At 37.8% G+C, this 56,444-nt stretch overlaps 2 protein-coding genes across 3 annotated transcripts; one reads left to right on the top strand and one right to left on the bottom strand.

Annotated features, from left to right (window-relative positions):
- Nucleotides 1-1,218: 1,218 nt before the first annotated feature.
- LOC140231870 (transmembrane protein 11-B, mitochondrial-like) lies at nt 1,219-5,118 on the top strand. Its single transcript, XM_072312021.1, has 2 exons — nt 1,219-1,382; nt 3,879-5,118. Exons 1-2 carry the CDS (start codon nt 1,366-1,368, stop codon nt 4,390-4,392), a joined length of 531 nt encoding a protein of 176 aa, XP_072168122.1. The 5' UTR covers nt 1,219-1,365; the 3' UTR covers nt 4,393-5,118.
- A 14,287-nt stretch (nt 5,119-19,405) lies between these two features.
- On the bottom strand, nt 19,406-38,355 carry LOC140231600 (dehydrogenase/reductase SDR family protein 7-like). Of its 2 annotated transcripts, none has more exons than XM_072311749.1 (7): nt 37,989-38,355; nt 34,998-35,214; nt 32,833-32,936; nt 26,145-26,370; nt 25,479-25,571; nt 22,211-22,363; nt 19,406-21,231 (listed from the first exon to the last, which is right to left on the bottom strand). In XM_072311749.1, exons 2-7 carry the CDS (start codon nt 35,146-35,148, stop codon nt 21,029-21,031), a joined length of 930 nt encoding a protein of 309 aa, XP_072167850.1. In that variant the 5' UTR covers nt 35,149-35,214; nt 37,989-38,355; the 3' UTR covers nt 19,406-21,028. The 2 variants fall into 2 exon arrangements, with proteins under 2 accessions (XP_072167850.1, XP_072167849.1); XM_072311748.1 differs by lacking the exon at nt 37,989-38,355 and adding an exon at nt 35,497-35,579.
- Nucleotides 38,356-56,444: the final 18,089 nt, after the last annotated feature.

Below are 56,444 nucleotides of genomic sequence, written 5' to 3'. Positions count from 1 at the left end.
ACGCCAAAACTGGCCAGGGGTTTGGGAGCTAGAAGTGGCTGGGGAGGGATCTTAACGATGTTCTATAGGAGTTGTGACTCTTTGCTATTCCTAGAATCGGTTGATTATACCCCTGAAGATCATGCACACCCATGACTTTTTGAACTTGGCAAGAATGCAGGCTTACAAGAGAAAGAAAAGAACGAAGGACCATCATGCCCAACTTACACTCTAAACCCGACGAGTGAATTCAGCATTATTAGTAGACGTCTATAGAACACGTACTTTCAGTGCAAGTTTGAGAGAAACCGTTCGAAAGTTATCATGAACTTTTATAACTTTTTTGGTGCCGCCAAGAGAAGACTACAGTTTGTGACGTCACGTAGCATGACTATGAAGAAAGTTATAAACACATTTTTGCATTTATTATTCAAAACAAAACATTTCTTCGTTACTTGTTATTGGTCAAGTGCTCTTACATTATGCTAGAAAGGTGAGAATAGTTGAAAATGGATTGAAACCCGTTTAAGAAGAGACATTGTATTGAATTGTCAAATGTTTTTACATACCGGTAATTAATTTATTATGCATGCACATCAATGTTTAGTTAATGATGGGCTTAATTCATGCAGTTATTTGGTTAAACAAACCCCATAACCACGGCAAGATATTATATATATATATATATATATATATATATATATATATATATATATATATATATATATATATATATATATATATATATATATATATATATATATTTATTTATTTATTTATTTATTTATTTATTTAGATCTAAGAGAGCTTTTACAGTAACAAAAATTTAATACTTGAATGTATAAATGCAATGTTGGTGTGAATGCGCACAACTTAGTTCAACATTCATGATTAATCACGCACACTAACTTTATCCTACATGGAAGATTATGACTGCAGAGTTCATTGCCAGTACAAAGTAGTGACTACAATACTAGAGGACCTGTCTTTGGTGGAAACAGAGATGTAAGAGCCACTGTAATCTCTCCCAGAGATAGGCAGAGATGGGAGCGCACTTCCATCTGTCGATTAATGCCGTTTTGTAGCAATGATGGCGCTGTTGCAGAGGATGTGATGCTGCTGTTCAGCTAGCTAGCTGCATGCAGCGCAGCTAACAGTCGTACGATCGTCGGCATCGATGCATAGCTGCACGCACACTCTACGAAACGTACTCTAACCGCTACCACTCGATCCGTAGTCAAATGGTAGTCGTCGTCGGGACAAGTTGATCGCTGGATGGATCCCATCGGCCCTGACATTGAATAAGATTTGTCGTGCGTGGTAGGGCCGCCTATACACCGTGTATTATAGTACTAGTGTGTGATCATCTAGGATCAACTCACAACCATGGCGGAGACCGAGAGGTAATAAACAGTGCCCATCAAAGATTAACATTTCGTTGCTGAAATCGTAATTTTTGTTCGACAGAAACTCGAGCAGTAGGGAGGTTGGTTATCTGTACGTTGGACACGAGTACTACATTGTACGTGTCGCTAGCAATGCAATGTCCTTTATTAATTCAGCACCGTTCAAGTGAGTTTGCATTCCGCTGGTAAGCAGTTGATACGTCGACTCTAACTCACTGTAAAACGTTGTGTCTTGTTCTAAGGAATGTCATGAAAGGAAAAGGCCGTGTGTACTCGTACCTTACAACATTTTAGGCGCCAATTACATTCAATAAAGAAAAAGTGTTACCGGTAATAAAGAGCTCCCATATAGTTAACTGCGACCAGCAGCCCCAACGTACCCCTCCGGGGCTACCATATAGTAAGCCCATGCCTTAACCTGGGGCTATGTCATTGACATATCTTATTATGTCAGTCCTGGAAACCTGCTCATGAGCCTGAGGGGTGCTCGAACTCCCGCGCGCTGGGATGCTCATGAGGCCCCCTGTTCACTTCTCGTCCATCTCACATCTGACATGAATAAATTGCGCAACTTTGCATGGTGATTTCTTGTTACACACACACATCATCATGATCATCCTTGTCAACTCTCCATGATGAAAGGAATAAACAATTCTGTCAGCCCTTTTTGACATAATTTGAGTTTTAATCAACCGATATCGGCGATATGCAGCGACCCACCGAAACACGGGTGCCAGCATGGCAGCAAGTTCGCTCAATACAGGGCTGCAGCTCTATCATCAGCCTGATCCAACTCGAAATTTTCAGTGCTTTTTTTCGATGGCTCTCACCTCTCCATGCACGAATCAGCCCCATGGTATATGAGAGTGAAGTCTTATTTTACAAATATTCGTAAAGAGAAAAATAAAATCAGCCTCTACGGGTACTAGGCCTACTACTAAATTCTAACCTGAATTAGGCCTACTGTTCATTCTTAATCTTATATAGTCTAGACTCTAGAGCCGAGATCTAGATATTATGGTATATAGAAATCACTAAATATTTCTTACAAAATTACTATTTCTAGAGTATATGAGTAGGTGGGTACTCAAATTTGTCAGCAAACTAATCACTTTGTACGTATTACAACAGGTTCACTTTCTTCATGAATTCCGCTGTCCAGCCTTTGGGCACCTTTTTGTGCAGGCATCCTGTGGCATCCAATGCAGCCATGCAAAATATTCATGCTATACAGAAACCTCCACCCATGTGTGTGCAAGCTCGCTCTGAAAATAAATCCCACAGCTTGCATGGCTTGCCAGCATGCTGTCTGCGCTGGATGCAGCAGGATGCTGCAGGATGCTTGCACAAAAGGTGCCCAAAGACTGGTGGACGGTGGAATTCGTGAAGTGCAGACAGAATTTTTTTCTTCTTTTCATCATGGAGAGTGGACATGTGTGAAACAAAAATAAATCGCCCTGCGAAGTTTCGACAATTTATAAGTCAGATGTGAGATGGATGAGAAGTGAACAGGGGGTCTCATGAGCGACTCATCCTGGGGCTTCATGAGCATCCCGGCCATGCTCATGAGGCGGAGGGAGCCTTACGAGCTGGAGCACCCCTCATGAGCTGGTTTCCCAGACTGATGTGGTTGGTTGCACAGTCAGTCAGGAGGGGAAATTGTATTTTGCAGACCCCATGTGCCCTCACCTGGCCCTATAAGTTAGTTGGAATCAGAGTTTCTTCTTCTTCTTCTTCTTCTTCTTCTTCTTCTTCTTCTTCTTCTTCTTCTTTTTTCTTCTTCTTCTTCCATTACTGTTCAGTCCTCTTTGCAGAGTATTGTACATTGGTGATGTCGCAACCCCAAGAACGCATGACATTGACATTATTGGGCTGGGTGCAATATTGAAAGTTTTGTGCATTTCGTGCAGCCAGAAACTAGCGTGAAAATAGAAGTGCTGCACAAATATCTTTGCTTGCCACATATTCCAGTGGTTTAAGTCTCGATTCCGTGGAATTGAAAATGCGCGAAACTCTTCTTACCCGGCTGAGTGTGAAAAATAGTCATGCGAAAATATCCACTTTCAATTTCACAGTATTACATCTTCTGTGGACTGGTAATGCATACACAGTAGTGCAATGCTGCTGTTTGCATACATGTGGTATTGAGCTTACTGATGTACAGTGTGTGAAGAGTGCTGACATTTTCCTGCAAGTTTCATTGAAATCCATTTTCAACTTTTTGAGTTATTTTGCTAACAGATAAACTAGCGCCAATGATCACACTCCTTGGCAGAGGTAAAAATTAACAAAATAGCAGATTTCTGTTTTGGTACCCAAGGGTAACAAAAACTGTCATATTGGAGGAGAATTTGTTTGTGTGTGAAAGGCTAGCCTGCAACAAGTGTATAGGTCTGTGTGTTGATTTTTAAAGACCTGGCAGTAAGTGATTCATCAATATGGCATTCTTTACTGTACATTCATATTTTTGTTTGTGCTGATCTTGTCTTGCAGGGACTTGCAGCCAGTTGACTGCGCCATCATCCATGAGATATACGACAATGGGAGTGCCCAGGAACGCTTTGAATATGAGCTTGACCAGGCCTTAGAGGCCAAGCGGAGCATCATCATCATTGAGCCCTCGCGACTTGGGGACGAGACGGCGCGCTGGATCATGGTGGGCAACTGCCTGCACAAGACGTCCGTCCTGTCCGGCATGGCATGCCTGGTGGCGCCCGCCATGCTGCCCAGCTCCACAGTGAACTTTGTCATGGTGCCCACGGGGGCTGTCAGCTTGGTGTGTGCCCTCCTATATGGTGTGTCGTGGCAGTTTGATCCCTGCTGTAAGTACCAGGTGGAGTACGACACGAGGAACCTGTCGCGCCTCCCGCTCCACTCTCTGACCACAGCCACTCCAGTAGTGCTAGTGCGCAAGGACGATAAGTATAGGAAAGCACTCCACAACCTGGTTGCAGGTCTCGCAGCCGCCCTACTGGTCTACAAAGTGTACCATTGGAGCACATGTTAGTAAAAGTCCTGTGCGAAAATGTTGCTGACTTCACCGATGAACATGCATTTTCAGGGTTTTTATTCCCCTCTGCCTTCGAGAGGAAGATTAGTAGCAGACGGCACATCTTAAGATGGTGGATGGTGCCCTCTGAGTGCCAAAATTAAAGAAAAAATTTGAAACAATCCTGCCATCAGCTGCTATTCGAAGACCAACTTGCCACATTGATATCAATTTGTGAAAGAAGGTGGAGAATCCATTCTTTCTGTGGAGAAGCTGACTGAAAAAAGGTTCTTGATAAAAAGTTCTCATGAAGTGCATTTTGTACCATCATACCCATGTACTAGTTAACATAAGTGACACAATCAGTTGGAACCAGATCACTACTATATAGTTTGATAATGGCATGTGATACACTGTAATATTTGCATTGTTACATCAATCATGCAAAGGGGCAGAACTCAGTATTTGGCTCCAACATGCTTTCTCAGAGTGACCTGAACATACAATTGTGTACACACTTTGCCAAATGAAACAGTTTATCTATCTGCCTGGCATGTGCATGTGATAAGTAATACCAAGTGCACTGAAACAGTTGGTCAGAGTTTGTCAGAGTTAAAAAGGTGTAGGAATTGATGAAAATTGTCTGTAGACTTTCAGATGTTCCCTGAATAATTCATGAATGTATTGCCTACTACAAAAGTAAAGAAATTATCTCTTGAAAGCAAAGATGCACAGCCATACCAATAGAGTTTACCCAAGACTGAGTCATCACTATCGATCAATCCATACATTGCACTGTGTGAACAAGTGCTACTTGTGTTCGTGGTTGCATAGCCAAGAGATCAACTGATCGTCACTTTTGATTTTTTTTTTTGGTTTCCTTTCTCCTACCTTCCCCTCCCCACCCCACCCCCCAAAAAAAGAAGAAAAGAAAAAGAGAGAGTAGTTATTACCAGACCACATTTACTGTTGCAGCTTTGAATAAATGTGTATGGTTAATCATATGACCACTCAGCATGACAGCTTTGTGTGTGAATATTTTGAACTTTATTTATGTGGGAGCCAAATTAAGTGTACTGTGTATCAATGAACATTTACCTTAAATGATAGATGAAAATGAGTGTTCAAACACAGATTAGATCCAAAAGGGTTTAGCACAGTCGCAGTAGATCCATCACTAAAGTGAAGAAAGGCTTCAATTACTGTATATGAATTTGTTTGAAAAGTTTCTGGTTAGAATGCAGTACACCTTGGGGCAGTTTGATTCTATAGGCAGAGTGTGCAGGATTTAAAACCTTTGTGGCTTACTGATTTTGAGAGTACTTGACTTTGCTGTCTTTTAAAAGTAAAGATTGGGTTGTGCAGAGTAATATTTTCGTGGTTAATCACTTCAGGTGTAGCTCGAGTGAAAACAGACAATTAACCTGTGTTCTGTACGTGGAGCTTGAGTGTGAATCAGTGTGAACACTGTGCATGCACAAACAGACAGTGTACGAATCTACATGGTGACACAAACAATACAGTGTTGGCATCCAGAAACCTCTATCTACCATTGCATTCTTTTATGTAATTTGTCAACATTTCTTGTGTCCATCAGGAGTGTCAAAGTCAACTGACATTTCAAAGACGAAAGTCAGTCATGGAAGGAAAGTAGATAATTTTGTCTCAGAAATACACCGATCGTGGGTTTGCTCGATACTCCATCAGCTGCTAAATACCCGGATATCCAGCCATGAAAATTGTGATAAGATGGTACACTCACATCAATTTGAATCTTGCAACCATGTCGCCCAAAAGAGGGTTGATCTTATTGGGCGCGTTGCATGCTAAATGTGTGTGCCATAGAGTTGTGAGTCTTGATCTGTTCATTGATTCAGAAGGTCCCATGCATTTTCAGTATGCTATGATATGTGCTACATGTATGAATAGCTAATCTGTGATTGGGCATGGTGTTTTGCTTTCAAATTGTGCATCATTAACCAACCTTAAGAGTAGCTCCTTGATACAAGAAATGGTGCTTAGAGCCAAATGATAAAATGATATTACAGGGACCTGCAATGTAATTCAACACCTGGATGTATTCTTTTAAAAGGAAAACACAACAGTGAACATAAGATGGTACATTTCATTTGCATTCACCATTTTGCAGCACATATTACCGGTATACAGAGACACTTGCAGGAGTCTTTTAGTCTTTATAGACTTCCCAATCACTCTTTTTCCGCAGTTTATTTATTTATTTTTATTTTTTTGTATCTATTATGTCATGTTTGTCTTCCATAAATCTCCCCTCATGACAGAATTGCCAAAGTTGTGTAAGACAGGCAATCGTAAGTCTCAATCGTGTGTACTTTCTCAGGGCTAGTATCTGTGTAGCTATGCGTCGTACATCATTTTCAGTACATGCAGTACAGTTGTAATTATGTTGCCAGTGCTGTGAATAACGTTATGCCTCTTAGCGCCTGACAAAGCAGTATGTAACATATATTTACATGTATACATGTAGGTGTTTCAATCACAGTGCTGTAGTTTATACTTCAAGAAAAAAAAAGACATCATTTGTTTGAGCCTTGAGTAGGCTAGATGTGTAAGAAATAAGGCAGAATTTTAATAACCGTACTGAATGATTCTGTGTCATTTTTTTTAATGATCTTTATTTTGACTAAAACTGGGAGACAAAAACTACTCTGTGTGTGCACTGCCTAGAAAGTTTGTGGTGCAATCTGCATTCAGTGCCATGCTTCATGCTTGACGTAGTTCGCATCATGTGAATTTAAACCACAATCAGCTGTGTTGCATGCTTGTTCAGCAGTAGGGAGGTTTTCCAGCTCGTGGCATGCACAAGCATGTACATGTAACAGTGTACCAGTGTCATTAATATTGTAGACTACAATTTGTAGGTTTGCAAATGTTGTCCAACTTATCTAACAACTTGGTCATGATTGGATTTTGTGCCAGTGAGTGACATTTGTGACACAGACTTTCATGATGGATTTTGTGTTAGTCTGCACTTCAAGAGTTCAGTTTGGTAGACCCATGGTGGGAAGAACTTTTATCCTGTCTGAAGTGATATTGTGTCCTAGTAAAGTAGTCCTGTATTACAAGCTCTCTCAGCCTAGAAACATTGTAGACATTTTGTGGAAATATTTCTGATTTTTTTTTTTTTTTTTTCAAGAGCTCTCCTTGTTAAGAAATATGAAATCAAAATGAGAATGTGTCTAAAATTAAATTTTTATTTCTTTTAACAATACCTTTCAGCTCAAAAGTTGAACAGGGCAGGTTGAAAAGATATTATTTTGTTGTTGTTTTCATTCAACATGATATTTACTACCTTGGATAGTGTTTAGTATCTCATTTTATTTTTGAATTGAAACTACTCTTCAGTTCTTTCTCCCTGCCGTGTAATGTACGTACATTTGTATGTACATATGTACAATTTGTATGTCAAAAGAATTTCACATACATTGTACTGCCTGTAGATCATAGTCAGGAGCAAGCCATGACATTGTCCTGTCATTGACACTATGTTGAGGACGGCTACCAGTAGAAGTGACATGGCTTACAGTAACCCTTCCTACCTGCAAGGCAGACAGTTCTGTATTCCACTCATTGAGAAACTGTGAGAGCAGCAATGACTTCTGCCGTGAATTTCCAGCTTTTTCTTTTTCTTTTTATTGTGGATAACATTTGTGATGAGAACAATATTTCTTTCCCAAGTTTTCAAGATTATTGATTCACGGTTTGAGTAGGATCTGCAAGTCCTGCTGTCGTGTTTTGTATCTGTTTGTGTGTGATTTGTGGTACAGTGTAGTCTTCACTATATGGCCACAAACTGCTACTTGCAAGCACTGTATAAAGTGCAGGAGATGAATAATAAGTTCACTAGTATGGTAGAAAATAGACATTGGGGGGTGTTGTACATCTGAGCAGCATTGTACATGTACATGTACGCACACTTTTAAATTTTGTGAAATCTGTCTCCTCTGTGTGGACTTGAGTAACTTATGTGATATGGTTATCAAATGAAAATTGATGATCCTTGGCTTTGGAGCATTATGCAATGAAGGCTGATCAGTGAAAGTTGTTGTATGCCTTGCCATCTGTAATGGTACTGCCGTATAGTGCAGTAAGGCATGTGGTGTTCAACGAGGAAAGAGTAAATTATGAATCATCATATATAAAAGCAAAACAGTAACAGTTAGGGTTTTATATGATCTCTTGACTTCTGGAGAGGCAACAGTTTCTCCTGTTGTCTTTTGCTTTTTTTAGTGAATCTACTGCACACAAGAGCCAATGACCTGTGAAAGTATGACAAAGGCTTTGCTTAGTCCCGTGGTGTGTGCAACGAGTTGGATGGTGAGTACAGATTGTAATGCTGTTATTCGTGCAGAGCCATTCACATGTTGCACCACAAGAAGTTGATATAGAGAAATAAATGGCTGATCCACAGTGCAGAGAGAATTGATAATATCTTGCCACCAGCAACCATGGCTTATAAATATCTGTAAATTCACAAGTGTCAAGTTCTTCCAAAAAGAAGTTGTCACCCCCCCCCCCCCCCCCATTAGAAACAAAAACAAAAAGCACACACACAAGATTTAAAATGGAACAAAACCAAAAGAAAAAGAAGGAATCAAAGAGTTTACAAAACCTAGAACCTTATTATGGTATGCAAGTTGAGAAAAGCTTGTCTTTCACTGCATACACTGGGGAGAGCTGTGAGATGGGTGATGAATAATACACGAATGTAACACATGATGAGTCAGATAAACTATGCCCTTCTCCATCCAACCCCCCCCCCCCCCCCAATCCTGAAGGGGAGGGGCAAAGTCAAACTACTGGTATGTGTCTGACCCCTTGATGCACTCTGTCTAATCATATGTCATCGTGAAAGTGACATGCACGGTTCATAGATACACTAGTAAATTGTAACACCACCCAACCAGTATTAATGTGTGCACAGTTTTCTAGTGTATGCACGCTACCTTTGATGAAGTACAATGTATCTGTGGACACTATTGTGTGTACTGGGTGATCTATATGTGTACATTACATAATGCATGTATACTTACACAGAATATTAAACATGAAAAACGTCACCTCATTCAAAATAAAGAAAAAAATCTTGCAGTATTTATGTACCCTGCAGTCATTTCCTGTGAAATTTAATGAATTTCCTTGCTTGACTGTTTTATCATTATACAATGTACTTCATGTGTGTGCCTTTGCAGATATTTTTTATTTCTTAATTTTGTTTTCAATATTTTTGTTTTCACCACACCTCCAATAACCTGTAAAAAAAAAAAAAAAAAAATGGCCTTTATTATGGTGTGACATGTAAAGACCAACAACATTGTGTGTGCATTTTTTTTTCTTGTTGTTTCCCCTTGTTAGCAGCTACTGTTGAGATTCTGTTAAAGCTATGTCTGCATACCAGGTGCTTTGTGTGAAAGAATGTAAGATAAACCCATTGAAGAATGATTCCCCCCCCCCCCCTCTTATCAGACCAGCTGCTGAATGCTGTCAAAAGTCCTGCTTAATTTCTCATTGCCAGAAATTGATTTTACCAGACAGTGAGTGAAAGGTGAAGTAAATGTTTGAATAATGATTCATTTGGCATTTTTTCCTCTTTTTTTAAGGGAAAATCATAGCTACTGTCACCTCTTTTCTTGCATGTGACAGAAAAGAAATTTATCATGTGATTTGTGACTGTTGCCTTCAGAAAAATATGCTTGAGTGATAGTGTCAACAAAAAGATGCATTCATTCTTTTAAAGATTAGAAAACAAGCAAGTATAGTGATACAATGTGACTGCAGCATTCAATTCCGATTGAGGCCACAACTTGCACAGAAGTGTGTACTACCAAACTTTAATCGGAACATACAAGGTGTATGCATACGTTTAGGATGTATTACTGTTTGTCATTTACAGTATAGATCAACACACACACAAAGAAGGCAAATCAGTTATTATTTTACTCTTGTTTTGTGTAACCTGACTTGTCAAAAACAAAACAAAACAAAACATTTTTACACCCAAAAACCCTAGACCATACACAAAATACACGCCACTTATGGCAATCATAGGCACCAATGAATTGCTATAGTGAAGTGATGCAATCTAAACAGCCAGATTATTACTCACACATATCAGTATTTTTTTAAAAAGTCATTCTGATGTTGCATGCAACAGCCATTATTTATGTTGATTAAATGGCAGGCGTACATTTAATTATTTTTGTTTGTTTCTTGTTTTTGTTTGTCTTTGTTAGTTCACGGACATACAGAGATCATTAATGTGGGGCTATGATATAACGTTCAAGATACAGAGGAAGCAGTAGAGAGAGCAAACATGTACCTTCCACCAAAGTGCAATATTCGGCCTACTTCTGCCAGACATAGATATCCTCTGCTCCTAATGTTTGTTAAGGTAACAGAGATGTAGAAAAATTAGGAGCTGGCTGGTCCCCCTTGTTTTTGCAGCTACAATAAAATGCTGAAGTATGATACCACAGTCAAACAAATTTAATCCATATTTGTTTTATTTTGTTTTTGTTTCTGCTTTCAATAATCTGATAGTTGATGATGAGGGATGAATCACTGATGCATTGCTAGTCCACTTGATAATTTATGCAGTGTAAAGGGCTTAAATACAAATGACTTTGTTTTTGTGAAAATGGGGGTATAAAAGCAAAAAAAAAAAGAAAAACACCAACAGAATTTCAACAAATCCATCTGCTGCTGTAAAAGTGGATATTTTCGTGCGACTAATTTTTCGCGATTGGCCGGGTAAGAAGAGTTTCGCGTGTTTTTAATTCTGCGGAATCAAGATATCTCGCACAGGAACATATGGCTAGCAAAATATTCGCGTGCTTTTATTTTCACGGTAGTTTCTGGTTAGGCGAAATGCGCGAAAATTTCAACACTGCGAAAATTTCCACTTTTACAGTATTTGAAGTACCGGTAATCTGCTGTAAGCAACAGAGAAAGTCGGGCATGCACCAGCACACAGTGTGTGAAGGATTTATTCTCTCCCCTGGCTCTTCTGTAGCTTTATGAAAAAAACAACAACAATAAAACACCCATATACTTAACAGCATCTCCTGGTGATGTGTCATATTGATGACACATACGTGTTGTTGCGCTCACTAGAAGAGTCATTTTTCGACCACAATGAGCCCAAGCCGTTACTGTCTCTTGTGTATGCCAGTCCTGCTTTCCCTTGATTCATTGTATTAGAGCAAGAAAAAGTAGGGCCTACTGGGTATCCTGTGCTACATGTAGGTTGACCCCTCAGCAGCCTGTTTGATGTTCAATGCCCATTTTACATTGCAAATACTGTAGTTCTATGAGGGCAAAATTCATGAGATTTGAGGGTTTAGCTCGCATGATTCAGTTTCGGTGTTGAGTCACGCCATTGTCATGGATATGTGTACAAGTATTGAACTTACGTTGTGGGGCTGTGACTCCATTAATACAGAAGTATCGTACAGCCAGGGAATCCATTTGGGGATTAAATGCTCAGTGGCGGTGCTGGGGGATAACTGATCTTATCTGTAATTTATCCCTTCATTACTTGCACTCTACATGTACTAAATTGAAATATGAAGCTATATACTCGGCGTATTGGAACACATTGATGATTGGAGTATAAGGCTGTGATTTTCTGATATCGTTTGAAGTATTTGTTTTCTTTTTTCCTTTTTCTTTCCTTTTTTATATCAAAAATATTCATACTGAATACGGTATATGTAAGAATTTTTGGACATAGACATTACCTTCTCACGTGGTAATGCCTTCTTGATTTGAGTGCACTGAATTTGTGGGACAAATAAATTATTCAGGAATGTAGGGTTAGTGTGTCATAACTGAATTGTACTATCTTGCATGTAATTTGTTGATGCACAAGTTACTAAATTACAATGTGATGAATAGTGAAAAGCTATCAAACAATTGATTATCTTGTATCCGTCCCCCAAAAAACAATGATGCATGGTGCTGAAATTTCTGGCACCATTCTCTGATCTATTTGTTGTTGTTGTGGAATTCTTTATACCAATATGGTGTTTGTATAAACTACACGTAGCAGGAAAGAAAAAAGACTGTAGTACAACTATGCTGGAAATGCATATAGCAACAAACTTGTGGCTGAGCATGGATTTGACCTGTCTGGACAGTTGTGCAGAGAGTTTTTAGGAAGGAGGGAAAATACAAGGTATTGTCATGAGTAATGAGATTTATTTCATGTGTGTGGAAAGAAACATTTGAAAATTCAAATTTGTATTGAAATAGTGAAATATTGAAATAGTGAAATGATACAACTACAGTCAACCTTAATTCAACCTCTCATAGGTCGAATAATGGCCTAAGTCAAAGGTCTTTTCAAGTCCTCTTCTCTTTATATTGTAATGATTTTAATCCCTCGTAAGTCCAATTTTCTCTAAGTTGAAGCTATTTCTTCAGTCCAAATAGATTTGACTTAGGCAGGGTTGACTGTAGTTTTAAAAAAAATTATGCAAATAATATGTAAATAGCTGTGATGTTGGTTAATAATTGTGTGAGGAATATCAGACATGCACTAGAGCTGAATTGGGGTCTGGTCAGAGTTGATGTTAATACAGTCAACAGAACCTGGTGTATGTCGACATGGCCTCACTACAGTAATGGTCAAACTGACCGGAATGTGATGAGGCAGAACCCAGTTTCACAAAATATTTCAAATCTCTGACTATTCTCCATAAAATGCAGGGTACAAGATATATACCAGTGAATCTTACAGACACAAAGTGATACACATGTTGGTAAAGGTTGCAGAGAAGCAGGGCTGCCAACTCTCACTCATTGAGAGTGAGACTCACTCATTTTGGTCCTTTCTCACTCTAAAACTTTATTTCATTTGCATGCATTTCTATTCATCTCACTCATTTTGACTCCGAAATTATAGCATTGGCCTATGGGAGTCTCACTCTCAAGTAGTTTCCAATGTTGTAAAGTTTCCAATGTGTAAAGGGAGTAGTGTCAAAACTTGTCGGAAGCCTGCTTGGACAAACCTGTAATATTGATGTCGGAGTTCTCATGTGACCTCTGTGTAGTGGAAGTATGCGTATGTTAAATTGTCATTTCTGACATGTTGTGTTAAAAAGCAATCTCTTTGTTGATTGTGCTGCTACTTATGCTATCAAGGGAAGTAAAGTATGATCTGTATATGGATGACAATTTTCCCCCATTGCTTTACACCAATGTTAAACCTGCCTAGAAACCCTTTGGTTGTGGACCTGCCATTACTAAGTCAAAACTTGCCTACTTCTTTCCATCATACTTAAGTGAAGAACAACTTATGCAACCCATAAACTCCATTACTGGGTAGGGTCTTGTTGCATGAGAGTCATACTGTAATGATGACCTACACTAATAGTAATACTGTGGCAGCAAGCGAAACTTCTTTTGAGCTTCTTTCCTGTTCCTCAGGGTAGGTTACATGGTTAGGTAAGTTACTATTATTGTAAATCTTCCTTGCAAAAACACTCCGTACATATAGGCTGGAGGCATGCAGTCATGGAGATGTCTGGTAAGGGGGGTCATGGTCATTGTATGTACACATGAGGCTGTGTATCATGTGATAAGTATGTGTTTTTGTGTGTGACTCAAGGGTTTAAAATACACAATTAACCAAACAAGCTGATAACCCAGAGCAGTTTGGCAATCAAAATTTGCAAGATGGTTTCTGTTACAGGAACTCTGTGATGTAATACATTGTACTTGGATATTTGTGTTACAGGAGCATTAAGGCAGCATAAATAAAACACTCCTGTCATCTTCCAGATGCAATTGAATTGGTGGCAGTTTCTGATCACTTTTTTTTTTTTTATATATTTTTCAGTCATGGTGCCAAATTTATGCTCCAAAGTAAGACAGATATGGAAAGAAATTGGCATTTTGTACCTGTTGCAGTGACTACAATCTTGTGCTGATCATTTTGTTAGTCACGCAGCACATCTTTCACTTATCTGGGTTATTGATAAGGGTTCTTTCCAACTTTCGAAGTCCTGTCAAAATCCAGATTTTGTCTTTTTACATATTTCTGCCATTTTTTTTTTTTGCTTCTTTTGTCCAACATAAATGCACTCTTACTTCTAGATTACGATCTTGATATCAGACACTCATTCAATAATCTGTTCAGTTTAGGCTTGCATTATTTCATTTCTGAAATGCCCCTATTCCATCATTAAATCCTCATAAATTACCCACAAGTGACTGTGGTTTAGAAAAGGGTATACGATAAGATGTAACATGGTGTGTCCTTGATGTGCCAACTTCTGTTTGATTACCTTCACACTTCTCTACAGTGCATAATTAATCAAGTTTAACCGGGACAGTTTTACATATCACTGAATACTAGTATGACAAAACACTAGTTATCAAAACCAAAGTGGTATGTATGCTGAGCAAGTGATCAATGGAGGGGGCAACTTTTGTCGTTCCAAGTAGAGTCAAAATTGTGAAATGTATTGGTCGGGAAAGGTCTGCTTAAGTGTGATAAACCATAAATCCTGCATCAGTCTTTTTATCACTGCTTCCCAACATCAGGGACAAGCAATTGCTATGTCTTGGCCATACAGTATTTCACCATCAGGCCAGATATGATTGTAACAAGAAATGTTAAATAGAACGTGTCCCACATGTTGAGGAGTGAGCATTGTACTATTCTTGCTTATTTTTAAGGATTCGCCGAAAATTTTCAGGAGTGAATCCTGTTATGATTACATTTTTTTCTCTGCACAGTAAGTTGCATATTGTAAGATGATGCTCATACGTACATCATTAGTGGAGGTTGGTGCGTGAAAGGTATTAAACTGTAGGTTTAATCAACTGGTACAATATCATTGTAAAACCTAATTCAGCAGTACTGGGATGTTGACAGTGCTTGTAGGGATTCAAGTACTTTCAAGTTTTACAATGGCAGAAAAGTAAAATTTTGGGCCAACTTAAAATGACTCTAATGAATACAGCAGAAAGAGAAAACATACCCCCTCAAAAAAAAAAAGGAAAAAACAAAACAAAACAAAACCCAGTGATGTAAAATGTTCCTTTAAACAATTTGACCAGGAGTGGGAAGGTTCTGGAATTTTACAATTTCATGTGATATCCCAAGCAATGATGTTTGTCACAACCACATAATTATGCAAATTAAATGGAGATAATGTTAACGCCTCCCTCGAGTTCCACATTCACCTGCTCACATACTTGTATTTGCCAAAATTTCTCCCTTTTTATGAAAAGCAATACATTACACCCTTTGTGTCAAACTGTTTTAAACTATTTCTAGGGAGAGGGATGTTTAGCTGCCAAATTGTTGAGTAAAATGTGTAGCTTATTTTTTTACACCTATCGACAAAGACATGATCACTTCATTTAATTTGCATAAACTAGTATGCATGTGTGACAACTGGTATTGCTTTAAGGAAAATCTAAACTACATATATTACACTTCTATGACTTTCTGATTATTTTGTTTGCTGTTGATGAAAATGAATAGTTTTCAGTCTGTTGCACTTGAGTCTTTGTCAATGTGGCCAATGAACATGAAACCGCTTTTTACTCTGAAGAAAACTTCATCAATCTCGCTTCAGTGATCTTGTATCATAAAATTTGAATGAGCTCAGTGATGTAAGGTGCTGTGATATTCTCAAGGGGCTTGATGAGGATTGTAAGCAAAAAAAAGAAAAAAAAATAGAGGAAGAAACTTCTGAGAGTTGCCCTCTGACTGATAACCATAAGTACAGTGTAACATGTAATTACATGTATTCTTTAATATTGACATATACTATACATTGTTGGATTTGCTGAATGAACTTGAACACAATTATCTTTTCTTGTAAAGCAGAGATACAAAATTTATCTGTCACTTTGTACAGAGAGGAGGCAATTGAGACTTTGAAACAAGATTAAAATGGAAACATTTGAAAACAATTATTCACAATGACTTATTTTTGTTCTTATTGTGTCTCATGTACAGAATTTCAAGTGAATTCAGTAGCAGTGGGCAATTGGCTAGGTAAAATAAATTCTGATATTACAGTGCACTCCTGTTATAACAAACACAGTTACAACGAAAATCCGGTTAATCAGCTGAAACATTATCCTCTTTATGTATTTCTATCATTCATGTGTTCGGTTATAACGAAATTTCAATTTAACGAAAGAAAACTTTTGGTCCTGAGGACTTCGTTATAACGTACTGTTATCATAACCCAAAGTAATTTTTTCATTGTATTTTTATCAAACCCTAATGAAATTAAATTTCAGAGTAACAGAGTGTTTTATCATCGTGAGGAGTTTACAATAGCCTGGGTCCACTGTATACTGTTCATGTAGTGATATGTATGTATGTATATATGTATCCATGTGTGTATGTATCCATGTGTGTGTGTATAATAATATATATCAGCGGAATGTTCGATATCAGTTGCGTAATTTAAGTTTCATAAGGAAATATTTGTCTAAATCTGCAGCTGAGATACTTATTCATGCTTTGATTTCTTCTCGGTTGGATTTTTCGAATTCATTGTTGTGTAATCTTTCAAAAAAAGATGTCACAAAACTTCAACGGTTGCAAAATTCTGCTGCCCGATTGTTAACTTTTACTAATAAGTTTGATTCCATGTCACCAGTTCTCCGTTCCTTACATTGGTTACCTGTAGAAAAAAGGATTATTTTCAAGATTCTGTTATTAGTACATCATTCAGTTCATTCTTTTTCCCCAATATACATAAGTAATTCTGTTCAAAAATACAATCCGACACGAAGGCTACGTTCATCATCAGATGCATTCTTACTCCAAACACCCAGAGTAAAACATGGGTATGGTGATCGTGCTTTTTCCGTTATGGGACCAAAATTGTGGAATCAGTTACCTCTTCAGTTAAGGGAACTGTCATCTACAGAGTCATTCAAATCCAAACTTAAAACTTATCTGTTCCTTTCATACTGAGGACTGTTATTGCTGTATGTCATTGATATTGGATTAATATTGTATTTTTAATTGATATATGTTGTATTCTTTATTTGGTATATATTTGCTTTTGTTTACCATTTTTTTCTTTGTTGAAATGTTTGAATATGTATATGCATGTAAATGTATGATATTTTTTCATTTTTGAAGCGCCATGAGCACTGAAAAGTGGACCTGTGCGCTATACAAGTAGCCACTATTATTATTATTATTATATATATATATATATATATATATATATATATGTGTGTGTGTGTGTGTGTGTGTGTGTGTGTGTACATGTATATATTAAGCTTTTGGGCAAATTGCCCTTCTTCATAATCTATAATGACAATAACAACATATAAGCAAAATCAACCTTGGTGTAAAATCATACTACTTAAACTAAACTTCAATATTATACATTCAAAATTTGGTAGGTTTTGTATTTATTGTTACATGTATATTTGGAGAGTATATTTTTGAAGGGTAGAGTATGGAACATGCATCCATTTTTGGCAACTTATTTTCAGTTTTAATATCTCAAATCTAACCCCTTTTTTAAGTTTCTCAGGAGTCCACAGAGAAGAGAAGCAAAACACCCCTTATCTGCGATTGACAAGTCACGGTATACAATGCACACCCCTTTTTCCAATGCATTGGGCCAGAGTTCATCTTGTAAAAGTGCCCCTGTGATGGTCAAGGGTAAATGCTCCCCTCCCCTCATTGATAGAAGAATCTCAAATCTGCAGGAAACCATGCCAGATCATGTGCACTATATGTCATCATTCAACAGCGAAGCTTTGTTCGTGTTTTCACTGAACTGCAGTGTTTTGGTGACAACTTTCAAGCCATACAAACTTGTTCCTGAAATTCATTCTGCAGGGAGTTTCTCTCCGCCTCTCCCAATCTACACATACATGTATGTTCACATACATTGTATACATTTGATATTTATTTACTCAAATTGATAATTCATCATCATCACTCAACAAATGATTACAATTACTTCATGTGTATATTTCAGTAAATAAGAATCTGTTTTATTTACGATGGCACCATGCTAGTACAGAGTATTACCAACCTTGTGATCTATAGAACATGAGGCAATCCCATTATCATTGTATTAAATACACATTCAGCTTGACTATCATTTCATGCTGAATGGAATTCTAATCAACCATGACTGTGTGACACATGTTATAATATGTATTCTGTATTTCCTTTCCCTATAAAACTTCTTATTGCACATTGCAATTCGGAGGAAATTAAACAGAAAGGCAGCATTCAAACAAAATTTTGCATAATAAGGTATGCCTAACAGACTGTTTTGCATACTAGTGCAAAGTCACCACCTATTTAGACCCTGCACCTTTAACACACAACTTGCATGATACATGTTATTATACCTTTAAACAACTTAATGTACACTTGGCACAAAATGGCTCATCAGTTCCAAACCTTACTTCCTGATCACATGGGGTTTCTGTCACTTTAATCTAATGAGAAAACATGGACATTTGATATTGCTTTTTTTTTGTCAGGGAAGGCACACTATCCACCAAATGTGTTCTTTCCATGATGATATGGCACACAGTGTTTGTCACAAACATAAAAAAAAACCTCTACACTGGTTCCTAACCCATCATGTTTGTCATGATTAAGAATACAATACACTGCGGCCCTCCCCCTAGCACTCTAGAAGTTGTTTTTGTTTGGTGGGTTTTTGTTTCTTGGTTTTTTCCAATGTTGACGTCTGCTTACTTAATCATACAGCATATTTCACATAATGTTGCACAGCTTGAGATGGAGTGATTGCATATCTATGTTAATCTCAATAATTGCCTAACAATACATGTACAGTGTATAGTCAAAATACAGTGAGAACACAGAAAAGCGAAAGTACTGGTAATAGCATGTTATTATGAAATGATGGTGATAAACAGGCAAAGCAGAGCAACACATTGGTACAATGCTATATGTACATGCCTGGTAAAGAAACACAAATTTTCACATGCAAAGCTCCCCTCCCACCCCCACCACCCACACACACACTCTTAGGCACATACATGTACACGGTATATGCACACAGACATGCATATACACATATGTGCAAGGTGACCCCACGGGCAATACAGTAATTTTAGAGAGGGTCGGCCTGGGTGGGTCAGTGCCCAAAGAGTTGACATCTCCACAAGGTCTCTGACAATCCAGACTTATCTCCCTTTGGTCTTCCTTTATCATACATTAGACACGACACACATACACATGATTTAATACCAATACACACAGGAATGTGACAATTGCTACACCCCTAAATTTTGTACAGTGAGAGCTGTAAAATATGGCATATCTTCATTAAAGGGACCGAATAGTTTTGGTTGAGACCTAACTTCAGGTTTCTAACATTCTTGGTGAGATGATGAGAAAATATGAAAGAGCATGTAATTCCAAGAGGGATTCAATGTTTATTTGATTAAAATTAGTTTTGAAATGGCTGAGATATCCAAAATAGAGCAATCCTAATAAAAGGTGGAACCACTTAGGATCGCTTTGTTTTACTTTGTTTTTGCATGTCTCCGCCATTCCAAAACTGATTTTCATTTAAACAAACTTTGAATTCCTCTGAGAATGGTATGCTAGTGTATTATTTTACAAGTGTGTTTTTTTTTTTTTTGATACCTCACAAAAAGTTAAAAGCCCAATCCTCATCTCCACCAATACTATACCATCCCGTTAAAATGCAGCCGCAAAGTATGACACATAAAGTCCATATCAACGTCTCATGAATAAATACATATCACTCAGGTTATCTCCTTTCTTTCCTATCACAAGGTTTCTCTGTAACTCTTTTTGTTACCTGTTAAATCTTTATCTGAAGAAGATAAAATTATATCATGTAACATCCTTGAAAATGGGCAGCAAGGTGGCTCAGTCGGCAGCAAGTCTGCCTTGCAATCAAACGGCTCATGTTCGAGTCCCATCGAGGTTGCCGAGCATTGTCATATGTTATCACGCTGTCCCCACTGAGGCATAAAACTCCCTCCATTGGATAGGACATTGAATTATGAAGGTCCTGAAAGTGAGGGAGTCACAACTCACGCATGTCAAAGATCTAGCTTCACTCTTCATCGCATAGTGCATGGGGCAAAAGTGGTGAAGTGCCCCCCCCCCCAATATACCCACAGGAAAATGGGCAGAAGATGCCAACCTCATGTTGCCTACACCAAGGGACTAGCAATAGTCATTTAACATTCTCAACCTGGCGCGTGATGCCACATAAGATGAGAGAAATAAGATGAGAAAAACCAAACTTACCATGGCTTATACAATCTAACACAAATTGCTGGAAGAGCACTAAAAAATCCTAATACCAATTAACTCCCTCCACAGGAATGATTTCAAATTGATATTGAATACACACAAGTTGCTGATGGTTATAACAGAGTTAATGCTTTACTAATTCCATCTGTGTAGGAAAATGTGATGCCCATTATCACTCTTAGTGTCTTGCCCTATTTGTTAAATCAAGGGCATCGTCATCTTGTTCCCATTATCCTTGTTGAAAGTTCCATACATCAACCTGTTACGAGATCGACCGACATACAATTGTAATATCTGGGGAAGACGGAAAGCTCAACTGCGACTCTAGCAAGAGTTGTATCAATCCTCCCCTGAAGGGCCTTTCTTTGCCTTCATTTTCATGATCCAGAAGAAAAGGTTGGGTAGAAGGGTGCGCAGAAACACCGCCGCTTTGTGATGGAAGGGACCCACGAGGACATCTTTTTGTTGCCAAGCAACCGCATCCACAACCCTGTCTGCCATGTAGGATGCTGACATTCCTTTGGCAATGGTAGAGTCCATTTCTACATGACACAAAATGGTGCAACAAAATCATGCATCTCTGTTGTCATGGTGTTTGTGATATGACAATGCAAACATACTTTTCCATTTAATGCAAACTTAGGAGAATATGAATTGAATCATTTTTTTTTCCTTTTATTTGAGGAGCAAAACACCTCCTTTGAATTGTTCCCTTTCTGTTAAATATGGTTAATAGGGGAATACAAGGAGCGCAGCAATGAGTGAAAACGGACCAACATTTCCGAGAGTTTTAGTCATTTTAATGGCACTTCTCGATTGCACCTGGAACAAGGAAGAGTAGACAGCTTTGACAGGTAGCTAAAAGTAGAGAGATTTGTCATGTGGCTGTGGCCCAGCTTTTAAATATTTCATACATAGTTATATGAAAAAGTGAATCACTCATTTCACATTTCCAAAACAGGTAAATCTGCTTTTCATAGAAATAGAAGGCTTCCATTGAAATTGTGAACAAAAAGACATTCAAAGTCATAAGGGATTTTTTTCAGGCAAAGAGAAGAATTATTGCACTTATCTACTTTGTTCACAAAACAAATGAGACAGTCTGTTGTGACTTGCACACAGATCATTATATATTAGAAATCTGTGTGTGCATAAGTACAAAATGTATGGTCATGCAGAATTTAGATATTGCTGGCTAGTAAACCTCCTGACATATGAGACTATGTGAAAACACTGAGTAGAACTTTCCCACTTGTTCATTATCATTGTGCAGTCTTTCCTGAAATATCTGTGACCAAGTCAGACATACAGCGCACTCCTGTTAAGCCAACACATTTCTCACAAAACTCTTGTTGCAACAAAGTAAAGATTCAGGTCCTAAAATCATTTTCAATATATCTTTGCATATTTTAGTGTTTGGCTTTAAATATAAAGAAATATGAAATTTTAATATAATAAAAGAAAATGGCTGGTCCTGAGGACTTTGTCATAACAGGAGTAGCCTGTAAAATGACAGCTTACTTGCATGGGCAGAGCCATCACCATCCAGAGCATTGAGAGAAATACTGGTTCTGATGTAGCTGGGACTGAGCACCGAGACGTGGATGTTGTGGCAGGCCACCTCTGCTCTAAGGGAGTCACAGAAGGCTTGCAAGGCGTGTTTGGAGGCTGTATCTAAACGCAAGGACCAATACGATGTTCGTGTCAAAATCCACCATATTTTTAACATTTCCTTCATGGGCTTTATCATAATTAGCCAAACTAAGGGAGGGGTGTAAACTATAGTGGTATTCAAAATCCAATACTAGATTGCAGGTCTTTGTACATGTGTCAGTGCACGTCTAACATCTGAATGTACAAAATCTGTACTGCTATCTAAAGTTCTTCCTTTGAAATCATTCTCTAAACATTTACTCAGGTACGTTCAAGAATTTAGTACAACAGTTTAAGCTTTATCCTCCAGGATCAAAATAGTATAGGTCAGAGTGATAGAGAATGCTCAAGGTAAATCATAAAAATCTGGCCATTAATTGGCCCTGACAGCTCATGCAATCTGATAACATTAGGGTCCTGTAAGCTGTTGGTTTCCCTACCCCTCCAAGGCCCTGGAAAATCAAACATATGATATACAATGTATATGCAAACACACACAGACATACAAATGCCTTATATGGCCATACAAACTGGGATCCAAGCATGACTTGTCATAATAAGATATGAGCATATGGCCAGGTGAAGGAAAAGTGACAGCAATGATACACATTTTTTTTTTTTTTATGGGCTCACCACATCTGTCAGTGAATGACTAAAAGTCATTCACTGACTTTATGACTGAAAGTCATAACTTGGCACAAATGGGTAGCAACAAAGGCAAAAATTAATCCTAATATTTGTTGGTGTAAATCTACTCTATGCTGCACAAATGCACAGGCTCTTCAGGTACCATGGTGTTACGCCTCATTTGGCAGACGTCCTACCAGCATTTTTCACTCTGCTTACATTTGTTTGATATGACTGGGATGTGAAACAAGACCGACATCATTTATATGGAGATTGGTAATTTGAGAGACTGCTGAGTGACTGGGATGTGAAACAAGACCGATATCATTCATATGGAGATTGGTAATTTAAGAGACTGTGTAGTGCTAGGTACATGTACCTGATGAGTGATGATAATCCAATACAATGTATTACTATTGAGCACCAACTGCCTGGTTGCTGTACGGAATCCTATTGCATTGGCATCAAACCATGTAAATTGTATATCATAATCCTTTTGAAGACAATAAGATACTGTAAAATCAAAAATTTGATGTGCATGAAACTTTGGCGAATTTTGCAAAGAGCCAAGATTTGCAAAAGTAAAATGCATGCAGAAGGTTAAAAAGGCAGCCGGCTCCCTAAAGTTCCCTAAAGTTTCATGTTATGAATGTTTCTAGTAAGAGCAATACTTGCAATTAAATATTTTTTTTCTAATCTTGTAAATTAGTGTACATTCCATCCAACTACCATCAAGCAGGTCTATGGAAGATCCAGTCACAAAAGGTACACTTACTGGTTTCAACCAAAGTTTGCACAGCTTGGGATTTTAGGAAATGAGGAACATTGAATTGTAAATTATTGGTAGCATCAAAACAGTCTGGACTTGTGAAAGCTCAACTGGAATCCCATTTCAAACACTGTATGAAAAGTGATAACACTTTCATGCGTTTTGTGAACTTGCTTTGACTACCCTCACATCTGGCACTTGCACTAGAAGTACATATTTGTAAAAAAAATATCAACTTTACCAGAATAAGTCAGATAACCATATGCTTTAAATGATTTGCAGTTTAAGTGATACAAGAGGCATGAAATCTTAAAGTACACTCCATGGCCCGAATTCATGAAGGTGGTTCAATCTCGTCCATGGTTTAAACCATTGACAAAGACAGTAGTTTTTTTATGGGGCGGCAAGTGTCACATGGCCTATTTTGTTACAAAATCAATCATTTCGTCGCCAAAATGTAAATTTTGTTACAAAATGACTGATTTCGTAATGAAATAGGCCATGTGACACTTGGCATCCCATAAAAAACTACGGTTTTTGTCCATGGGTTAAACCATGGACAAGATTGAACGACCTTTGTGAATTTGGGCCAATGTTTCCTTTAGTTTTCTCATATATGAAGAACAGGTGTGGTAATGTATTCACATATCCAGAGAAGCAGAAAACTTTTCATTGTGCAGCTAGTGCTTCTTTCTCATGGTATCACAGGGAAAAAGTATGGGGGAACATGTAAGATCAAATACCAGTACCCCACTTTGGAAAATATTGATCCTTCTGAAAACAAAGGTTACCACTTGAAAACCAGTATCTACCAGTGTCCCATTGACTTTCCTAGCTCTGAATCTACGAAAGCTGACACAAGTTTATAAATTTACTCCATTCATACAGTGTATGAGCTATCACATTGGCAATAATACCTGCCAGGTTTGTGGAAAATTTGACTATGTGTTTTCAGTATGAAGATCAAAATGAGAAAACTGGCCCCAAATTTGGTCACCCATGGATCTGCAATAAAGAAACGCAAAAGCACACTTACTAATGTATTTTATAATCAGAGCATTTCTGGTTTTAGAGAAGAGGATTTTTTTAAAGATTCTGTAATTTGGGGGTTCTAAGCCCCGTTTCATAAAAAGTTGATATAATAGCAACTCTCGCAAGAATGGCAATTGTCATGGTAATGATGAGAATCCAGCTTCCTGATTGGCTGTTGCTATTGGAAGTTGCCATTCCAGCAAGAGTTGCCATCCTAACATCTTTTATGAAATGGGGCCCTGAAACCTTGAGCGGCATAGTGCCTGTTTCTGCAAATATGTACTTCATCGTCACAGCAATAGCACCTGCCCAGCTTGGTGAAAATTTAAGAGTGCATATACAAGAAGAAGATAAAATTGCTAAAATTGGACCCAATTTGAAACTACAGTTACCAATGTACTCACCCATGGCACTAACTAAGCACTACCACTTCTGGCTCTAGTCTAGGAGAAGAAGATTTTCAGAGATTATTAATTTAGGAGCTACCTGTCAAGTTTGGTGAAAAACTGCTGTGAGGTTTTCAAGAAGCTGATAACGTAAAAAGTTTAAGGATGATGCATGCCAGAAGATGAAATATTGCAATAGTTCTCTCTGGCTCAGGTGAGCTGAAAAACAGAAGGCAGTATTGAATTAGTAAGAACTCCATGAAACTAATGAGTGTGAGAGATAGGAATCAGAAGACAGGTACTGTAGTCACTGCATACTCACAGGCACTCCTGAAGGGGATGGCCATCCGACCCTGGATACTGCTGACAGCCACTATATGTCCACAACCTCTGGATATCATGCCGGGTAACAGAGCTGTTCAGTGGTTGGGGTGGTGTGTGTGGGGGAAGGGGGGAGGGGAGGTTATAGAAATCAATTAGAGCCGGATACCAAGAACCTACTGGTTGTCTGGCTGGTAGGGCCAGAGAAATACAGTGATGGCCAAGAGTCATTTCATTTGACATGCCTTTTAAAAGGAGCCATTCCAAAACATTTCACTCAACTGTTCTTCAAACTCTTTGAAACAAGCTTGGGACATATTTCCTTCTGAAATTTACTTGAAAAAAAGATACTTTTCTTTGCAATGTTATCGTATAGGTGTTCATTGACTACACATATTACAGTGGACTCCCGTTATAAAGAAGTCCTGGGGACCGGCAATTTTCATTCGTTATAACCAAACAAATAAGCAATAAAAATACATAGAGTGGGTAACATCGCGGCCTGAATCTTTACTTCATTGTAATGGGAATTTCGTTATAACCGTGTTCGCTACAACAGGAGTGCACTGTATCTATCAAATGAAAACATTTATGTCTGCTGTAGTCTTGTCTTGTAATGCCAGGCACCTTGTTCATGGTCATATACCTAGTTATCAAATGTACACACCTGTTGTTAAGACCAGTGAGCCAAAGTAGTTCACATTCATAACCTTCTGATGGACAGGCAGCAACGTGTCTGACACGCCCCCTCGCATGCCGAGACCACCGTTATTGATGAGAATGTCCACATGGCCATGCACATCCAGGGCCTGTTTTGCCTTGGCGGGCAGCTCATCCAACTTCTCCAAGTCCAGGGGTACGATGTGCGGGATGTGAGCCTCCACGCCTTGCTTCTATGTGTTTAGATGTGAGATACGGTATTACTGTATTCAAATTCAAGTTCAACTTTATTTTCATTTCCATTGAATAAACAGGAGAAATTATATTCAATGCATAAACAAAACAAATTTGTAGTAATTTCGATAAATGTACATCAACAAGATACATGTGATGATGAGTAACGACATACAATTGCATTTATAAGGTATATACATATGAATATTACACGAATGGTAATGGAAATGGAGGGTCCCACTAAAAAGCCAAGCTTGTACGATATGGGACCCTCAGAAATACATAAAAAGCAAATAATGGCTTCATGAAATTACAAACAAATATATGAAACAAAATCAAAGAAACCAATGTCAACTGACAAGAAATGAAATAACAGGAAAGAACGAAAAAAACAAAATGGGAAAAAAATGAAACTGCAACACACGCCATCGTGGACACAAGCAAACAGATTTCCAGGATGTATAGGAGTAGTAATACGCACCCTTGGAATGATATTGTGAATATAAGGATTGGGTACATATACCAGAAAAACTACAAAAGCGCGGACATATTAAAAGCAAAGAATAGACACAATGATGCATTGTTCGATGACTGTCATATTTGAGGAGAACTTATATTCGACAGATTATTTTACTCTCATGATAGAAAATAATTGATGTGTAATGATTAATGCATAAAAATAAGTGATAACTTAATTGAGTTAATGAAACAAATCTAGTTCGGTAATATGTTATAAGATTTCAATAAAAATAATTTCAATTTATTCTTGAAAGAATTCAAAGTTCGTACTGTTACAATATCATTAGGAAGTGAGTTCCAAAACTTCGGCCCATCATAAATAAAGGTGTTCTGAGCCAGAAGAGTTCTGAAAAAGGGCAAATGAAACTCATTCGAACGCCTTGTTGGGTAATTGTGGACGGACTGATTTCTTGGAAACATTGTTTCAAATATATTTGGAAGATTTTTTTTTATCATAATTAAACATAAATTGTCCTAGGTTATACAGATACAAATCCTTGATTTTCAATATTTTGTTTTCAAAAAATAACGGGTCAGTATGAGACAGAAATGCAGTATGACATATAATACGGAGTGACTTCTTTTGTAATAAAAGTAATTTATCTAAGAATGTTTGATATGTGTTTCCCCAAGCAAGAATACCATAATTTAAGTATGGCAATATGAGAGATGAATATAATGTAATAAGGGACGACAAAGGAAGACAAAATTTAACCTTGTTGATTATACCAATATTTCGTGAAATAATTTTACATATACTATCAATATGGAATTTCCATGAAAGCTTATTATCAACTGTTATTCCCAGAAATTTAATATGGGAAACAATTTCCAGTGGAGTCCCATCAAAAACAATGTCAACAGGTGGTTTCTCTATACAGTTGCTAAAAAACATATATTTTTTTTTTGAAGATTGAGAGATAATTTATTTGCCTTTATCCATTCGGCGACTTTTTCTAATTCAGAGTTTATTGTATTTACAAGAGTAAGAGGATTATTGTGCGAAAAAAATAAATTTGAGTCATCCGCAAAGAGAATAAAGGAAAGAACATCTGATGACCTACAAAAATCATTTATATAAACAAGAAACAAAAGCGGACCTAATAAACTTCCCTGTGGGACCCCACATTTGATATTCAACATCTGTGAATTATACCCATTCAAAGAGACATATTGCTTCCTGTTCATGAGGTAGCTCCTGAACCACTCCAAGGCCTTCCCACGCACTCCATAATGATGTAATTTATCAAGTAAAATATCATGATTAATGGTGTCGAAGGCCTTGGAGAAGTCCAGGAACAAACCTATTAGATGCGAAGATCTGTCAATAGCGTGTGCCACTTTTTCTACAAAACTTAATAATGCATGTGTTGTGCTGTGTTTTTCTCTAAATCCGAACTGAGAATTTGAAAGTATATGATTGAATTTTAAAAAAGTAATAGTTCTTTTATGTACGATTTTTTCAAGAATTTTGGACAATGTACATAACAAAGAAATCGGTCGGTAATTATTAACATCTAATTTGTCGCCTTTTTTAAACAAAGGAATAACTTTTGCTATTTTCATGCTCTCAGGGACAATGCCATTGGAAAGAGATAAATTGAATATGTGAGCTAAAGGATCCGCAATTGAAGATATTACCCCCTTCAAAAGAAAATTACTGATGTCATCATGTCCAGCACTTTTTTTAGAACTAAAATCTGAAACAATATTGATTATCTCCTGCTTATATGTTGGACTAAGAAACATTGAACTAGAATTTGGTGGACCTAAAAATTCTGAAAAATGTTTCGTTGAATGGGGTATATTGCTTGCAAGGTTTTCCCCGATTAAAGAAAAATGATTATTCAAAATATTACAAATCTGATGAGAATCTTCAATGATTTCATCTTCAAACCTAATTTTAGTAATATTACATTTATCATTTGATATATTCATCGCTTGCTTTAAAACCTTCCATGTGTTTTGCATATCATGCCTATACAAATATAACTGCTTGGTATAATATTTTCTCTTTTCTATGCGTATAATTTTCGTCAACGTATTTTTATAACTAGTATATTTAAGTTTCAATTGCTCAGTAGGTTTCATTTTAAATTTATGATATAAATTATTCTTTCTGTTTATTGAACGTAAAAGTGATTTAGAGATCCATGGGAGCCTAGGTATTTTTTTATAATCAGATTGTTTTTGCCTACGTTTTGGAATATGGATATCCAAGAGTCGAAGAAACTTCTGCATAAAATATTCAAAAGACAAATTTACATCATTTGTATCAAAGATACAAGACCAGTCTGTCATGTCTAAACTAGCACCTAGACTGGCTATGTTTTCATGAGTGATTCTTCGTCTCAATAAACAACCATATTTATTATCAATACTATCATTTAAAGAGAAACTAGTAGAGATGGGGAAATGGTCCGTTATGTCTGAAAGTAGTATAAGGGAATCGGGAGGAGGAAGAATATTACAAAAAATATTATCAATAAGGGTGGCAGATTCATTAACTATTCGTGTGGGCTTAGATATCAAAGGCAAAAAAGAAGCAGATAAAAATATTTCCAAAAAATCTTGTGACATATTATTTTGTTTTAATAAGTCTATATTAAAATCTCCCATTATGAAGCATTTTTTGTGAATAAAAATTGGGTTCTTCACCAAATCCGAAAAATAATCTAAAAATGATTTAGTGTTTGTATTAGGAGGTCTATAAACTACACCTATGATAATATTCTTACTGCCAGGAACAGATATTTCAATAAAAAGAGATTCAATCGAATCAGTCATGCTGTTAAGCTCATCACGAACTACATAATCATACATTTGTGAAACGTATAACGCAACGCCCCCACCCACCCTATGTTGCCTGTTGTTAACGACAAAATCATATCCGTCGAGAGCGTATGGGAGACTTGAATCCTGGGAAAGCCAGGTTTCGGTCAAACCTATCACTGAGAATTTTTGCCTGATGGGTTTATTCAAAAACAACTGCAATTCTTCAAAATGTTTATTAATACTTCTAATGTTGAAATGTATAAGAGAAAAGGTGGTATCATCATACTCCTTAACAACATTATTAAACTGATTGAGAGTGAGATATTCAGAAGATGGACTTTGTAATTGGTTTTCTACGTCAAAATCATATTCGAATTCTTGCGACAGTGAATTAAAACTATCTGAAACATAATTATCAAAAAAAAGTATCATTTTGAGTGACATTTGCTTCACATTCTGCCAAAGAAGGCCCGGCCGTATCAAAAAAGTCATCATCATTAATTGAATTGAATGCTGTGTCTATTGTATTGTGGATCAAGGGGTGAACGTGATGTTCGTTGCTTGTGTCCACGAAGGCACCTGTAGAGGGCAGTACTGATGAGTTTGACATCTTGAATGTCTGTGATGTGCGAAAATAAAGAGAGAGAGAAAAAAATGCTGTGTCTACTGGGAACCAGAGTCAACGTATACAAAACGAACTATGCAAGTATGTCAGGACATTTTCGGCAAGTGACATAAAGGTGGCTCCAGATGGCCTGTGGGTACCAAGGAAATTACACAATGATAATAATTATAAAAAGAATAGAAGTGAGGAATTGACATAAGTTCCGGAAAAAAAGTTGCTTGGCAACCTCACACAGTGGTTTAAATTCGTTGGTAACACTCTCTTGTGTGATTTAGATAATGGTAAGCATCTTGGAAAGAGAACAAATTAGTCACTGTGGTTACAAAACTTCGGCATTCTGCATTCCGAATGCCCATGTATGGACATAAGGTTAGAATAACATTTCTAAAACTACCAGTTGTTAACATTTATGTTGGAGGACGATGACTGGGGAGAATATCGTTGTGTACGCTGATTAGAGAGAGTACGAGTGCATCTGAATGAGGACTGTTACATAAGTGGCGTAATTACGGCTGACATGCTACATGTGTGAACGGAATGCAACCCTATAATTCTAACATCTGTGTAGGAAGGTAAGTGGAGTTCAAAGCGAAACAGTGTAGGCCTACAATGTATAAGTAGATATTAAAGGGGCGTATTTGATGCTCACACTTCACCAGAAGTATTGTCCTCTCGAGCATACCACACACCTGCAAAGCTATACTCTCCCTTCCTCATCCCCTCACCATTCCACCCTTCAATGACACTCAACAAACCTTACCGCGATTAATGCTGGTGTGTGAAAATTGAAAGTATATGGGTAATTCCGTGAAGTTGGGGCACAAAGTGTTACATTTTAGCGTAACTCAATACTAATTATGCTATACACATATTCTTTATAGGCTTTACATTTGTATTGAGACCATACATTTTCCTGGAAATTTTGTGCCATTCAGACTCAATTTTGAAGAAGTTATTTTTTAAAAATGTAACGGTGTCCTGTAGCATCGTGACGTGTCCATGTAGCATCGTGAAAGTTAAAATCTGGTCCTAAAAGACAAATTCATGCAATTAGCTTGACCAAAATTTGATATACTATGCATAATTACTAGATTAGTCAGATAGCTAAATATCTTAACTCTATTTTCCACAGTTTTACTTTTACAAGAAAATTACACAATGTGTCACTATGCTACACGGTGTCCACCAAATGTAACAAAAAAGGACACCGAGTAGCATCGTGATACATTTTGTAATTTTTCTTTTAAAATTAAAACTGTGTACAGGAAATTTGAGATATTTAGCTATCTGACTAACCTAGTAAATATGCATATTGCGTCAAATTTTGGTCAAGCTAATTGCCAGAATTTGTCTCTTAGGACCAAATGTTAAAATTTCACGATGCTACATGGACACGTCACGATGCTACAGGACACCGTTACATTTTGTTTGATAACTTCATCAAAATTGAGTCTGAATGGCACAAAATTTCCAGGAAAATGTGTGGCCTCAATGCAAATGTAAAGCCTACAAACAATAAATGTATAGCATAATTAATATTGAGTTATGCTAATATGTACTTTTCAAATATCACGATGCTACATGGACACTGCCCCAACTTCATGGAATTACCCATATATAGTTTTGAAAATAAGCAAACCTGTATTGAATAAAAACGTCAGAATTTCGTTTCTCAATGTGTAAGAATCGGCTCTTTTCTTGAGTGCCAGTGAAGGTGGCCGTGTGAGGGTGAAAAGGATTGCAAAAATTCAAGGTGAATCAAAGAATAGTTTACACAAATACTTTAGCAATTTCATGGGTAGAATACAAGAGTAATTGAAGGCACACTATAAAAAGGACCAAAATTAGGTTCCAAAGCCCCATGAGGGTACAGTACCAGGCAAATACCAGAATTAAGTATAATAAACGGGAGTATGCAGATATTAAGAAAGATAACTTCTGCTCCTTACAATTCAATAATGTGGACAGCTACCTGTATTATTTTGTCTGTTCTTTATGTGGGGGGGGGGGGGGGTAATGGGATAGGGATGTCAGGACAATTTTGACAACTGTCTCACTTTGGTAAAGTTAAGACATTGACTGTCATTGTCTAAAATATGAACATTGATATCATAATTTTGTAATCAACATTAAAACATTCTAACACTGTTCATTGCATGTGAGTTACATATTTTGATATCATCTGAATGAAATGGTCACTTAACACACTCACAAAGTGTGAGAGTAGGAGAGAAACATAAAGAGAGGGGGCTACAGAGGGACAGCTTGGTAAATATTGAACATACAAAATGTGTTGAATATCAAAATATACTTTCTTGTATAGACTTGAGTATACAATTTCTTGAAAAAAATCTTCAGCAAAAATCTAAACAAAATAAGCACTGATACAGGTGTAAATCTTCTATTAGGTAAAAGAATTTGATGTATTCTATGACAATTTTTTTTTTATCATAACAATTTGTTGATTGCAACTTTCTTGTGATACTGATTACTTCTTGAAAGAAGAGGGTTTGCAACATTGAGGAACATGACTATATCTTACCAGCTTCTGGGTCATGAGATCATTTTTTACTCTTTCCAATTCAGACACTCTCCTGGCACAGAGGATAACTTTGCACCCAAGCCTGTGGAATGCTCTCGCACATTCTGAAAGTCAAAACACCCAATTTACTGTCAGGTAGAATAATATGTTTGTTTTTTTATAACCTAATATTCCATGTGACTTTGAGAATGATGCCGCTATATGGCAGCTACACTGTTTACACACACTTCACTGATAGCTTACTCCCCATCATTACACACTGGGCTTAGACTCTACTATTCAATGCCATATTGGCATGTTTTCTATGGATTTTTTGTCTGTTAAAAAAAAAAAAAAAGAAACATTGCATATCTAATGAACATATAATCAAGTGCGACAATACTCTGCAAGAGGGATGTACTAACTTGGAAGAAGAAGAAGAATCAATGATTTTCAAACTTCGGTGGTTTTCTTGATATCATAATATTCATATTTATCTTTCAATGGCTACTGCACAAAAGTAGTGTAGTGAGTGCAAATGAGAATGAAAAGGCATACTTTATGGATTTCAATACAGTTCATTTATGCAGGGATAGAATAGCAGAGATAGACACAAATTGTCTAGAGAGTTACTGCAAGGGCTTTGCAAAATAGTGAATATTTCAGTAGAGAGTATCAAAACACAGAGCTACTGACTCTGTATCACTTATTCACATCCTTATTAAAGGGTGTGTACAGTTCTGGTCGAGGTGAAGATTTAGCTTTTAACATTTTGTGAGATATTCAGAAACCACTCTATGAGATGTCAAAGAGCATGCAGTTCTAAGGGGAATCAAAAGTTTATTCGATGAAAATCGGTTTTGAAATGGCTGAGATGTCCAAAAACAAAGTGAAACAAAGAGATACTAATAAAGTTGGGGCATGTCGCCTTTTATTATTAGCACTTTTTTTTGATATCTCAGCCATTTGAAAACCAATTTTCATCAAATAAACGTTGAATCCTTCTTAAAATTACATGCTCTTGCATATTTCATAAGAGGCTTTTCATTATCTCACTTAGGAATGTTCAAAACATGAATCCCTACCTCAACCAGTACTGTACAGTTCCTTCAAATCAGATGTCTATAGAGTCTAGAACCTACATTGTATATCATAATACTGTAAAAAATGGAAATTGAAGGCAATTAATCTTCCAAAATAGCACTGTCTTTATTTTGCATTGTGTAAAGACTTGTACTTCAAGTATTTCCTGTTCATTGTAGATTTCTTTGCTAGGAAAGACTTCCTTTTGAGACAGCCACGCCAATGACACTAGTACTAAATAAGTGCAGATCTACAGATGTAGATCCTATACCTATACAACTCTACCTAGCCTAACCTTGCTTGCGATATGCATGGATGCACGTACTCACTTTTGGGTGGCTGTCTCAAAAGGAACTCTTGCCCTTTGCTTTTATCAGTGAAATGGAAAACCTTTTCAAAACACTTTTACAGACAATGACATGTCATAGAGATACAGTGTCAGACTTCCACAATCACATATACTTGGGTGACCCGCACCTCGTCATAGTTAATGTTTGCGCATATTTGAATCACATTTCGCCACTGAAATTCTTTGAAATCCAACTCACATACAGGAAAAACGCTGAAAATTCCAATGGAACCACAATTTCACTGATCGATGTTGAAAATTTGCTGCTATCGTCGTCAAGCGCAAACGATGCGAAAAAGTTGCGCGCTAAGGAAGGGGCCCGCAACTCGTCACCCGCGCTCCCTTAGACAAAGCACGTAAAAGACGTGTGCGGATGACCGTGATGCTCCCATAGACATACACGTAAAAGATGTGTGCGGGGACAGTGGTGATACTTATAACACGTATTCCGATTAAATTTCAGATTTTCGCGAAAAATTGTTCGGTTTTCACCACAATTTGCTTGGTTGTGGTAGCCCTGCCAAGTTTCAAGCTTACTGAACACAGTCCCGGGCATAAATTTTTGTTTAGTGCGCTTAAAACAATTTTAAGCGGGGTGACGGTATTCGGGCCCCTGACGAGGTGCGGGCACCTCGCTATACAACCTTGTTTCTCCATTTAATTTTAATTGCTGAATTGGATTTAATATATGGTACTTAGAATCTATATTTCTTTTAATGTGTCTGCACTTGTAGCTTCATAGTTAGAATCATACCTTCGCCTACACCAGAGCTCGCTCCTGTGATGAGCACCACTTTGCCCTGAAGAGCCGCCCTCCTCTGCTGTGAGCGTAGCCGCCGATAGAGCCACAGCAACCCCATGCTCCCGACGATAGCCGCCGTGGCAATGCCAACAGAGTTCATCATGATGGCAACAGGATAGGATACAACACTTAGTACTCAGGTAAATCTGGCTTGGTGGAAAACTTTGAACTAGCCCACGTAAGAGGAGACCAACAAGTGAGAAAAGAGGAAAGGTTTTATTCAATAAAATTTTCTTATTGTAAAATCACATGAACTTTTGTTACGGGCATTTCTCATAACGTATTTTATAACGTATGGGACTGATACGCAAAGATAACAGTCGACGGACAGTAGAAGTGTAACGTTAGGCCTAACAATGTTAGATCTAACGTTAACATTTAGATCTATACCACGGTAGTTATTCATTTTCTCTGACTGAATTCGACTCAGCATGCTCTGGGAAAATCTTACCAAGGTTGCTGCTTTTGATGACAGCTGAGAAAACCTGTCAGGGAGGTGAGACGAAGGGATTGTAGTCTCCGCAGCGGGCCAAATTCAAAGCAAAGAGTATGGATAGAGGCGCACGCAGTGCGCCAAAGCAAGAGCTTATTAGAGGGTCTTACTCTCTCGATTTTGCGCAGTACGCTCATTCTTGGGCAGGTTCCGGCGCCATTTTAGGAAGCAAGGCGAGCGTTAGCGGGCGTATTTTTACGTGACCCTCTATGGAGAGATATTTGCCTTCCTTTCATTTTCTCCTTTTTATGGAGACATACAGGGTAAAAGAAGTACTTCGGACCTCATTACAACATTTAGAAGTATCATTCCCTTCAAAAACGAAATATAAATGAAGAGATTCCTTTTATTATCCAATCTGTAGTCCCTCAAAATTCGAGCTGTTAAAGGGATAGTACGGTATTGGTGGAGATGAAAATTTGGCTTTAATTTTTTTTTGTTTTTGCGAGATACCAAGAAAACACTTATGAAATATAGGTTTTCCCGTTCATTTTCAAACTTTTTTCATTCAATTTCACAAATTTTTACTTCAATTTCGTCGCGGAATGTCGGGAGTAGGCCAATCTTACTTTCAAATTCGTCTTTCGTCGTTCATTTTCAAATAAAGTCCATTCAATTTAGTCATTTGGCACACATTTTCGTCATTTACAGTTCAAATTCGTCAGTCTCACTCGCAGCACTCAAAACAGCAGGATCGATTTCGTCTTTTGTCAATCATTTTCGTTAAATTTTCATTCATATTCGTCTCATATCTCTACCCGGTGTGATTTTTCCAGTCATTCATGTATTGTTTTTTTTTTTTCTGTAACGTACCGTTCACATTTTACACTCAGGAGTTAACATACACACATGTGCCCCCCCCCCCACACACACACAGAACCACAGATACAGACACACACACAAGCAATCCGAGTACACACTGATACAAACAGACGTATAGGCCTACCGTCTCGCAAACGAAAACACTGACAAACGATTTCTAGGCAAACATGATTAAAGACAAAATTTAAGTGTAGAATTGTCGCCTGTTTAATGTCAAAGAATGGATAACATAATTATGTTTGCTGCTTTCCAGGGTACAAAATTTAAACTTTGCTTCATGCATTATGATGCGAAAACTTGAACATTACGAGTTAAAGTTCAAAATGTGACACTGACATACTGTCCTGGGTTATGACTTTTGACTGTCGTTTATCCTTCAATCATTTTCGTTGGCAGTCTTGTTTTTCGTGTGTATTGTTAAAGCAAATGGTTAGGGAATAATGTGTAACGATACAGTTTACGAGAGAAAGTAAAAATATGTCGGCTTAAAGTTGGTTCACCATCAAAATAAAGAATCGACAATATCTGACTAATTTGAACGAAAAATTCATGAAATTGTGTGAACAAAGACGAATTTGATCTTCACATTCTGCGATCCGTCAGCGGGAGGGACGAATTTGAATGACAGTTGACGATTCTGAATGCTTTGTCTTCGAAAATGTTTGACGAAAAACGAATTACAATATATACCAATTGACGAAATTGAAGTTAGGATTTGCGTTCCACGTGCTTCTCGGGACGAAATTGAATAATAAATCTTTGAAATTGAATGACAAAAGTGCGAAAATGGATGGGAAAACCTATAGTACAGAGCATACCATTTTAAGAGGAATTCAAAGTTTATTTGATAAAGATCGGGTTTGGAGTAGCTGAAACATCAAAAAACAAAGTAAAGCAAAACGATCGTAATAAAATGTGGGTCCCACACTTTATTATATAGGATCGCTCTGTTTTGGATATCTCGGCCATTTCAAAACCAATTTTCACCAAATAAACATTGAATCCCTCTTGGAATTACATGCTCTTTCATATTTCATAAGAGATTTCTCACTATCTCACCAAAAAATGATAAAAACCTGAAGTTAAGTCTCAACCAAAACTATACGATCCCTTTAAACGAATGACTTAATGATAGGGAGTTTATAAGCATAGTGTTTGATATGCATGAGATTGCTCACAGCTTCAGAGCCCCCCCCCCCCCCTCTCTCTCTCTCTCTCTCTCAAATCTTCTCCTGGTTAACGATGTAGACTTATATACAACAACTAACAACCAACAATTAGAAATCATTGTAGGCGGTCAGTCATTTACAGAAAAGCTGCAACAAACACTTATTTCTTCTTTTGGGGGTTATCTTTCTTTTTTATCTATTTATTTTTTGGTGGGGGGGGGGTACTGTGGATCGGGTAATGTTATACAAATGATGCACAGGATAGAGTGTGTTAGTGAAGGTGCGGCGCGATCGAGAGTATTGACAATGGTGCGACATGCACGAGGCGCAGCCGAGTGCATGTTTGCAACCGTTGTCAATACTCGAGAGTGGGCCGCACCTTCACTAACGCCACGAAATAATCCTGTGCATCATTTGTTTTATAAAATGGGTCGAAAACTAACAGCATTATTCACGTACCTTTGTGGGTCAATACCAGTCAGCTACATGTAGCACTCGCTCAAAAGTCAAGATGTCCGAAGATGTTCGTCCCAAACATTTACGCACGTCGCACTCGGAAATCCCGCACATAAGTACTGTACGTACGTATAAGAGTATACGTACGCCACGTACTGTTATGCACAAGAAAGGCCGCCGGCTGTTGTGGCAGCCCGCGGCCCGAACTAGAAGTTGTTTACAGGATTGACAGCGCGTATAGTAGCGCGTGACGCACTTGTAACAACTGATTGAGTGCGCACTGCTAGTGTAAACATTGTGACGTACGTCAGGCCAGGGAGGTGGAAGAGAGACTCTTCTTAGTGCATACCTGAAGAAATTAATGCACGCACACGTGACTCATTTCAGCGCTTCCAATTGGCTACATTCTTGAACCCATTTTATAAAGACCTCTAGATACGCTTTGTGAGCTTTAATTCACTGTGTTAGCACTTTTAACATTTATGAATTGTATAATGTGTCTTTTTTGTACTGATCATACATTATAAACATGAACATGTTGTCATACTTGGGTCGCTGTGCAGGCCCTATATTTTCAACGACACGCATGTCAAATTTCACATATTTATTTGTAAATTCTGTTGAAGAAATGAAAGTTGAGTTTGAATTTAGATTTGACTTTGAATTTGAACTTAAATTAACATGGACCAGTGCCGTATATTAAGAGAGTCTGGCCAACTCTTAAATTGGACGCCATGTCGTTACCCAGCGTACAGTGCGCTTATGGTTTTAGCGTGTGCGCTTGGAGGGTTAAGCGTGTACGCGCAGGCGTCCCAAAGGCACGGTGTTGCTTGACTTTTCTTTCTCTTAGACAGAGAGAAAGAGGGAGGGGGGGGGGGGGGAGAAAGGGGGTAGGTTGAGGGAGGGACATTCTTTCATTCCATCCATGTTGAACAAAGCCAACAATCAATCATTTTTACACATTCAAATAGACACAAGCACACAGGTATACCGTATAAATAATAGGGAAGCTGTCTAAAGGACATAATTCCTGAATATATGATGAATTATTGCTGTGAAAATAAAAGAAGAATTCACAGTAAGTCGTACTGTAAACTTTCACTAGACTGTATGCTATGTATATTGTATTTAGCAAGTTGTCCAGGGAACAAGAATATTGTATAACAACATGATATATAAATTTACAATTCTAGCTGTGCAGAGGATAGACGAATTCCACAGTTATTACTGTTTCGCACGTAAATACACTGTAATCATCAATTACCATCCTATTTAGTCCCATTAGAGTGGTTTGATTAGAGCATTAGAGTGGTTTCAATCTTACCTTGCCAGCCGTTCACAATATGTTAAGATCAATGACAGTAACTCTGATCCGGCTGCACTTACTTGCGGAGTCCCTTAAGGGTCTGTAGGTGGACCACTTCTATTCTCACTATATCTTTCAAGGATTAGACACATTTTTGAAAGACACGACATTCAGTATCACTGTTATGCAGATGATATACAAATATTTGTATCCTTTTCACCAACCAGGACTGAACTCACTGAAGCTGTAAAACGATTGGAATTATGTATTGATGATGTTAAGGCATGGATGGAAAGAAATGGTCTCAAATTTAATGACAGTAAGTCAGAATTTATTCTGATAGGATCCAAACAGATGTTGTCTAAGGTGAATTCTGATACATGTTTTGTTAGAATCGGCAATAGTAATATCAAGCCTTCGAACAAAGTTCGTAATCTTGGTGTTGTTTATGATGCAAATCTGACATTCAAAGACCACATTTCATATGTATCCCAATCTGTAAGATTTCATTTGCGTAACCTGGGCTCAATTCGGAGATATTTAACTAGATCAGCAGCAGAAAAACTGATGCATGCTCTTATTTCGTCTCGTCTAGATTTCTGCAATTCTCTGTTTTGCAGTCTTCCACAAAAAGAACTCAGTAAACTGCAACGTCTTCAGAATTGTGCCGCTAGATTACTTACTTTCAAGAAGAAAACTGTGCATACACACTAAGAAAAAAAGGTTCAATAAGGGAGCTAGAAGGGTTCGAAGTCGCGAAAATGGGTGCAAACTACACGATTTGAGAAAATGGTGGAACTTTGCTTCTTATATGGTTCATTTTGGGTTCGATCTTGCCACGGTCATTGACGGTGCAATATTACGCCCCAAACTAGTCTCAAAACAAAGGCCATCCTATGGTGTTGCTTGGTACTAAAATGCAATATTACATATCCTTGTGCTGATATTATGAACATATATTTTTTGATATCAGGAAACTTAAATTTCTTTCATATTCTTTAATCATTCATCGAGAGTATATTTTCAAATTAAGTTGACTCCATGATGAAAGGGGTCTACTAAAAAAACAAAAGTAGAATACCTGATTGCTTGTCTGGTATTGACCAATCACATTGTACACATAACCTAGGAGGTTTAACAGATGAAGTTCCAACTGGATGTAATTATTCAAATAGTCGTCAGATTTCTATTGCTGTACAAAACAATTCCACAGGTGCATTTGTGCCTTCGCTGATCGGGATTCGATGCCGCCGTCTCACTCAGCAATCTGAAGATTCATTTTGGACGTTTACATAATTTTGGCTATATTTTGCTTCAAATGAAATCCTATACTTTAAGATAAAAGCATATAAAACAAAAGTCAATTCTGAACAGAAATATTATTGTGCAAAAGTGTTAATCAGAGCTGTTTCATGTGAAAGTGTTTAAACTGTACCCTGGATAGCCGGTTTATTTTATCACTTTTCCTCATGATTCTGACAAAGCAAACTGATATGAATCTTCAAATAGAATTCTCTATCAATAGAAACATCAGATTATTGCCCAGGCATGCCTATTAGAATAATGTTCGTTTTATTTCATTTTTTTTTTTGGAGCAATTTCTATTCGTGTATCCCCGTGTCTTTAACATTCACCTAACCTATCTATTATTGGTTGGGATGTCGAAACGTAATTACCATTACAAAGACATTATCTTCCTGTTTGTGGTTCATTCTTGCTAAGGTGCAATATTGAACCCATAACAAGTCTCAAAGAAAGACCCATATGGTGTTGATCGACACTTGAATACAATATTGCATACCGTCGTGGTGCTACTATGTACATGTTTTTTTAAAGACATCATAAAACTTGATGTTCTCCCATAATTTCATAATCATTCATAGGAGCATTTTTAAATGAAGTTGAGTCTTTGATGAAAGGGTCTGCGAACAAGCTAACGAAGAATATTTGACTGCTCGTCTGGTATTGACCAATGGAAATGGAATATGTCACAGCATTCCCTGCATGCTTACTGTGCGATGATGGAATCAAACCCTACTACACGCTAAAGATTTTCGTTGCGACTCGATCTTGGGACAGAAAAAAAAAAATCAATATTTTTTCAAGGCCCTCAAATCTGGAATTCCATCCACTCTGATGTGAAATGTAAGAAAACGGTACAAAGTTTTAAGGAAGCTTTCAAACGTATTTTACTTGAAAGGTTTTCTGGAAGTTACCAATATCATTTTACGAATTTATAAGAGACTAGCAAGATAGGGTGTGTTTGTGAAAATGACATCTTGTGTATTGCTAACATGCGCTGGTCCATGTTTTTGTCTGTGTATGCATGTGTGTGTATGTGTGAGTGTGTGTGTGTTTGTGTGTGTGTGTGTGTGCCGATGTTTTTCTCTGTATATACAATGTATTTACTTTTCCGGGATTAGTTTTAAATAAGGCCAATTGCCTTCTCACTCACCCCTTCACTTGATATCTTTTGCTGTTTGTTTGCTTTGTTTGTTTGTTTGTCACATTGTCATTTTATTCATACCATTGTCACATTTTATATGTGCATATTTTATTAAGTGAACGTAAAGGAAATGATAAACTAAAATCATTTAGAGAGCAAACTCGCGGATATATAAGGGTGCAAACTACACGATTTATTTGTAAGGGTTGATTTTTTTCCCTTTTTTTTTCATGGATTCATGCACGGTAAAGCCTAAGGGTAAAATGCATGCACATTAAAAATGTAAGCACATGTTTCCGTGTCCTTGCAAACACCACATTTTAGAATGAATAAAGACTAGCTGTAATAGTGGAATTTCTCATGAATAAATAATAAAGCATTAAAACCCTGGCTATTGTTCAACACCATTGTCAGGGTGTTAACCACATACTCCCATACACACCCATTGACCCCTGTGCAAAGTGAAAATTTTGTACAGAGGGTTGGAAATAGAGCAAAATCTGTAACCTAACTGTGAAATTGATCATGGATTTCATGAAACTGATTTGTGTTTTAAACCACCTCCAACGAAATTGTACACTATACAACTATCTCCCATATCAATGATAGTGTTATCTGATATATAGTTACTGAATTATTAAGAATCAAAAGTGGATTTTTTTTTAAACGCCTATTAATCCATAGAATACATTCGATGCAAAATAATGACATGGATGTTTCCTAGAGTGTCAATTCACGGACCCAGTAGTTTGGTCACCTGGTGTGGGCATGTTCATTCTTTTCTTGAACATAATTTATGAATTCAATGAATTGTTGAGTCGTGCGAACTTATGTGCACATAAGTTGACTCCCAGATGGCTCATTGTACAGCTCGTTCATGCGTGTTTGAGCTGAGCATCTAGCGCAAATTCCATTTCCATAGCAGATCAGCTCTTCTGAGGCTTTTCGTAGCGGCTTACTGTAACTCTGACTTCAAAATTATTTTGTCCACTTCATAATATCAAGACCCCGCAGATTCCTACCACGTGGAAAATGGTGAGTTAAAACATCATCGTAAAGCATGATTTGAAATATCCACAATGTTCTCGACCAAGGCCTTACTCTCGATATCACCCTTCATCAAATTTCTTGTATCTGTTATGTTTTTGGTTGTATAGCCATGTCTTATAATGTAGGTTTGCAGGCAGTAATATTAAAATGTTCATTTTAGAGTTCTGTTAAAACTGGCTAGTTTTATGCGTGCTGTTTTCTGTTCTATTTTGTTTTGGTTTCGTAACCATTCTGTGGAATTAGAGCAGCTTTAGCGATAAAATGTCTTGCTAAAGACGTCATGGCATTCCGATTTCAGATTTCAGATTCATTTATTGTTCATTTAGGAAATTCTTTTTGTTGGTACATGGGCGTGCACATAGGAATATCTACATACATGCATAAACTCACATGTTATATATTCATGTACATGTACACATTATAAATGTTACAATTTTCACTACATACACAATTATACAAGCATAATTTATACTCACAATACAGTGAACACATACATAATCACAAATTTCAAGTAATTCTTTATATTTACCGATCAACAACAAAACAAAATAGTTAAGAAAACGTGGAATCGGATATTCCTATAGGAAGTGTATCCTTAACATAACCTTTACGCCACCTCCCCCCCCCCACACAAACACACATCCCCAAGGATAATACATCGCGTCGTGCCATACCACATTTGATTAATAACGAATAAAAGGAACGGAACTGAAGTTGATGAATAATTGTTGATAAACTTACGGATAAATAGACTAGTGTACTAACTAAACTTATAATGGCAAACATTGCACGCTCATTTTTATGCTGGGATAATTCTCTGTAGTCAGGTAGTGTTAGTGGTGGACTTGGGTACACCCTGTATGCAGCAAGGCAGCGCATAAGAATTGAACTATACATTAAGCTGCCATGGAGAGAGTTATGTAGTCACATTTACATAAGTTAGCTCTTCTGCAAAATTATTACACACGCATGAACAGTGGCCTTGAACTCATGACACTTGATTTTCCTTTTCAGGTATTCAAGCAAGATACAATAATTTGCGCGCATTCTCCTGATCACGTAAACTGATATGCAATTCTGAAGGACAGAGTGATTCCTCAACAGAATATGTAAGTTTCATTAATGGATTAATCCGTAATACATGTACACTTGTATATGTAATTTCAGGTTATTGATTCATTTCAGCATGTGATATCCGTGAAGTATATTATATTAAAGCGTATTATTACACATGAACGCAGTTTCATCAGTTACTATAACGTAGCCACCGTTTAGTGGGTTGCGGAAAATTTGATAAGACTATAGTGCAATTTTTGATACCATCTATAATCGAGAGATATGTTACTCGAGTGGACCATTGCGATCATTCATTCTTGCCTTTTCCGTTCTACGTCTTCTCAGTTTTTTTGGACTTTTTCCTGAAAACTCCATGATGGATTGTAACTCATACAGGCAGCATCTCTACCCCGCAAGAATCTTCATTTTTTTTTTTGATTTTTTTTTAATTTATTTATATATTATTTATCTTATTTCATTTTATTTATTATTATTATTTTTTTTTTTTTTGGGGGGGGGGGGTAATCTTCTTTTCTGTAACCAGTATTATCAAAGTAAACCAAATCAATGTTATGAATAAGTAGAGGGGGCTATATTTTCACTTTTGTGTGTGTGTGGTAGCAGGATTAGAGGTGTCAACCATAATGGGCATCATTACACCCATTGCCATGGCCAGCACCCGGACCATCATCTGTGGCAAGCTCAGCAACGGCTGAATGGCTGAGGTCTATAAGTCTTACTCCTTTCCTAACTGTGTAAAATATACAGCAAACTGATGTTAAATTGGCATGTAATTTGATGTTGTCTTACTTTGTTATTTTATGTTATGAAGACTTTGAGTTGGTCAGGAAAAATGTGGGAATATTATGAATATGCCCTATGTCATAAATGTATGCAGGCCTACATAAAAGGTGTGTATTTTCATCTCAGTCCAAATTCGCCACATTTTTCTTTTCAACATGACTTTACTCAGGCTATTCCACATTTATTCTTTTTTTTTCCAGCTCTAATTTAGTGATGTCGGCATGCTGTCTCCTAATTCCCCGTCTGCCTGGAGAGGACATGCTGTATGTCTGTGACAAAGTAAGTGCTGCACTTTTATTTTTTTATGGGAGACGGGAATTCCATCTGCTTTGTGACTAGAAATATAAGAGGAATATTTCTTTGCAACATTATCATGTTTTACTTATATGACAAAGAGCTGAAATAAATCTATCCGACCGGATTTGTTTAGAAACCAATATCAAAGCTTAAAGGGATGGTATAGTATTGGTGGAGGTGAGGATTTGGGCTTTTAACTTTTTGTGATATACCAAGAACCTACTTATGAAATAATAGAGAGTATGCCATTCTAAGAGGAATTCTAAAGATTAATTGATGAAAATTGGTTTTGAAATGGATGAGCCATCCAAAAACAAAATAAAACGCAGCGATCGTGATAAAAAGTGAGTCCTATATTATATTTTTATTGCTCTGTTTTGGATATCGCAGCTATTTCAAAAACATTTCTCATTATTTCAGCAAAAGACGTTAGCAACCTGAAGTAGATCTATGCAATCAATTTAATTTTCCATTTTCTGGTCAATGGTCATAGTTGCAACCTGTTAGTTTATGTAAGCAACAGAACCGCCTATAGTGTAAACGACCTATCTTCTTCGAAATTTTATTCAGTCATTATTTATTCATACCAAAATCTCTTTCAGAACCTGGCAGGACTAAATCCCACAATCTTCACTGTGAATGCTGCGCACTATTTGGCTGGATGGTTGTGAAATCTGCCCGAGTTCCTGTATACAATCGTGTCTTCCTTCGCTACAATGTTTCCGGCCTGCTGTGCTCTGTGGCTGTCAGTATCCCAGACAAGGCAGAAACACCCGATGCATACTTCAGCAGTACATTGCAAGCCTTGATCTGAACAGGCAACTATCACGAAGAAAAACCTACGGCATTTCATTAACAATATTGTTCAATAATTGTCTTGATATAGTTTACCAGCCTAAAGTTTTCATGGTGTATACTTTTACAAGGAATTGTCACCAGAGAAATGATGTTGTTCAGCTTGTCCCTCCGTTCGTACATCAGTCTGTTATCGATTATGGCAACGTTGTATCACGAAGGGAAATGAAACGAAAAGTACAAGTGGACAAGTTAATGTAGGGAGATTACTTGAGCAGTTGAACACATCGTCACAAATTGAGGAATATCGGAAAATCCGTTGAAGAGCTATATATACACATATATTTAGAGTTTGAGTGCCGCCATTACGAGATGAGAAAGCTACATCTTTGACGTCAACCATGGAAAATTATATAAAGAAATGTAAAGAAAATAGGCATAGTTTCACGTTTCTAGCATTATGGCAACGACAAATAAGTGGAGGCAATTTGTACTTTTCATTTAGAATCAGATTTTATGGAATTCCCTTGATATTTTCTTCATATACGTTTCCATACATGAAAGTGACACTGAAACTTTAAAAAATGCATAACTTCCACTGGATCATACGATTTTCCATGTTCACTTTATATGTGTTCTTATGATATTGCTCCAATCCACGGGTACATTTGGGTTTCATTCCCCTTTAAGTACTGTTTGAGGTATCCAAATGAAACTTTGCATAATATTATGTATGTACGATTGGATGAAGTTACTTCTACCACCTTGTGGGTGCCAGCGTTCAAGGTCAAATATTGTAGGTCATTGTCAAATTCTACAATGTCATTTCGTGCTCTTTCTTTGTATCTCACCTTGTAAGCACTGTCGACATAGTATTGTGGTGTTCTTTTAATGAATTTCCACACTTTTGAGCTATATGACCACCAAATTCACTCCCCAGAACATCTAAAGATGGCTGTCAAGTGTTGATATTGGTGAAGTCCGACTCCGTCAACAGTCAAAAAGTCAATGAGCTTACATTTGAAAATCAGTGTAATCACAAATTCGATATGTGGGCAAGACATCACTTCGCTTTTACCTTGTTAGATGGTGAATATTTGTGAAGCTTCCGTTTCTATCTCATACAGCATCAGCATACCTTATGTCGGAGAATAGTGGTAAAGAAGATTAGAAACTTTGGCAACAGCGTGTAAAATTCGCAAAATTCTATTTTGTGCCTTATTTGCTGAACAAACGTCGTAGGAGGACTACAACCTGCCTGGCAGTATGGCGGAACAATTACTCTATTATTAGCGTCATAGAATAAATGACAATGATGTAGTTCTGAAGCATGCTATTCATTAGATACTTTTGCAATGACTCCATGTATACTTTTAATCGAACTAGGTATATAATCATCAATGTCTTGTGCTTGAATAACGACAGAATGATTTCGGTGAGGAAAGTTTTCTGTCACGTCATTTAGGAATAAGGGAACGTGTCAATATTATGCTATTTGTTCCATAGTTATTTCTGAAGTGGTTAAATGTATTTTCCTTTTAAAAAAATCATTTTATATATACCTACGTTGCATCCAGATGCCTATTCGTTGAAAAATATGGGCAATGTATTCAAAGGACAAAGATCATACACTAATGGGCCTAGGGTATACAACATTTCACTCGTTGTTGTTGTTTTGCTTTGTTTTGTTTTGTGTTGGTTTTTTTTTTTTTTTGGGGGGGGGGGACACGGTTCAAAGTGTCCTGAAACCTTGTATAATACATGCATTTAGTCGTGTATGATGCCAAACTGTTCCCGCTCATACAAATGCAGCCGTTTCAAGGAAATAACATAAGATTATTCTTATACTCCATGATGTGGTAATGCTTAAGTGGTTCATAAGAGTCCAGTGAAACTGTGCAAAGAACAAAAAGTGGATTTGGCAATGGTATACGATATCCGCAATTTACTCTTTGACGAGGTCTATCATCCGATTAATATGTATAAGCACGGTAGTCCCCTATTCGGAAACTATAAGTTAGATAAGCTGCAATCATTTTGCACGCGACCATGGCGTTATAGCCAAAGGTGATCTGCAAATCCCTGTGTGTCTACAGAGGATTGGAAAACGTAACAACTTTCTATGTATAGAACAACGAAACAGAAACTGGTGCATGTATTATTCTCAGTCACTTTGTTAGTCATTATGATGATTTGCTCATTGCAGTTCCGGAATCTCAGCTCGAGGGACTCGAATTGATCACCCAAAACAAAATCTGAATACATAACCATGATAACTTCGATTCTACCTAGTCTCCATTGGTAGCCCATAAGGGCTGGTATCAAGTTCGATTTTCATATTATAATTATACCTTGTATTTAGATGTTTTCATCGAAATGCCCGTATACCTGAATATGGTATACGTATGTCAGTTAAGTATCTAAACCATAATAAATTGTAGTCGTAATCTAAGTGCCAAGAATCTCATGATTTGAATAAGTGTGAACACCAAGACATGTCGTGATAAGACTTTAAGACAGTTGGCATCGTCATTATAAAACAAACTCCTAATTGTAAGACATGTTTTAAATTTTAGATAAATTCATGTCTATGCTGGAAACATATCTTTTTGATGATTCATGATGACGTCACTGTTACATTAATATTGTACGCATGGAAATATGTAGGCCTATTCGTTTAAATGCATACAAACAACTTGTTAAATCCACTTAAATTTTTTTTTTTTTTTTTTTTTTTTAGATATGGTGCATACTTTAGAAATGTACGTAGCATGCTTTTGTTTTTTGAGGCTTTGTGTACTGGCAAAAAGCATATCTTATTCTTATAGATTATGTGAATAAGTACGTATTCAAGTACGTTTTGAATAAAACGTATCGAAACAAATGTATATCATATTTTTACCTCTTCCTTCATGCAGATGTATGCTCTTGCCTAGAGGGTTTGTTTGATAGATAGTGATAGTGCTCACCTCATTGGAAAGGTAATTGGGTGAATATTTGGTTTTAGTATGTCATTCAAACACAACTATAAGTTAACTTCTACATTAACATTTCAAAACTCACAAATTCCACGCACACATTTCATGATTCACAGGATCCAAATTACACCAATCTTATTTACTTTGCAGAGTGCAACAACAGCATAAGTTTGATATACTGAGCAAACAGGCTTGCATTAGTTCGCTCTATTCAAGGTTTAAAGTAGTTACGTTACCAAATTGTACCTTGTTATGTGATGCTAAGTATATTTACCTTATAGGTATAATGTTGCAAATATGTGGTGCTTATTTCATCCATAACTGCTGCAAAATTGCTTCTTTAAAGGAGCCAATCAGTGTCACTGCCTGTTCCTCTAGAGACGCAATATTGCCCAGTAATCTCAAGGTTCACTTGAGGTTATACTGGGCAACATTGCGCCTCTAAAGGCGTAGACAGTGACACTGACTGGCTCCTTTAAAGAAGCAATTTTGCTGCAGTCATGGATCAAATAAGCACCACATAGGTGCAACATTATACCTATATGGCACAAAATCGCACCCTCAAAAGAGGCTACAATCTTGGAACTTATAGGGTGCTTCTTTGCACCCTCACGAAAGATGTAAAGTTGCACCAAAAGTAGAGGCAAGAGAGGGTGCAAAATTGCGCCGAAAATTAAAGGGAGAAAGATCGCACCCTCAAGAAAGGTGCATCTCAGCACCAATTAGTGTGGGTGGAAAGATGCACCCTCAAGAAAAGGGTGCAACTTAGCACCACTTAGTGTGGGTGGAAATATGCACCCAAGGGAACCACTTCGCACCCTCAATAAAGGGTGCAATGTTGCACCTTCTTTGGCGGTGCAAAGGTGCACCCACAGGTTGCAAAGTTATACCCTTGCGCAAGGTACCACTTTTGCACCCATTTCTCGAGGGTGCAAGATAACACCCATAGAAAGCCACCAGTGTGACATCACTTTGCACCCTTAAAAGGTGCAAGAATGAATCATTTTTTCTTAGTGTGTACTACCCCAATACTTCGGTCCCTACATTGGCTTCCTGTTGAAAAACGTATTAACTTCAAGATTCTTCTTCTTGTTTACCGTACATTGTGCAAATTTGCCCCCTGTCTACCTTCAAAATACTCTTCATCTTCATCAACCACCACGTAATCTACGTTCATCAAACTCGCTAAAATTACAGGTACCTCGAATCAAGGATAATTGGGGGGATCGGGCTTTTTCATATATGGGCCCAAAACTATGGAATGGCCTACCAAAATCTCTTAGAGAAGCATCTTCCATTGATAGTTTCAAAAAGAATCTCAAGACGTATATTTTTAATTTGAATTGACAATATTGTATGCCTGTATGTAATGTATGTGTACGTATATATTGTTTGTTGGTTTATTGTCTTATTATTTTCTGTGATACTGTTGTAACGTGACACAATATGTACTCTGTTCTATAGCGCCTTTTGAGTATATTTTTTAGGTAGAAATGTGCGCTCTACAAGAGTCTCACTATTATTATTATTATTATAATGTATGAAACTGACATGAAGGCCGATTAGTATGCAAAAGGAATACACCTATGTACAATGAACAACATGAAAAAGTGACGTCACCGATATTAAGGTATGTAAAATGATCTAAAATTGTTAAAAAATAATATTTCAAAAAAGACATGTTGAACGAAAGCACAAGTACTTTACCTGGATAACATAATATGAGGGATATCCTCAGTGACATCTGTACCAAATAATAATAATAATTAAAAAAAAAACACACAAATAAAGATGTCCTAATGGCGACCGGTATTCCTCCGCCATATTACATTGTTCTCTTAGCAGGTGTAGAGTACGTCTTGACAATGTTACACGACAGTTTCACATAATTGGCTGAAAAAATGGCAAATTTGTCACTAAATTTAATGCGTTGAATGTTTACTCTCCTTGAACTAGGTATGTATGGATGTCTTTTATTGTTTAAGAGAGCAAGTATTAAGGAATTTGAGCATTTTTACTTTTGCTTACTTCTTCTCACTACTTTTTACTTACTACTATTTTCATGGCAATACTTTCAACGGTTATTTTAAAAATATATAGAAAATTCTGTCATTTCAGTATTTTCCTACCTTTGACCATCATGGCCAAAATCTTTCCCTATCACGCGTCATCGTGTAGTAATGATGGCATGCAAATACGTGTACCATATTTGGTTTTAAGTTTGTGAATTTGGTAATTTCCAAGGTATTTAGGAACTGCATGGGTAATAGTATTTCAACAATAGAGAGTAGAATTTTAACATTACATTTTACCTGACATTGATCCTTGACCCTTACCCCCTCCCATACCCCCCCCCCCAAAAAAAAAAATAAAAATAAAAATAAATAAATAAATAAATAAATAAATAAAATCACGAGAAAATCACAGTCAGGCAGTAAGTTTCGTTTGGAAATACCTGTACTTATACCTACAGATATTGCATATAGATATGGGGGAAATAGTGATATTTTAAGAATTTAACCATTATATACATGATTTTGACCTTTCACTTTGAGCGTGTTTACACAAAAGTTCAGGCCCTATAAGCTAAAAACAAAACTTCGTCCACTGACACAAGCATACATGTCAAGTTTCATTACCTCAAACGGTGTCCACAATATTGATTGCGATATGAAGGACAGACGGAAGGACGGACGGACGACCAAAACAAATGCCTCAGGCGACACTTTCGTATGTTATGGCGGAGACATACAAATGTGAATCAAAACTTGGATAGTCTGAAAGACACCGCGAGGAATAAAAACAAAAACAAAAAACAAAAAACAAAAACAAAAACAAATCAGATATTTTCCCGTCGCACTTTGATTTCCCGCCTTTTCCTATGTTTTGGATCTGTCGGAAAGCGGTGCATCATTACACTAAGAGCCAGGTCGGTTCGCGCAACGCCATGCTGCTCAGGAAGGCATGACGAATCTTCAGTTTATGGCAATAAAATATCAAAATATCTTTCGTGTTGTACCTTCTACTTCAATAAAGTTGACAACCTTACGGCAATGACATATCCCCACTACACCATGACTGATATTCAGGGGAAATCCCCAAGGCAAGCAATATTAGCGCGTAGCTGCGCGTAATGAATAATGGGCACTGCGTATGAGCTCTGCTCGCGCCCGCGTGATTGACTTTGGTAACAACATGGCGCCTGTAGGTCACGGGACCAGCTTTTGACCAATCACAGGCTTCAAAACACCTAAGCCGAAAACCGAGTTGGCCAGACTCTCTTAATATACGGCACTGACATGGACCAAACGGATGAAGGGTATTATTTTTAGTATGTATTGTTTAATATGATGCGCGAATTTGGGCAGAACAGCCATTTTGGTCATGCCGTCCTGAAGTAAATGAAATGAAATGAAATGAAAGTGTATCATCAACATTCTTCTTCTTTTGTCGTTATCTTATCTAATCGTGATTTTGTCGCCGTCACATTACATTTTCACATTACTGATCCCCGCCTATAAAAACAACGCCTCTTATTGATTATTAACAAATAATGTTTATCATTCTTGCCCTAATATTCCTGAGTAAAGTGGCCATGACATATTGTGTGTGTGTGAGTGTGTGTGTGTGTGTGTGTGTGTGTGTGTGTGTGTGTGTGTGTATGGGGGGGGGGGAGAGGTGATATACATTAGTCGCCTTTCTTGGCCTCAATACACAACATGTCAGATCGTCTCTTTTGGCCGCAAATTTTAATACCTCCAGGTCTGATCTGAGGATTTGACTATATTATACCCCATACACTGCCCTCTCAATCCCGTCGAATCTCTTGGATTTTTTCATGTAGAAATTCAACAATCTCAGCGCCCACTTTGTAGGTGGAATGATATCTAAGATGTCTATAATCAAAGAGAAAAATATTCTGGGACAATGCGTGATTGGCTGAATCATGGTCTGTTATCCTCTTGATCCATGCATGCACGTTGTCGGTCTTCACGGTGCACTCTGTATTGGAGGTCGACAGTCATGGGGCCGGGGGGTGGGAGGGGGAGGGGGGACTCATTAGAGGATGTCTCCCTCCCACACGAAGGAGTTTTTGTATTCTCAGACTCGACGATTTGGTGCACACTTTGGTGGAATATTTGCAATTTTTTATTAAAAAAAAAAGAAGATGAAATGTATATATAGGAAAATGGCTAAATAATATGCGCGTCTTCAATGTGTAAGTTAATGAGAGGTGGACCGAAGGAGCCGGGGAGGGAGCCTATGCTTTTTCAGAACTAAAATTCAACGATGTGATGCACACCTTTGGTGCAATTGAGAATTTTCAATAAAATATTTGTATACTTTACATGTTCGCACTGCAGATGCTTGTAAGCGCTATCAACGAAGTGTAAAAAAAAAAAAGAAAAAAAGGAGAAAAGAATAATAAGGAATGCTTAATTTGAAAACCAAGGGGGATGATCCCCGGAAAAATTCCAGGGGAACAAGTTCCCCGCCCCCCCGCCCCCCCCCCCAAAAAAAAAAGGAAAAAAAAGAAAAAGAAAAAGAAAGTGTGATATAAGGCTAAAAGAGCAGGAGCAAAAGAGAACAAGAGACTGAGGGAGAGATGGAGAGAGAAGGCCGCTTCAGTATAGTGTCGAACTTTCAGGGACTACAGATTCGAAAATAATGGGCATTTCTTCATTTTCTTTTATTTTTAGGCATAAATGATGATTCTAAATGGATTTTTGAGGTCTTAAACAATGTTATACCGCTGTTTGCCTACTTGAAAAGGAGAAAATTAAAGGGAAGCAGAACCCACCGCTATAGGTCACGTATTACACGCTCGCGATAACCCAGCGGTTTGCTTCCTGTAATGGCCGCCGTTGGGCTCCGTGGCGTACTACACCTGTTTACGCGTAAGTGGTAAAATCGCGAGAGTAGACCCTCTTGGCACACTGCGTGCGCCTCAACATTATTATGCTCTTTGGTCTGAACAAGGAGGTCAAGCCTAGTACCTCCTTGGTCTGAAGAACTACTAAGGAATGATCGACAACTGATCAATTAAGGCCCGGTCCCACTGGCCGACGGACACAAAGCGTATGCAGAAAGGACACAGCGGACGAGCAAAATTTCGGGGATGGCTTCATCCGCTTTCATCCGCTCCAGAAATTGACAAAATTGGCGACAAATATTGGCGGTAACAGAACGGACGAAATAGAACGGACGTGGGTAGTATGTAGCGGGGATGTTAAACGGATGTTCATCGGAAGCCTACCGGATGAAAGCGGATGGAAGGGGATGACAGCTCCGAAGGGGTTACCGGAGATAATTGCGAAATGGACGCATAGCAGAAAAAGCGGATGCAGAGTGGATGCAGAGCGGATGCAGAGCGGATGCAGAGGGGATGCTTTCGAAATGGTTTATATACGAGATGCATACGCTTACTTCTTTACGTGCTAGACGTTCCACGTACCATATCTTTCCTCCCTCTTTCCGTTTTTAGCTGCAGCGGATGTGAGTTGCGAGGATGCCCAGAGGATGCAGAGAGGATGCAGCGGACGTTTAAGGGATGCCGCACGGACATACAACGTTTGTTGCCCGTATGTCGCGGATTTACATCGTACACAGCGGAAAGTTCATCCGTTCTAAAAGCTTTAAGCAGCTTAAAACTTTTTGGGCGGATGAAATCACAGTGGACGGATGCTCGATGGATAGAGCGGATGAAACACGTATGCGATGGGTACACAGCGGATTCGTAGCGTTTTCCAACGGATGGCAAGATTTTTTGTACGCTTTACATCCTCTTTGCATCCGTAAGTGCAGTGGGACCCGGCCTTAAAGGCCCGGTCCCACTGGCCGACGGACACAAAGCGTATGCAGAAAGGACACAGCGGACGAGCAAAATTTCGGGGATGGCTTCATCCGCTTTCATCCGCTCCAGAAATTAACAAAATTGGCGAAAATTGGCGGTAACAGAACGGAAATAGAACGGACGTGGGTAGTATGTAGCGGGGATGTTAAACGGATGTTCATCGGAAGCCTAGCGGATGAAAGCGGATGGAAGGGGATGACAGCTCCGAAGGGGTTACCGGAGATAATTGCGAAACGGACGCATAGCAGAAAAAGCGGATGCAGAGTGGATGCAGAGCGGATGCACGAGCGGATGCAGAGCGGATGCAGGGGGGATGCTTTCGAAATGCTTTATATACGAGATGCATACGCTTACATCCTTTCTATCAACGTGCTATTAACGATGTAAAGACGTTCCACGTACCATATCTTTCCTCCCTCTTTCCGTTTTTAGCTGCAGCGGATGTGAGTTGCGAGGATGCCCAGAGGATGTAGACAGGATGCAGCGGACGTTTAAGGGATGCCGCACGGACATACAACGTTTGTTGCTCGTATGTCGCGGATTTACATCGTACACAGCGGAAAGTTCATCCGTTCTAAAAGTTTTAAGCAGCTTAAAACTTTTTGCGCGGATGAAATCACAGTGGACGGATGCTCGATGGATAGAGCGGATGAAACACGTATGCGATGGGTACACAGCGGATTTGTAGCGTTTTCCAACGGATGGCAAGATTTTTTGTACGCTTTACATCCTCTTTGCATCCGTAAGTGCACCAGTGGGACCGGGCCTTAAGATCGTCGAAGTGCGGCGCGGATCTGAGGCGCGGAAGCAAAGATCCTTGGATCTTTCTTTTGGCGGAAGTTACCGGATGTTCACAGGTTACCATGGTCACAAACTATCTGAGCTAAATTTATTAATAACTGCACCCATCCAGGGGTTTACTGAATGAGCTGTTTGACTGCACGATCATCATCCACCACACCTCTCTGCTCCTTGACGTAGTATACATTGATTAAACTAGGGCCTACAGATTTGAATTTTCTTTTAAAACACTTATTTGTGTCGGTCTAAAAAAAAGAAAAGTGGGAGGGGCTTCCACAATAAGAAGAAAACGTGATTCAATGGGTTGTGCATTGAGTCAGGTGCCTTAAATTCAGTGCATAAATCAACTTTTAATATAGACGTCTAGGCCCTAAGGCGTACTGGAAATTCTCTCTCGCTCCCTCTCTCCATCCCTAACCCTTAGACCCTATTCCGTGCACGAGACCCCCTTCATTGTATTCATGTTATTCATTATCGGTTGCCAAACAGTCAAGCTTTGTGCTTATACATTGGGCAATCGTTCTGTTTGCAGAAGAAAGATGTAGACCTAACTCGTGTGATTATATTACAGATGGGTTGACGATAATTGTTGAAAATAGTCATATTATTGTTATTTTGAATCGATGTACTAGTTAAAAAAAAGCATACAGAGAATAAATAAAATAAAATAAAATAAACAAATCAAATATAGATGTTTACTGAAATTCTTCATATATATCTAAATCTATATAGGCCTTTATATCGAAATACATACATGTATGGACCTATCTGGGTACTTACATAGGCCCTTCATTGTAAATTTTAGGGCCTATATCCACACCGCATAACATGACCCATGAGTAGGCCTAACCCATGATACAGGCCTAATTCGATCTCTGTGCTATTCCCATGATTACTTTGAATCAATCCGAGTGTGACTATAGTTGTCCCCTCTCATAGCTCTTGAGTTGTTGTTTTTTTTTGTTAGTTTTCTTTTATACTATTTATTTGTTTATTTATTTTCATTTTCTTGTTCATCTATACCGATATATTTATTTATCAGTTATCGTCTTCCGGAGTGTATGTGTCAACA

The sequence above is a fragment of the Diadema setosum genome, chromosome 8 (genome assembly GCF_964275005.1).
Source record: "Diadema setosum chromosome 8, eeDiaSeto1, whole genome shotgun sequence".
Taxonomy (NCBI): Eukaryota; Metazoa; Echinodermata; class Echinoidea; order Diadematoida; family Diadematidae; genus Diadema; species Diadema setosum.
The sequence above is the reverse complement of the archived record's forward strand: the minus strand, read 5'-3'. Positions and strand labels throughout refer to the sequence as shown.

Bases quoted from the DNA above. Each gene is read 5' to 3' on its own strand.
- LOC140231600 (XM_072311749.1), bottom strand. From the start codon at position 35,148: ATGATGAACTCTGTTGGCATTGCCACGGCGGCTATCGTCGGGAGCATG. The intron at 32,937-34,997 runs GTATGATTCTAA...TTTGACTTTCAG, and splicing joins GAGCTCTGGTGTAGGCGAAG to AATGTGCGAGAGCATTCCAC. The intron at 21,232-22,210 runs GTAAGCTGTCAT...TGTGTCATGTAG, and splicing joins TGATGGCTCTGCCCATGCAA to AAATGGACTCTACCATTGCC.